The sequence below is a fragment of the Paroedura picta genome, chromosome 12, assembly GCF_049243985.1.
Source record: "Paroedura picta isolate Pp20150507F chromosome 12, Ppicta_v3.0, whole genome shotgun sequence".
Lineage (NCBI taxonomy): Eukaryota > Metazoa > Chordata > Lepidosauria > Squamata > Gekkonidae > Paroedura > Paroedura picta.
Window position 1 is genome coordinate 44,752,346 of NC_135380.1, and position 60,948 is coordinate 44,813,293.

General features: G+C 48.2%; 1 long non-coding RNA gene across 2 annotated transcripts; it reads left to right on the forward strand.

The window, feature by feature from the left end:
• Positions 1 to 22,900: 22,900 nt before the first annotated feature.
• Positions 22,901 to 60,334, forward strand: LOC143821785 (uncharacterized). Of its 2 annotated transcripts, none has more exons than XR_013225910.1 (4): positions 22,901 to 23,056; positions 26,960 to 27,027; positions 30,181 to 30,265; positions 58,729 to 60,334. It is a non-coding gene; the product is annotated as an uncharacterized LOC143821785 (long non-coding RNA). The 2 variants fall into 2 exon arrangements; XR_013225909.1 differs by lacking the exon at positions 58,729 to 60,334 and adding an exon at positions 45,282 to 47,539.
• The last annotated feature ends 614 nt before the right edge of the window (positions 60,335 to 60,948 follow it).

Below are 60,948 nucleotides of genomic sequence, written 5' to 3' on the forward strand. Positions count from 1 at the left end.
ATAGTCATCTCACAGAAATGCTGATTTCATGAACATAGGAAGATTGTGAGTGGGTGGGCAGGAAAGGATGTGTCGGTGTTTGTCTCTTGTGGCCCTTCCTGGCATACCCAGGGAATTGCTGATCACCCCTGTGGGATGGGAGGTGAATTCGCTCCAGATCAGGCTGGATTCTGGAGATTTTTGGTGGAGGGATCACTTGAGCATGACATTCACTCACTCACTCACTCACTCACTCATTTATTTATTTATTTATTTATATTTTTATACTGCCCATTTCTTTGCAGCTCTGACCATTATATAACTTACATGGAACATTATACAGACTGTAACATCAAAACAACTTTCAATAAAGCATCAAAAGATTACAAAACCACATTTATAATATATATAATATAAATAACAATTAACAGTAACTTTGGGAGAGTCATGGGCGAGCATGGTGGGGGGGGGGACCAGCAGGTGTTCTGAGTTGATCGGTCAGCCTCAAGCAAATCCCTGGTGGAAGAGCTCCCTCTTGCAGGCCTTGCAGTGGAAGTTCGGGGAGGGCTCTGATCTCAGGGAGCTCGTTCCACCAGGTGGGGGCCAGGACCGAGAAGGCTCTGGCCCTTGTTGAGGACTGACATGCTTCTCTGGGGCCACGGATCCGCAGCCAGTTGGAGGTGGCGGAGCGCAAGACTCTTTTGGGGGTTTAGGCAGGGAGGCGGTCTCTCAAATACACTGGGCCCAAACCACGTATGGCCTTAAACTTTAAGTTTAAGGCTTAAAGGTGATTAGCAGAACCTTAAGCTTAAATTGGGGCCACTGTGGGTGGGCAGGGAGTTGTGAGTTCCTGCATTTTGCAGGGGCTGGACTAGATGACCCTGGAGATCTATTATTCTATGATATTAGCTATTATGACAAAATGAAACTTCCGTATTCAGAGACAATATACCCCTAATATCAGTTCTATGTGGGGGAGATGTTTAGGTCTCCATGCTTTGCTGCCAGGCCTTCTATTATTATTATTATTATTATTATTATTATTATTATTATTATTATTATTATTATTATTATTATTATTATTATTATTTCGATTTATTTCCCGCCACTCCCAAATGGCTCGCGGCGGGTTACAATGTCTTTAAAAACCCATTAAAACTCCCATTAAAAGACTTTAAAATGTCACAACATGGCAGCACAATAATAAGATCCCCTTCCTACCCCCATTCCTAAAAAAGGGGGGGGTGAGGAGAAGGAGGTCAACGATGTTCAAGAAGCCCGGGGGAGAGCAGTCGATGTACCACAGCAGCCCCAGCCTCAACCATAGACCTGGCGGAAGAGCTCCGTCTTGCAGGCCCTGCGGAACGTTGAAGGGTCCCGCAGGGCCTGCAGCTCACCCGGGAGCTCATTCCACCAGGTGGGGGCCAGGACCGAAAAGGCCCTGGCCCTGGTCGAGGCTAGGCGTGCTTCCCTAGGGCCGGGAACGACCATAAGATTCTCACTCACAGAGCGCAGAGCCCTGCGGGGGGCATAGGGCACTAGGCGATCCCTCAGGTATGTGGGTCCCAGCCCGCGTAAAGCCTTAAAGGTTAGAACCAGAACCTTGAACCGGATCCGGACAGCAATTGGTAACCAGTGCAGCTGCCTCAGCACAGGCTGGATGTGGGCTCTCCAAGGTGTGCCAGTGAGGACCCTAGCGGCTGCATTTTGTACTAGCTTGAGTTTCCGGATCAGAGACAGGGGTAGGCCCGCGTAGAGCGAGTTACAGAAATCTAATCTGGAGGTGACCGTTGCATGGATCACAGTGGACAGGTGTTCGGGGGACAGGTAGGGCGCTAGTAGCCGAGCTTGGCGAAGATGGAAAAATGCCTGGCCGGCTACTTTCCTGACCTGCGCCTCCATAGTCAAGGAGGCATCAATGGTCACACCCAAGTTTCTGGCCTGGGACGCGATGGTAAGATGCGCCCTTGCCAGGGTGGGTAAATGCGCTTCCTTTTCCCGCCCCCTACTTCCCAGCCACAAGACCTCCGTCTTCAGGTGACTCTGCTCAAACCATTCTGTCACCGCTTCCAAACATCTGGCGAATGGTTCTGGGGGGGAGTCTGGGTGGCCGTCCATGAGGAGATAGAGCTGGGTGTCGTCAGCGTACTGATGGCAGCCCAACCCAAAACTCGGTACCAGCTGGGCCAGAGGGCGCATGAAGATGTTAAATAGAGTGCTTTCTGGATCTTTGCTCAAAGGTTTTGTCAGTCTGTCGCTAGATCCACGTAAATCTGTGAATGTGTCACCAGATTCACAGAACTCTATAGTGAATGCCCTCTGGCATCCCTCGCACATGACCCACAGTGGTGCATTCACATGTGACGGTGAGATCCCTTTCTGCCCTGTCTGACTGCTGTTCAAGCAGATTAGAAAGCAGCTTTTAAACTGGGAGGCAGATCCAGTTTCTTGGACAAAGCCCCTGTGTGTGTGTGTGAATGAAACATGAGCTCCTTTTGGATTCCTTTCTGGGTGGGGACCCCCCTCCCACGCCAGGCGGGCTGTGTTTGTGGAATGCCTGTGTGGGGCGGGGGAAAGGTTAACAAAGGGTGAAAAGCTTTTGAAATTCAGTTTCCTCCTCTCCCTCCTCCCTTGGGCTAAGCAAATACCCTCCTCCAGGCCTCTTTCCCCCCACCCCCACATCTGCCTCCCCCCCCCCCCCCCCCCCCGCCTCCCGGCAACCTATTATTCCAAAAAGCCCTTTTGTTGGAGGGAGACAGGCGGCTGTAACTGAATAGGTTTCTCTTGGCTCCCAAGCCCCGTCAGGTGGTGGCCTCCGGGGCTGTCCATCAGACTGTGGTAAATGCAGCCCTCCAACTGCCTTGCTAATGCTGCCAAGAAATGGGGCGATGGAGTGGGAGGGTGGGGGGGGAGACATCCATGGGTCGCTCCATTTCCAAGCTTGCTGCCTGCTGAGTGATTTGTGGGGGGCCAGGGGAGCAGGGCCAAGAACAATTTCTATCTTTGATTCCTCTCCGCCCCCCTCCTGTGAATTTATGGGGAAGCCCCCACCCTACGGATATCCAAGCAAGAACATCTGAGCACCTTTGCTCTGAGGAGAAGTTAAAGCATTTAGGGTTTTTAGGAAGAGTGGGAAACAATCATGAAGGGAACGGGTTGAGGGTTATAAAATGGCTCATACAGACCAGAGAAAATGCTTCTTCTTCCCAGGACATATGAGTGGGCTTAGGGAATTCAAAGAGGAGGGGTCCATCAGGGGCTACGAGCCAGGATCTAAAGGGAATCTCCAGAGGCAATATAGCCCTGAATGTCAGGGGCTAGGCAGGATGACCAAAGAGGGAGGCTTTTGATTTAGTCCACTTATCTCCCCTTCTGAGAGTGCACATTTGAACCTGGTTCTCCCAGTTGCTGGTCCAACACTCTGACCACTGTACTCTGCTGGCTCTCAGGTTTTTAACCTGGATGTCCTTCTTTCCTTTCTTGGGATGCTAGACTAAGTGGATACAAGATCAGGTTCACCTAAGGCAGGGGTAGTTAAACTGCGGCCCTCCAGATGTCCATGGACTACAATTCCCAGGAGTTCTGGGAATTGTAGTCTTCTGGGAATTGTAGTCCATGGACATCTGGAGGGCCGCAGTTTGACTACCCCTGACCTAAGGTTGCCAATCCCCAGGTGAGGCCTGCAGATGTCCTGAATTATAACTGATCTCCAGTTTACAGAGATCAGTGCTCAGGTGAAAACGGATCCTTTGGACAGTGGGCTCTACTGAATCAAGGCCTGACTTCAGTGCGCATTTAGGGCTTCTAGTCACAGGCTGTTCTTTTTCTTGCAAGTAAGCAGCTGTACATGGAGACGTGGGGGAACACACCAGCTCCACCAGGCATCCCAATTTATCCAGAGTATAGTTTTGCCCTGACATGGATGGCTTGGGCTGGCTTGGTCTCACCAGATCTCAGAAGTTAAGCAGGGTCTGCCCTGGTTAGTATTTGGGTGGGAAACCCCCAAGGAAGTCCAGGTTGGCTCTCCAGAGGCAAACCGCTTCTTGAAAACACTATGGGGTTGGCATAAGCCTGCTGTTTATTTATTTATTAAATTTATATACCACAGCTCTCAAAATGTCTCATGGAGGTTTACAAAATCAACAAAAACATCATAACCCCCCTAAAATACTCCTTAATACATAAGCAAGATGGCAAACAACAAAAATACCAATCCTTCCCCCCCTCCCCCGTTCAGCAAGTGGGTCAATCATTCTCTTTCACTGGGCGCAAGGATCCTAAGCTAGTGACATAATGACGCTTTCTACCACCAGTCCATTAGAACACCCCACTGTGATTCAGTACCAGGCAAGCAAGCTGTGAAAGATCATTCAATGTAATCTGTTGCTGGCATAGTGGAATGGCTCAGGAAATGTGCTTTGATCTGTAAGAGTTCAAATTTTTCTTCTGCCCCCCAACCAATCGGTGTTGCTCTCTGGGCCTCAGTCCGACTCTCTGCAATACAGGGACAACCATAGTCAGGACATCTGTAGCAATCCATGGGGAAGACATTGAGCCTTGAAAGCACAATGCTGTTTGGACTGCTCATCTTGTCTCCAATGTGTATGAATACTGTGAGGATGGGCACAGTCTTACAGTAAGAGGACAACCTTCAGCAGTCCTAGAATCCTAGAGTGGGAAGGGGCCATCCAGGCTATCTAGTCCCACCCCCTGCTGAATGCAGCATCAGCCTCCAGCATCCAGGATAAGGATCTGTCCAGCTGCTGCCTGAAGACTGCCAGTGAAGGAGAGCTCCCCACTTCCTTAGGCAGCCCATTCTACTGCTGAACTACTCTCACTTTAAAATTAGAGTCCAGTAACACCTTCAAGACCAACAAAGATTATTGTGCTACTTCAGACCAACATAGTGAGAATCTACTCTCACTATGAAAGTGTTTTCCCCCTGATATCTAGTTGATATCATTCGCCATGTAGATTAAGCCCATTACTGCGGGTCCTCTTCTCTGCTGCCAACAGGAACCTTTCCCTGCTCTCTTCTAAGTGACAACCTTTCAGATATTAAAGGGAGCAATCCTTCCCCTCTCAACCACCTCTTCTTCAAGTTGAACATTCCCAAGGCCTTCAGCCTTTCCTCATAGGGTTTGGCCCCCAGGATCATTCTCGTTGCTCTCCTCTGCACCCTCTCACTTTTATCCACGTCCTTCTTGAAGTGAGGCCTCCAGAACTGCACACAGGACTCCAGGTGGGGTCTGACCAATTCCGTATACAATGGGACTATGACATCTTGTGATTTGGATGTGATGCCCCTGTTCATACAGGCCAGGACTGTACTCGCCTTTTTTACCAATGTGGGGTATGTATTCATGCTTGTGTATGTGAGGCAGTGATCCTTGATGTGAGAACAGGATACTCGTTGGCTGTTGTTTTGTGTGTTGTGTTTCGGGAGGAAAGGAAAGCTTCTGTTCCCCTCACCTGTGCAACAGCTTTGGCACGTTTCTTTTGAAAGTCTTCCCAATCTATTGGGCCAGATGTGACAGGGGGGTCAACATATGCACTCAAGAACTATCGCTCCCATTTCCACTGCTCTTTAAGGACATTGGGGTCTCCAGCTGCATGCAGGAGTGATCCTTTGGGGTTTTCATAAACAAACTGGGCGGACACCATGCTCTGAAGAGACATGACACACATGGTTACTTTCAGTTGCACAGGGAAGATGATTGTGCTGTAGAAGCAGCTGCCGCCAAAGCAATGTTGTTGATAAACCTTCACAGCCAATCAGATCTCCAGTGATCAGTCAGAAGCCTTAATAAGCAAAAGCCTCCCCTTGCTCCACCCATCTGCTAAAAGCATTTGTCAGCCCCCAGGAAAGGTCTTGGGGGGTGCTGTGTTGCCCCCAGGCATCACGCTGGGGACCCCGCTATAGTGTTACAATGCAGTATCTACTGGCTCCTGATATCATTTTAAAATGCTTGGCTAAAACCCCCTGGGGCTTTGGGGGGGTGTAGGTGGGGGAAGCTTGGGGAGAACTCCCATGGCATCTCCGTTGCAGTGCAAATGCCTTTGCCGCAGCAATGAGAAGGGAAAGGGGGATTGCCCCTGTGAGCAGAAGCAGACCCACCTCACTATCCCGTTGGGAAGCTAAGATTTGTAGGGGCCCAGGCTTACTGGCCCAGACTGCGCCAGGAGAAGCAACCCCTCCATCTATTTCAAAATGATGTGCTTAACCCTTTCCATGATCCAAATTGCACCCTCCAGTCCCAACAAATGTTTGCCTCTGTGAGGGTTCACATATTTACTTATTTATATTATTATTATTATTTAGTTAAAAACTATGCTACCCCTCCTTGTATGGACTCAGGGCATTTTACATATAAACTAAGATAATAAAGTACAGCACCAAAACAGTGAGAAGCTGATCTGCCTTCCCCCACCATCTTAGCTGCATGACTGAAAAGGCCCTCTCTTTGGTCGAATGTTTTTAGTTATTTATTCACTTATTTGATTTATTTTATCCCACCTTTATCCCCAGTGGAGCCCAGAATGGTTTCCCTCCCTCCCCTCTCCCCATTTTCTCGCAGGTCTGTGAGGCAGGTGAGTCTGAGAGAGAGTGACAGGCCCAAAGTCCTCACTGGGGAGAAAGACAGGTTACAAAATGAATGCATAAATGACATATTCTTCTTTTCTCCTCCTGGCCTTATCCTTTGGGCAGGTGTTGGAAAGGGGAGTTGCTCAGGCATCAGACCTTTGACTCTGTGATGAACCCCTATTTCCTGCCCCACACCCTCTTGTCTTTATACCACTGATCTCTCAAAACCTCCCGGAGGTCCCTACCCGGCTCTGGTCTCTCCTGCGAGCTCCAGCTCAGCAGCACCTGCAAACCCATCAACCCCCTTCTAGCAGTGGAACGTGTGCAGGTGGGGAGATGCATCTCATCTCTAGTATGCGTGTGCCTCAGTACATGCACCTTAAGGCTGGACGTTGAGCATAGAATGTCATTTCACATGCTGTTGAACTGTTCTTTTGTTATAGTCCCCCTTTCTTAGTGAGACTCCAGGCAGAACACAGCTGTGTAACAAAGACAGTGTAACATGTACATCCATTACATACAAAAAACACGGGCTTCCCTATCTGAACACTTAAGAACCAACCTTAGAACAAGCAGTACAATCTGTCAACATGATAAATGGAATAAGGCACAAGGATCCCCCTGAAACATATCTTTAATCCAAGAAGCAAGCACTCTCTCATTTCAAACATATACTGTTATGTGTAGTTAGTTAGTTAGTTTTATTACGGTCATAGACCAGCATAAGATGATACAGAAACATCCATTAAAACCAGGAATTAAAACATCTTAAAAGATAACAATAGAAAATAGAATAAGGTAGATAAACATAGCTGTCCAGTTCACTTAAAACAGACCATTCTATTACAAATTATGTTATGTGTATTTTGCCTCTCTGAGGATTCACATGTCATTCATTCATTCATTCATTCATTCATTCATTCATTCATTCATTCATTCATTCTCATAAAAAATTATACCGCCACTCATTGTATATAGTAGAATACCACAAAGTCCCCCCTCCAAAGCATCCATTTTCCCTAGGGGAAATTCTAGGGGATCACCAAGTCCCACCTGGATGCTGGCATCCCTGAACCTCAGCGGGATCCAATGCTACAGAGTCCCCCACTCCCAAGAGGCCCATTCCTACAGGGGAACTGATGTCTTTAGTTGGGAGATAAGATCTAATTCCAGGTGATCACCAGGCCCCACGTGGCGGCTGGCATCCCTACCTGGTTTAGAGAATCAGGCTAGGATTGGGAGTCCAAATCCCTAACCTGCCAGCCCAGGTATCTGGGTGACCTCTGAGTTTCTCTCAAACCAATCTGCCTCATTGGGCTGTGTGATCATAACATGGAAGCACATGGAATAATCTTCGCCACCCTGAAGTCTTTGGAGGAGGGGTGAGATAAAAATGTACAAGATGCAACATGTAGTGGTGGGAGAGGAGGCCTTGGTCTGAAAGGTGAGGCAGTCAAAAGGTGTCCCTGTTTCTACCTATGAAACGTTGAAGGATATGTGAGAGTCATCAAAATACAGCTGCTGCTGTCAGTGACAAGGGAGCTCCAGATGACCAGAGGTCAGTTCCCCTGGAGAAGGTGGCAGCTTGGGCAGGTGGACGTTATGAGGTCGTGTCCTTTCCCGACCTCCGCCCTGGGCAGGCCTCACCCACAAATCTCCAGGAATTCCCTAACCTGGAGTTGGCACCCCTACATCTGCTGCACTCAAAGAAGGCAAAGTGCAAGGACAAAAGGACAAACAAGGAGGAAATAAGAAAAAAACTGAAAAGGCTGGACATCTGGATTTCATGTCCAGAAGGAAAAGGGGAAGGGTTCTGCGTGAAAGTATGTGAGCAGGGCGGTTTTCCTTGGGCTGTTTCCCCCTTCCAGGATGAGGGCTGGTCTCCTTGGGGGTGGGAGATGCAGAAAGATTCCCCCCTCCCCTGCCCTGCATATCTTTGCAGATAGCACCTCGCAGGAAGTCCCCTTATCTAAAGCCCTTTTGTTGGGGGGGAAGGTCTCTTTTGTATGGCCCAGGAGCCTGCAGGGGGTTGCAGGGAGCAGATTCTTTTGGGTAGGCAGCTTTGTTTCAACTGCCCTGAAACATAAACATTCCCCAAAGACCACCAGGGACAGGCTGCCTGGGTGGGGGGTGGGGGGAGATCACAGCTGCTTTTCAGCTTGTGGGAAGGAGCCGGCATTTAAAAAAAGAAGGGGGGGGGAGGAAAAACACCCTGGTTTTATAGCCCCAAGTTTGGAGTTTGTGGAAACCCTGCTGAGAAGAGATTGGGGGGGGGGGGGTCAGGCGGCTGCTTGCTGTTGCCGAATGCAGCCAGATGCTTTGAAGCTCCCTTCTGTGGGGGAACCTTATCCGACCTGCGTGTGGGCCTCGGGACCCCTGTGTGTTGCAGAGGATTCTGGGGAATATGGAAGGACGGGGGAGGGGTGACCTCAGTATTCCGTAATCTACTTTTTAAAAAGAAACCACTGAGTTCATCGTTGTGATTCAGTTTTGCAAGCACGAATGCAGGCCAGAGCTCTCCAGTCACTTTGGGCACGGCCAGGCAGCATGACCCTGAGTGCGTTTGCCAAGAAGCAGAACATAAGCAGCCCCGTACAGGGTTGGACCAGAGGTCCCATTTCCGTGACAAATGTGGAGGCACAATGAGAGGCGTCCATCTGCATCAAGGGAGCCATGCAGAGAAAGCCCTGGAGAAGCCTGCTGAAGTCTCTCTCTATTTTTATATGTCTGGCTTATGTGATTCTCCTCCCCTGCATGTTATCTTCACAACAACCCTGTGAGGAAGGCGAGGCTGAGAGCCTGTGACTGGCCCATGGTCACCCAGCAAGTTCCCCTGGTGGCACGGGCACTTGAACCTGGTTCTCCTCGGGTCCTAGTCTCACCCTCTCTGGCCAACGGTCCCTCCCCACTAGCATCCTATTTGCCATCGTGGCCAAACAGAAGCCCTTTGAAGGCCCTCGGGATTCAGACAGTGGGTCCCCCTGCTTTTGTCCCCGCCCCCTCCCCTCAATAAAACTGTTTGCAGTATACTGCCTCTGAACATGGAAGTTCCATTTAGGCCTCATTCCTAATGCCCATTGATAGACATGTGCTCTAGGGAGACGTTGTGGGAATGGAAGAAAGGGCCAATTTTTCAAAAGCACGTTCAAATGATCATGAAAATCAGAGGAGTTAAACCTGTCTCCCCTCCTTTCCTACCGGATTGAAGAATTTTTCTCCGGATTTTTCTTCCGATACCAGAAATGAGCCGTGCTGGAGGGAGAATGTTCTACACAAAGGAGTGTGTTGAGACACAGAGAGGGAGATTGCGGAGTGTGACTCCCCACCCACTGTTTACCCCACCTTCTATAGCAGGGGTAGTCAAACTGCGGCCCTCCAGATGTCCATGGACTACAATTCCCAGGAGCCCCCTGCCAGCATTTGCTGGCAGGGGGCTCATGGGAATTGTAGTCCATGGACATCTGGAGGGCCACAGTTTGACTACCCCTATTCTATAGAATACAAAGATCACCCTACTGGAACAAACCGATCTGGACCAGGATCCTGGTTTCCACAGAGGCCTCTCAAATAGGTTGCCACGCTCCAGGCAGGGCCTGGACTAGAGAGAGCAGTTTCCCGGAAGAAAATGGCTACCTCTCCAGTAGCTCCAGTAGCTCTCCAGATGTCCAGGGGGCTTGTAGTAATTGTAGTCCATGGACATCTGGAGATGGCCACCCCTCCTGACAGGATCTCTGAGGCAAATGCTTACCACCAGCAGTTCACGTATGAATGGCCAGTCACATGGCTCCTGCCTTTACTTCTAGCTCTGAATCCAAAGTCTGGGCTTCTCCATGCTCTCATTATTCAAACTAGCTCATGATCAAGCTGCATCATTAGTTAAGCAGCGGATACGAGACAATCAGCGTCAACTGGACCTGAGCAAAGCTCCAACTTTTTTGGCCCCAGTTAAAACAAGATATGTCCTGGCCCCTGCCACTTATCTGACTCAGCTGGTAATAAGTAAACAAAGAAGGGCATTTACCCTTGCAAGATGCTACATCTTGCCTTCAGCTCTTCAGCGAAATTGATACAAGAGCATATATTGTTCTACTGCCCTGCTTATGTAGACATTCGTAGCAACTAGATTGAACCACTCCTTAAAAAGTTGCCAGAACATCACGATGTAGACCGAGCAACGAGGCTGCTAAGTGATGACTCCCCCCAGGTGACAACTCAGCTGGCTAAGTTTTGTGCCGTTGCCATAAAAATTCGATGCTCTAAAGCAGGGGTAGTCAACCTGTGGTCCTCCAGATGTTCATGAACTACAATTCCCATGAGCCCATGACAGCAAACGCATGTCAGTTTATAATCAGTTTATAATCTGGGACATGCAGGGCATTTCCGCACCCATTAAAAGTGGCGTCATGCCAGTTAATTGCAAGCTGAATATTCCGGCCCCTGTACATGACGTCGCCCACATCCAGCTCACAGCTCGCTACATCCTCCGTTTTAAAGCACTTATTTGGGAATCGCAAAAAGTGGATTGACCAACCTAAAAAGCGCTAGCTACCAGAGAGCAACCAGCACAAGGAAGGCATGGAAGCTCAAACGCGCTAAAGTCGCCTGCTTCGTCCCGCCCTCGCATCCTCCTCCCTCTCCCTTGTTCCTGGGGATGGGAATTTCTTTGCTTTTTAAAAATGGCAATGTGCCCGGAGCAACAAATAGGCATCCACATGTGTAGGCGATGCCAGAAATAAAAGAAAATGTTATTAAACAAAGCATGCCTCTAGAAATCCCCCCCCCAAAAAAACCAGAAATAATATTAATTTTTTTGATTTTTCAAATGACTTGTGATCCTATAAGGGGTGACGTTCAAAATGCGCTATGCATCTATGATTCCATGCATAGGCATGGCAATGGAGACCTTTAAACTGCATCAAAATATGGAGGAAAGAGATTGGTTGCCTGAATTGATTGACAGGCAGAAGCGCGATGTGTTTAAGGCGCGTTGCTCTCTTCTGCCATTTCCAGCAGCAGATGTGGAGGGTGAGATGTGCAAAAAGAAGGCAGACAAAGGCGAGACAGCAAAAAGGTGAGGAGAGGCTGGGAGGGACGATAAAATTTCATGCTTTGCCATTCTGGCGTAACGCTATTTTTACTAATGTGTGGAAATGGCACTAGGTTTGAATCTCCACTTGCGCCGTGGAAGCTTTCTGGGTGACCTTCGGTCAGTCGCACTCTCTCAGCCTCACCTACCTCACAGGGTTGTTGTGAGGATACAACAGAGGTGAGGACAAGCTGCTTTGGGTTCCCAACTGGGAGAAAGGTAGGCTATAAATCAAGTGTCATTTTAAAAATAAGAATAAGAATAAAATAGCAGCTGCCTCCAAGGGTCCAATAACTTTAAAAGATCCGCACGAGTGGACCTGTGGCAGCAGGTTTTGTCTGACCCTGCATAAGCCAGGTTATTCGCCAGACCACTGCAAATGGGGCCAGCTGTCCGTCCGTGGCTGGCATCCGGGAGAACGGGTGGTGTTCCCCTGGCAGGGGCAGGGGCAGGGGTGCCATCAAGAAAGGGGCCGCTGATTCCCCGCTCCCTCCCTCCCTCCAAAGGGGGAGCCAGGCAGGTGGGCTCAGAGGGTTCTTGGGAGGCAGCCGAAGCTGGCGGCTCAGGGACGCTCCCTGCCGCAGCTGCAGAGAGGCGAGAACGCTGCCTCCTCGTCACCCAGACAAAAGATCAATAACTAATTTCACCGCTGCAGCCATGCAGGTTTTTTTCCGATAATTGTAAGCCAGCAAGTTGGGAATGAAGCTCTTGCCGCCGCTCCTCGCTAACCTGCGCCCGATCAATCCCCGCCACCGTTGGGGCAGCAAGGAAAACTCATTTTTTCTCTTTTTCTCTCCCCCCCCCCTTTCTTCCCGCACTCCCTCTGTTTGCTTTAGGAGATATTCCTCGTGGGCCAAAAGTGCATGAAATTCATTGCCATTCGGGCTTCCTATGAGGGGGGAGAACAGGCTCTACTGGCTGTTGGCACGGAAGCCTAAACATAAGGCAGGAGGGAGCAATGGGAGGACGATGACTGGAGAGATGCAGGTTCAAATCCCCCGCTCTGCCACAAGGCTCAGCCTGTGACTTTGAGATAGCTGCTTTTCACCCAAACCTACCTCACAGGGCTGTTGTGAGGATGAAACGGAAGGTGGTAGAGAGAATCACGTACTCCTGAGCTCTTTGGAGGACAGATAAAAGAAAAATCTAGTAAATAATTACATCAGGAGGCTGGACTACAGGGCCAAGTTTGTTTGCACTGAATCCACCGCCTCATGATAACATGCCCTGCACATGTTTTAGTTGAAAAAACACTGGAAAAGTATAGTTTTCACGTGGCTATAGGCGGCTTTTATTTGGGTGGTGTTTTACCAACATGCGCAAATCAGAGGGTTCTTTTGCAGCATTTTATCACCTACAGATTTGCTTATTTAATGTTGTATTTTTAGCCCACCCTTCTCTGAAGTTTCAGTGTGGATTACAGCAGATAAAACAAGCAATTCAACTTTTGTCTAATTTAAATTATAAAATCCTAATGATAAATTTATATTAAAATAACATTTTCTTAAAAAACAAAACAAAACAAAAGTATGCAAATACACATTACAAAGCTGTTTGCCCAGTACCACAACTTGTTTGGAGAGAGAGGAGAGGAGTAGTGTTTAAATGTCAGTTCCTTAAATTGGATTGGCTGGGTGGATACAGGTGAAAATATGATGTGCCCCAGGCCTCAGTCATAGGCTTGCCAGGCAGAACATTCCACCAGGTCAGGGCCAGGGCCAGGGCCAGGGCCAATTTAATTAATTTGGAGCCGTGATCTTGAGTAGATTTTGATCACTTGACCTGGGGGTCCTTTGCGGGAGATAAAGGGAAAGATGGCCCTGCAGATACAACAGTCCCAAGGTGGTTTGGGACTTGGAAGATTAGAACCAGGACCTTGGACTTGATTCGGTCTTCAATCTGGAGCCAGTGCAGCTGGGAAAGCACAGATTGAATGTGATCCCCATTGGGTCCCTGTAAGGCAGGGATTCCCAACCAGGGGTCCGTGGACCCCCAGGGGTCTGTGGGAGCTCCAGAGGGGGTCTGTGGGCTTTCCCCTCCTGCCTTAATGGACTCAGCCACAAGCTGCTTCTCTTGCTCCCCTGCCCCCTTCCCAAGTGTGAGTGAGGTCTCTCATGGTTCCTTGCCTGGGAGGAGGTGGCGCCTGCACACCTAGTCCCGCCTTAAACCGCCTCCTCTCTCTCCCCCCTCAGTCCTCCTGAGCCTGCCTGTTAACACGGATGGTGATGTCACTTCCGGGGAGGTGTGGCAGGGAGGCGTGACCAGCTGACACCACTTCCGGGGGTCCTCAAAGCCTGAAAAATTATTTCAGGGTCTCCTCCATGGTCAGAATGTTGAAAAGGTCTGCCTTGAGGACTTTATTCTACTGTATTCTGGACCAACTGAAGCTTCTGTAGCATCATTAGCATCAGATTCTGTTCGTAACCCTCCCTTCCCCAAAGGCTCAGGATGGGTAACGGCATCAAGCAAAGAATAATGTAATAATCATAACGAATAATTAATCTTAAAATCCAATACCATATTAAAATCATTTTATTCCGGAAACCACCTCCTTCTCTCTAGTGAGAGAGGGTGATAGTTTAATGTGAGATTGGATGATAGATTAGGACAGGGGTAGTCAAACTGCGGCCCTCCAGATGTCCATGGACTACAATTCCCAGGAGCCCCTGCCAGCGAATTTATAGGGTTTTTTATGGACTGATTATAACCTGCCACGAGCCAGTTCCAGGAGTGGCGGGTAATAAGTTTCAGAAATAAATAAAATAAATTGTAGTCCGTGGACATCTGGAGAGCCACGGTTTGGCCACCCCTGAATGGGTCCCCAGCATTGTGCCCCCTCAATATCTTACTTGGATTCTACAGAGTGTTTTTAGAAAGTGGGCAGGGTTCTTATGACGCAGGGCTTCTAGGATTGTATCCCCTTGGTTTTAATGGGATTCTAGCTGGACTTCTGTGACAAGCCTCTCGGGAGTGGCGGGTAATAATAATAATAATAATAATAATAATAATAATAATAATAATAATGCCACTGCTCACATAGCTTTACCGGTTGCTGAGTCACAAAATGGCTGCCACTGAAGATACAGCCAATCACAAAATGAGGGCCACAGGAGGAGGACCCAACCACAAAATGTCAGGGAATCAGATTACAGATAATGCTAATAGTAACTCATCACCATTTCAGGCCAAAATGTTGGGACTTTTGGACTAGACTCCGTCCTGAGTCCCTCCAGTAAAACAGAGCTGCAGAGCAACAGAGCATTTTGAAAGTATGCAGTTATTGTGGATGAAGCACAGATACAGCACTTTGAGGGTTAAAAGAGAGATAAACTTTACAGGAAAGATTATTTACAGAAATATATCATATTAATCAACAAGGAAATACTACAGGGCATAAAGCCTGATCTATCACTGGTAGGCAAAATCACGAAACTCCGGCTCCCTTACTTTGGCCATATCATGCGATCCAACTCAATCGAGAAAGCAAATATTCTAGGATTGGTCAGTGGAACAAAGGAAACCAAGCCAACAGAGGGTGCAGTGGTTGGACACAGTTAGGATGGACACTGGCCAGAACATTACACAACTAAAAGTGGTGCAAGATCAGGAATATGAATATGAATCAGAAATATGCCCTTCCCCTTAATACGTCCGAGGCCATTGCCCATCCTGGGCTACGGAACACATGTCCATCCAGGCCTGCCCCAGAGAATGGCTTTGCCAGTCATGTTCTATGGTGAGAACATGACTGGCCCTTCCTATCTCTCCAGTCCAAGCTTCAGGACACCCAATTTGGGTCTGAATCCCAAATCCTGCCTCCCCCACCCTTCAACTGGCACCCAGGGGCAGAGAGGCATCTGCCCACAGACATGATAAAGTATGTAAGCTGGTTGATAAAAGCTTCTGCCCCGATAAATTCTATAGTCCTTGTTTGGGTTGCTGCTGTAATTTCTCTCACTAAAAAATTTAGTATGGCATAAGCCTAAGGCAAAAATTAAAATGGGGACAGTGATTTACCAGGGACAGGTATGGGAAAATAGGTTTTCTCTCTGGAAAACTGATATAATTTGATATGATAACTATTTTCCCTTCTCACCACTTGCCTTCCATGCATCCCATTCTGTTTCAGGACCCTCTCAGGAGAGCTGTGTACACACCTGCCCAATTATGCAGATGAGGGACCTGTTGGAAATGCCACAAATGAGGCATGCTGATTGAATAGCTCCCTATTTGCATATCCCTCATTTGCATAACCTCTGTTTTCCAGGATCCTTTGGTGGTTGCCTTGTCAGAAAGCAACAGGATTCAAGCCTGGGCTGATTCTGAACTTACTTTGTTTTTTCTTTTGTGGATCCTGCTGAATTCAGATCGATTTGAACTCAGGTCTTCCTCTATCCCCCTCCCCTCCTCCATTGGAACAGAAAGTGTTCTGCACTCAATTGGGAAAGGTCAGAATGGGGGGGGGGAATCCAAGTGTGGTGGGAGCCTCTTTCATTTCTTGAATGAGGGGTGGGTGGGAGAGGATTGGAGACAGGAGAGGAAGGGGAGGGGAACCAAGAGGCAAATCTCTGCCCAGAGAAGTTAGGGCTTCTCCAGCAGAGTCACTTTAAGACAAGCCTTGCAACTGGGATCCAGGAAGACTTTGAACTGATGCCCTGGCCAATCAGGGAAGACTGCTTTGCTACAGCATTGGAGGCATGAGGCAGCAAGTTAATTTGCAAAAATTTTCCAAAGGCTGGAAACATTTACTCATGGTGGTTTTTGAAATATCAAGGCTTATATCCACTCCAGGTTATTACAGGGGAAAGGTAGGGTCACCCTGCCCCCTCTTCCCCAACCGGCAGCCAGGGGGATGTAGCCACCTAGATAGGAGAGCACTGATGAGGTAGACTGAACTGTAGTGCCTGAGACTGAAGGTGGGAAGTGTATCTGGCTGTGCATGGAAAACACAGAGAGCTCCCTTATGTTCCTCCATTCCCCGGAAAGAGGACGGAACTGGAGGGAGGAGGAATGAGGTGGTGAAATTGTCCCCTCCCCTCAGGAAAGGACAGAAGGGAGTGGGTTGGGCAAGAATGTCTCTTCTTGATGGGCTGGGGATTTTTCTTTTGCTTCCAGGCAGTTCTCTGCTTAGGGGACCACTGGGAAAAGTGGTGAGACCCCCCACCCCCAGTGCTGTTGGAAGTGGTTCTGTCCATCCTGCCCCCTCACCCTGCGGCACAGGCAAAACAGACCTCAAACAATGTGCCTGAGAGAAGAGATTGGACTTCTCCTCTGGCAGAAGCAAAAGTCAGGGTGGCCACTTTGTGTGTGTAGGTGTGTGGGGGGAGGACTTCTTCTGGAATGACCACTGATCTCCAAGGTTTGGTTCATTTGGAGGAAATGTCAGCGGGTGGGCTGCCTTTCCCAGGCACTGGGCCCAAAGAGCTAATCATAGAATCATAGATTTGGAAGGGACATCCTGGGTCATCTAGTCCAACCTCCTGTACTATGCAGGACACAACCCTAAGCTAAGAATTCCCCAAGTGAGAACTAGCCACCCCGGACCATCTCCGAGTCCCCCAAAGCCCTCAAACCCCAGCCTAGGCCTGAAATGCCACACAAGGTTAACCCTGAAGCCTCCTGGCCAGCATTGCATCAGGCCCCTCCTGCTTTAGGCAGCAATCAGGTCTCCCTGCTCCCCCCCCCCCATCCTTCCCAGCCTAAATACTTGGGTGAAACCAAGTCAGATCTTTTCCAAAGGCTGGAAACAGTGAGAGAAGCATTAGCAGTGTCTCCTTCTTTTCGTTCCCAGCTGCTGCCGCTGCTGACCAATTCATCTGGCCAATTTTCATCTCTGCTGTTCTTTGATTCATTTGAGTTTTTCGTCATGTCGTTTTTGTGCAAGGGATGCAGAAAAGGGGATTTGTTTCCATGGGAAAGAGGAGATAGCCCGAAAAGGAAGAGTCCCATATTTGATTCACAAGAAAGATGTAGTTGCCAGCCCCAAGTTGGGAAAGTCCAGGAGATTTTGAAGGTGAAGCAGGGGGGGGGATAGACCTCAAAGGGTGGAATGCCATTTGGAGATAGTTCCAAGCCTTTCCAGTTGGGTGACCCACAAGTCCAAATCTACTGAGCAGAATGAACATCCAGGGTTAGTCTGAATCATAGAATACTCATAGAATCATAGATTTGGAAGTGACCCCAAGGTCATCCAGTCCAACCCCCTGCACAATGCAGGAACTCACAACTACCTGCCCACCCACAGTGAGCCCAATTTCATGCCCAAGTGACCCCCCCCCCAAATCTCCAGAATCCAGCCTGGAGGAAATTCACCTCCCATCCCCTCCCATCTAAGTTGCTTTCTCTGTGCCCTGGGCAAAGTAAGAACTCAGCACCCATCTAGCTTCCCATTTTCTCCAGGGCTAGCCAGATGTTTTTGAGAAACCAGCCAACATCACACAAAGGGTGCAGCTGCCCCCGCTGTGGTCCCCCCCCCAAAGCAAATGGCATTCCCACCTACCCAGCCTTTTCCTATGGAGGATAGATTCCAGCCTTTGATCTCTGGCTGCTGCTCCGTGCCCCCCTCTCATGGCCCCTCAGATTCTTCCCTACTCACTCTGGGGACCATCAGGACATGCTTGATTGACATGCGCTTGCGGGAAAGAAAAAAATGCCAACTCATGGATGACATGAGAGAGGGTCAGGTCTGGGTTTCCAAGATACAAAAGAGAGCAATGGAGGGGGGGCATTGGGGAGGGCTGGTCTGCAACTTGGGTTGCCCGATCCATTGGACCAGCCAGCAGGGAATGGGGGGGGGGGGGAACTTACCAGGAGTGGTGAGGGGAAAAGCCTGGGGAAAACGCATCATATCAACATCCCAGAAGTGACGTGGGGACAAGGAGATGTCGGGGCAACACCCTGTTTTTTGGCAAAACTCTATGGTAGAATTAGCTTCTTATTATAGAGTTTGCCCCAAAACTAGAGTGTCACCCCCAATATCACTGTTCCCCAACATCACTAAGTCACTTCCAGGTAATGTAGAAACACTGCAGTTTTTCAAGGCTTCTTGCCTGTTTTTTTGGTGGGGTATTTCCCCAGTTTCTTAAATCTTTGAAACAGGAGGAAGCAGGATCCTTGGGCCCCAACTGGGGACTGACAACCCACTTTTAGAGGCTTTGCAACCCACTTGTGGGTCTCGACCACAGGCTGGGAAACACTGCTGTAGCATTCACCCTCCAGGCAACTGTTTTCCACAAGGGAACCCATCTCTGTCACTCGGAGAGCTCCAGCCACCACCTGGAGGCTGGCAACCCCAAAAAGCAACAGGGAATGGCAAGGTGGGGATTTTTGCAAGCAGGGATGGGAATCCGACAGCCGCCCATCAGAGAAAGCTCTCTCTGGCTCACTGGCTCTTTCTCCACGCTTCTGCCCAAAGGGTTCCTTTAAGAAACTCACCGCCTCCTCCAGAAATGAGCTGTGAAGGTCACAGCAGGAAACTTGCAGAGTTGGCTGAGGCAGAGGAAGAGGGAGGGAGGGATGGAGGGAGCCAATCTGATCTTCAGGGGAATTAAAAGCAAGCCGGAGAAAGAGAGGCGAGAGCGAGCTGCTGCAGGATGTGTAGGGAGGAAGGAGCAGGGAGGGAGAAAGCCGGAATCCAGCAAGCCTCCGTACCAAGCAGCTTGCAAGGAATACCAAACAGCTTGGAAGCATCCATGACTCCGGAACCTCTTCCCTCCTGCGCCGCTTCCAAAAACAATGCTCCCTCTTATGGTGAGAACCCTCCCAAATGCATCACCTCTTTAACTCCATTTCTCGAACACACAGCCCCAATTGCAATGATGTTCACAGGAGAAGAGACGCTGCTTGTCTTCTCCGCAGCTAAGAAAGTAGTGGAGAAAGCACATAGGGTAGACCAAGCAAACAATCGGATTTTCTGGGACAACACAAGGAGCAGGAATGTAGGTGTGAAACCTTCATTCCCCCCTGACTCCAGAGATGGTTGGGTGGCCTTTATTCATATAAACCACCCCACATCTGGGTGGGGCCTGGAGACTCAGACTCAGAAAACTTCTGTTGGCATACAGGTGGGACTTGGAGACCTCATGGAGTTACACCCAATTTCCAGACTACAGGGTTCAGTTCCCCCTGAAGGCAATGACAACTCTATATGGTAAACTCTACGGCATTCTACCCAGTTGAAGTCCATGAGGTTGCCAGTCTCCAGCTGGGAACTGGAGATCCCCCCCAGAATTACAGCGGATCTCCGGATCACAGAGATCAGTTCCCACGGAGGAAATGGCAGCTTTAGAAAGTGGGCTTGGTGGCCTCACAGCCCACTGAGCTCCTTCCCCAAACTCACTCTTCCCAGACTTCACCCCCAAAGTCTCCAGGAACTTCTCAACCCAAAGGTAGCAGCACCCCTAGGGCTAGTGGGCTGGCACACCAGAGGGCCGTGGGGAGCCTGTGCCCGGCAGCCAGCGTGGCTGTGGTCCAAGAGGCCTGTGGGCTCAGGTCTCTGCAGGGCTGTCTTCACTCCCCAGCCCACCCCCACATGGAAAACCCTCCTCCCTTTGTCATTCAGGGGGACGTCTGGTCTTGAGATGGCCTGACTGCTGATGTGTCATGGTCCCCATACTTCCCCCCCCCCAGTGGGAACCCTTTGTGGCTCATGCTTACAGAGCAGATGTGCATGTTCAGGATGTCTGAAGAGATGAAGCATAATCACGTGGTCATGAAAATAATTTCAGGTGGGTGGCCTTGTTGATTTGAGTCCAGGGGCACCTTTAAGATCAACAAAGTTTTAACCCACTTTTGTAAGCAAAAGCCTTTTGTAAGCAAAAGCCTCTTCAGGCTTGCTCCTGGGGAGGAAAGCTATGGCAAATCTAGGCAGCATCCTAAAAAGCAGAGACTGCCAACAAAAGTGCGTTTAGTCAAGGCCATGGTATTCCCAGTTGCAATGTATGGCTGCGAAAGTTGGACCATAAGGAAGGCCGAGCGTCAAAGAATTGAGGCTTTTGAACTCTGGTGCTGGAGAAGACTCTTGCGAGTCCCTTGGACTGCAAGGCGAACAAACCGGTCAGTCCTACTCCTTAGAAGGCCAGATCCTGAAGATGAAACTCAAATACTTTGGCCACCTCATGAGAAGGAAGGACTCCCTGGAGAAGAGCCTAATGCTGGGAGCGATTGAGGGCAAAAGAAGAAGGGGACGACAGAGAATGAGGTGGCTGGATGGAGTCACTGAAGCAGTAGGTGCAAACTTAAATGGACTCTGGGGAATGGTAGAGGACAGGAAGGCCTGGAGGATCATTGTCCATAGGGTCGCGATGGGTCGGACATGACTTCGCACCTAACAACAACAACTCCTCTTCAGATACATTGAAACAGAAGCCGCAATGAGTGATCGACCTGGCCCTGGATGGTCCAGAATGACCCGACCTCATCAGATCTTGGCAACTAAGCAAGGTCAGCTAGGATGGGAGACCACTAAAGAGGTCCAGGGTGGCCATGCAGAGGCATGCAATGGCACCCCCCCCCCTCCCGCCTGCCTGCCTGTTGCCTATTGAGTCTCCATAAGTCTGTTACAACTTGGTGGCACTTTACACAATTGGGTGATTGTATTTGGTTCTATGACCAGCACTGCGCTCCACAAAGTCAGGATCAAAACCCTGCATACCATCTTTGCACGAATTGCAGCAGGCCCTGGTCCATCCCAAACTGGTCTGCCCTCCCAGGCCAGCTAATGGGTGGCTAGTTTGCTGTGGCACAGGCACCATAAATGAGTACAGGAGGAACAGGGTGACCACAAGACCAAGGGGATAGAATCCTAGAAGGGGTCATGCAGGCCATCTAGTCCAGCCCCCTGCTCAAGGCAGGATCAGCCTCAAGCACTCAGGATAAGTACCTGCCCAGCTGCTGCTTGAGACTGCCAGTCTGTGGGAGCTCACTACCTCCTTAGGCAGCCCCTTCCATGGCTGAACTAGACTCATAGAATCCTAGAGTGGGAAGGGGCCATGCAGGCTATCCAGTCCAACCCCCTGCTCTGTGCAGGATCAGCCTGAAGCATCCAGGATAAGGATCTGTCCAAACACTGCTTGAAGACCGCCAGTGAGGGGGAACTCCCCGCCTCCATAGGCAGCCCATTCCACTGCTGAATAGACTCATAGGGCCATTCCGCACAACGGGCAATGTAGCTAAATCTGAGCGCTATTGAAAAGTGCTGCAATCAATAGCGGCAGGTCTCAGTAACGCACACAGCCGTTTTTCTCAGAAAAAAGGCTCTCCCACTAGCGCTGCTCTCATAACGCACAAGTTTCCGGTCTCGCCGCAATTGCAACAAAGGAGGCAATATTTTTTCCATGCTTCCTCCCGCCCCTGGCCGTCAATCAAACAGAACAGCCGATTAACTGTTCTGTTCATGCTTCCCTTTAAAAACTGTTTTTTAAAAACCCGAAAGCACCAGTAGCAACACATATTCGTTCATTCAATGTATCAGAAAGACCTTTTTTGCTTGCATAGGAGCTGGTGCTTAATTGTTTACATGCTCTTAAAGTTAAAAAAAAATCTCCCCCCCCCCCCGGTGCAATTTCTGGCTGTGCTTTACTGACATTTGCTTGTGGAGGGATTTCAGCTGAACAAGCATCACTTATTCGTTGCTTTTGCCAGTTTAAGGGGGGGAAATGGTGATCACGACGCCGGAAGCTCGGGTGCGAGAGCTTAGGGAGGGACATGCTTGCTACCACTGTATTGAGAATGCACATGTCTTTTTCGGATGTGTTTCAGGTTGTTCTCAAGAGTTGTTCTCAAGCGTTACAACAAAGCAATTTTTGCGGGAGTGTTGCAGATTGTGTACGACGTCATGCGTAATGTTAAAAAAAATAGCGTTACACAATGGTAAGACTTCAGCAACATTAACGCTGTGCGGAATGGCCCATAGAATCCTAAAGTGGGAAGGGGCCATTCAGGCTATCTATTCCAACCCCCTGCTCAGTGTAGGATCAGCCTCAAGCACCCAGGATAAGTGTCTGACCAGCCGCTGTTTGAAGACTGCCAGTGTGGGGGAGCTCACCCCCTCCTTATGCAGTCGGTTCCACTGCTGAAGTACCGTCACTGTGAAAGTTTTTTCCCCTCATATCTAGCCAATATCCTTCTTCACATAGTTTAAGCCCATTACCGTGGGTCCTCTGCTCTGCTGCCAACAGGAACCACTCCCTGCCCTCCCCTGAGTGACAACCTCTCAAATATTTCAAGAGAGCCATCCTGTCTGCTCTCCTCTTCTCCAGGCTGAACATTCCCAAGTCTCTCGGTCTTTCCTTCTAGGGCTTTGTCCCCAGGCCCCGGATCATCTTTGTTGCTCTCCTCTATGCCCTCTCCATTTTGTCCACTGTCAGGATCTGTTTTGGCATCAGCATCGTGTCAAGGTTCTTAATGTATGTATTCTTGATATTCTTCTGTTCTCTGCAGGAAGGGGCTTGTAGCAATCGTTGGATGAGCTTGGGAATGCTTGGGAGTCTGGGGCTATTTGTAGTTTCACTTTGATCTCTGTGTAGGCTGTGGGTGTTGGGAAGAGAGGACGTTTCAGCACTATCTACATGGCCCTGTCCTTGGACCTATGGAGTCTGGCGGTTGGAGTTTGCACTTATGTGTCACAAATGTGCCAGCGAAAGCAGGGAGATTACCTTTCCAAGTGGAGTTGCATGACAAAACATGAAGGTGGAGCCATTAAGGAATAGATCAATCTGTATAGGTATTGTGATTTAGTTTTAACAAAAGGTATCATGAGCTTAGTGTGTTTCATTTCTATAAATCGCTATTGCTGAATGTGCCACATCTGTTTATTTGACCAGCACCAGGCTGCAAAGCGCAGGAAGGGAGAAGATTTCATCCTTCTCCCGTTATTTCGCTATTCAAAATGAAATCCCTATTTTTGGAAATAAACCAACAAAAACCACCCCCCAAAAACCCAGGTGTGGTCATCCTTGAAGCTTGTTGGGATTATTTGTATAGGTGTGGTTGTACCCAGATGGCTTTTTTGCAGTGTTTTATCATCCACGAGCCGTGGGAGCATGCGGAGAGGGAGGGATGCAGATGAAAAGAAGGGAGGCTGGGAACAGAACCACACATGTTCTGGATTTCGTAAGGGATGTCAGGAATTCTCTGCATTTTACTGGAAGTGAGGATAACTAGAATGGAGCACAGACTAGAAAAACTCTTGAATGTTTTTTTTTTAAGCTTTCTTGGGCGCTAACTGAATGGCCCAGGCTAGCCAGATCTCCTTGGCTCTCTGCAGAGAAGCATGGTTGGCCTGGATTAGTATTGGCACAGGAGACCACCAAGTACAGGGTTGCTATGCAGAGGCAGGCCATGGCAGGCACACTCTGAAGGTCTCTTGTCTTGAAAACCCTACAGGGTTGGCAGTAGGGTGGAGCTTCCGGCACGCTTCAGCGAGCACCAATGCCCGAGGCGGCCAGTGGCATGGAGGGGAGGGGCAGCGGCGGCCAGTGCCCACACACAGGCGCAAAGCTCTGTGCCTGCATGCGGGCGCCAGGTCATGTGCCACTGGCGGCGCTGCCCCTTCCCTCCCCGGTGCTGGCAACCTCAGGCATTGGTGCTCACCAAAGCGGCTGAAGCGTGCCAGAGTACTCAAGCCTAGCCGGCAGTGCTTCATACACACAGACACACTCCTCTGGATCAGGCCAATAGACCAACTAGTTGGGCATCCACAGAGTGGCCACCAGGACTTTGCCCCCTCCTCAGTGCCTCAGTACCCAAAAACAGATCTCCTCCCTTCGAGCAGGGGCCTGTGCAGTCTGCAGCTGCTGGCTCTGCCTCTAAACCGCAGCTTAGGCAGGAAAGGGCTTAGGGAATTTTGCCAACAGATTGTTCAAAATGCAGAACTATATTTAGAGGGTTGCCAAATGAATTGCTTAATGAATACAGGTGACCCAAATCCCACCTTTTCTATGCAGAACGTTGACTTTTTAAATGCTCCAATGATTATATCCATTATCTTTGTTTGGAAGAAAAAATTACCAAAGAAGGAAGGAATGGGAGAAGCCTACAAAGTTATGAATGGAATGGAGAAGAGACAGCTTTTTTGTTGTTGTTGCTGCAATCCCTTTCCAAAATAGTAGAATGTGGTCTCACCCCATGGAATTGATGGGCTACTGATTTAGAACTGAAAAAAGGAATTTGCACTGGGCACAATTAATGCATCTCTATAAACTGTGCTGGTGGGTACTGGCTTAAGCAGCTCGAAAATGGATGAGACAGCTTCATGGAGGGTGGGTTTGTTGATGGCAAAATGGAACTCCCATATTCAGAGGCAGTCTACCTTTACCCATTGCAAAGGGCAACCATGGGAACAGGTAGTTGCCTTCATGCCTTGCTTATGGGCATCTGGTTGGCTGTTGCTAGAAATAGGATGGTGGGCTAGACTGCCAGGTGGTCCAATCCACCGAGGCTCCACTTGTCACTGGTGGCAGAGAAAATCTCTCTTACGCCACCCATGAAATGTGTGTCAGAGGTCAGCTCAAACCCAAGGTTACAAGTGTGTCCTCCCCCCCCCCCAAGAAACACTTCATCCAGGGGGCCACACTGTGACCCAGTTCTCACTGGAGGCAGCTGTCAAACTATGCCAGGCCTGCCCAACTGTAATCAAGAGCTCACACAGTGGAATGCTCCTAAGAAACCCGCACATAGAAAACAAGCATCTCAGGATTCAGCTTAACCATTCCCCGTCACATGCTAATGTTCTTTGGGAAAGGTATGATTTTGCACAGAGGCACATTCACCAATTCTAATCTGGCAAGCCAGGTTCGATTCTGCGCTCCCCCACATGCAACCAGCTGGGTGGCCTTGGGCTCTCCACAGCACCGATAAAACTGATCTGACCGAGCAGTGATATCAGAGCTCTCTCAGCCTCACCTCCCTCACAGGGTGTTTGGTGTGGCGAGAGGAAAGGGAAGACCACTGTAAGCCACTTTGAGACTCCTTTGGGTAGAGAAAAGCAGTAAATAAGAACCAACTGTTCTTTAGTAATTTCAGAGCTCTCTTAGACTCACCTCCCTCACAGGGTGTTTGTTGTGGGGAGAGGAAGGGAAGGTGATTGTGAGCCTTCGGGTAGAGAAAAAGCGGCATCTAAGAACCAACACTTCTTCTTCAGTAATATCAGAGCTCTCTCAGCCTCACCTCCCTCACAGGGTGTTTGGTGTGGCGAGAGGAAAGGGAAGACCACTGTAAGCCGCTTTGAGACTCCTTTGGGTAGAGAAAAGCAGTAAATAAGAACCAACTGTTCTTTAGTAATTTCAGAGCTCTCTTAGACTCACCTCCCTCACAGGGTGTCTGTTGTGGGGAGAGGAAGGGAAGGTGATTGTGAGTCTTCGGGTAGAGAAAAAGCAGCATCTAAGAACCAACACTTCTTCTTCAGTAACATCAGTGCTCTCTCAGCCCCACCTCCCTCACAGAACCAACTCTTCTTCTTCTTCCTGCTAACCCCCACAGGGACAGATGTAGTCCTCCCTGTGAGAACAGACCTATGTTTCTGCTCACTCGCAAACCCTACAGTGCTCTCTTACTGGAGGATTTCCGCACATCTGTAAAAATAGCATTACACCAGCCGAATCGCGTAACGCTAAGTATAATCGCGCCTCCCTGCCCCTCCTCACCTTTTTCCTGTCTTGCTCTTCTCTGCTGCCTCTTCGCACTTCTCACCCTCCTTGAAATGGTGGAAGAGAGCAACGTGATTTATATGCAACTTTCTTCCTCCTGTCAATCAAGCCAGGCAGCCAATCTCCTTTCTTGAAGCTTTAAAGGTCCCACAATGCCTGCTAATTTTTAAAAAATGCATACTTGTCCATTGCTTTTCCTATGCATCTAATCATAGATGCATAGCGCTTTTTGAACGCTACCCCTTCTTGAATCACTCTTTGTTAATTTTTAAAATTAATCTCGTTCCTGATTATTAAGGGGGGGAGATTTAGAGAGGCATGATTTGTACAACAATGTTTGGAAAAATTTCTTTCTGGCATCGCCTGCACGCTTGTCTGTCTATCCATTGCTCCTGGATTTCAGGCATTTTTAAAAAGACCTTCCCATCCCCGGGAGAGTGAGGGCCGGACATGGCAGGCACCTTTCGCACATTTGAGCCTCCATAACTTCCCTCTGCTGGTTGCTTGCTGGTTGCTCTCAATTAGCTAGTGCTATGTAGGTTGTTGAATCCACTTTTTGGGATTCACCAACTCACACTTTAAAATGGAGGACGTAGCCAGCCATTTATTTATTTAATCTATTTATTTTATTAGATTTTTATACTACCCTTTTATACGTCTCAGGTTTACTGCCCAGATGCTGAATGTTGGCAACGTCATATGGAGCGGCTGGAATATAACAACAACAAAAGGTAAGCATTTCACTATTTTTAACAAGTGCGGAAATCCCCTAGGTGTCCAGGCAGGCTCCTGTGATAAAAACTGTAGGCATTTCAAAGGCAGTGAGGGACCGGGTTTTTTTTTTTTTTTAATGAAGTTCAACTCCAGGTCGTCCTTGACAAGCAAAGATACTTGAAGAGTGGCTTCTCTCTACCCGCATTACACAAGTGGAGATTTCTCATTCATTTTGCGCTGGAACCCTGGAAAGTCAGCTCCGGAGGGGGAGGAGGGGGAAATCGGAGCCACACTTCCTGATAAATCTCTCCGCTCCTTGTGCTCCTTTGCTACCTCTATCGACATACCATATATCTCCTTGCTGGATCCATAACGACCCAGAAAGAGACTCCCCTCCCCCGCGTACCTTTTTCAAAATGATGCTTCCATATCTGGGTCTGCGGCTTGCGGGAAGAGGGAAGAGCCAGCTGTCGAGATTATGGATAGCGGGGAAAGGGAGAAGGGGGCTAAGCCGGCAGCAGTCAGGTTGCAAGGTTAGGGGAGAAAGGAACCCTGCCAGCTCCCCTCCCCACCCCCCTCAATGAGCCACCAAAGATGTCAGCAAAGGCTCACAGAGAGCGGAATCAGCACAATTCTTTTATCACGTCCGGGTGCAGTGAGCCAAAGAGCTCCTGCCCTCCTCAGTTCTGCTCCTCTCCAGAAAATCTTGGAGGCAGCTGTTTGGGGAGGAGACCTCAGAAAGGAGGAGCTCTCTGCAAGGCCAAATCTGGATCAGCAGAATAGAGGCAGGCTGTTCGAATGAACATAGGTCACTGAGGGATCAGAGCAAAGGCTCCTTGAATCAAACCTCTGGTTTCCCACAGGGTCCAGCCAGGCGCTTCCAGAGAGCCCATGGCAGTGGCCACTCTGTCACTGCACACCTGACCTTCAGAGGTACACTGCTTCTGAAGACTGAGGTTCCATTTGGCCAGGGCACCTGGAAGCCATGGGTTAGGTTCCCCAATGAGGTGCCCAGGGACACTAGAGCATCTGCCAAGTGTTTTTGGAAAGTGGGTGAGGGTGAGGTGGGCTCCTGCCCATTCAATTGGTTGTGCAGATTTTTTAAAAAAATCAACAGCAGGTGCAACTACAGCATTGATTTTATTCTCTCTCTGACTTCAGTTTTTTTTAATTACTCCTGTTTCCCACTGCACTTTGGTTTCCTCTGTGAATGTGTGTGGTTGGCTCCACCTCCCACAGTGGCCACTGTGCCCCCCTCCCATTTTATAGTTGTGCACACTACATTATGTCTGAGTTGTTGGCAGAGTTTAAATACATGAAGAGGGCAGAGCACCGGGATGCTTAAAATAATAAAAAAGGGGGTTTATTATTGTGAAGATAAACAAATATTTACAGAAAGAGAGATAGAGACCTAATTATCTAGCTACCAACAGTCCTTCTTCTGTTCAACATCTGTTCTGGGGGCAAGCAGGGAGGAAGTGTGCCCAAACAAGCAGGAAGTTCCTTGTTGAGCCAATCAGGATACTGGAGGAGATAATTTGAAAATTACCCTCTCCTATCTTTGTGAAATATACACCTTCAATGCCCCCTTTATATTTTGCTCACACTCACTACAGATCTTGCATAATCCGATACGAATTTCAAAGGTGCCCACCTGCAGGTTTAAAAAGGTTGGGGGGCCCTGTCATAGAGGAAGCTATCCACCAGAACATGCAGATGTGCTATGCACAATATCACCACTGTGGACACACAGCTGTGCCTCCAAAGCCTGTGGGGGACAGATGCACAGCTTCTTGAACTCCCTGGCTTCAAGAAAGAGTCAGGATTTGGTCTACTTCTTTATGGAGAGGATCAGGAAGAGCACACATGTTTCTGAGGCACAAGCCACAGAGCCAATTCAAGATAGCTTCAGAACTGGCATGAGTCCAGGAGATGATGTCGATCACCACTTGTGGGCATGAAATGGACCTCTGTGGGGTCTCTGTGCCATGGCAGCAGTCTGAACACTTGGGACTCTGAGAGTGACAGCTATGTGCCCCACTGGCCCAAGCAGAGGCAGGGAGCTGTGGCAGGCAACTCTTGGCGTGGCATGTCAGCCTTCCCATTGGAGGGTTTTCCATGTTGTTGCACAGGAGATGCCACAAAGGGGGGGAGAGGGGGGCTTGTCTCCCTAATCTGTTAATTCTCACTCTTTCAGACTGTGCTAATGAACAAAATTCTCACTTTTGTTGCTAGCCAATCTTATGCTCAAACATGTTAATTAAGAAATGTGTTAAAACATGACTGGAAAAAAATCTAGGAGTTTGTGCATCAGATGTGTTATCGGGTCTCTTCCAAAGGCGTGCTCAGTTGGGAGAGGAGAGGACGGTTCCAGTCCCTGTGGTGAATGGATGATAAAAATTAGCAGGAATGTTCTGTGGTCCCATTGAATGTATGCATGGCCTGAATTTATACCTCTCCACCCCCCACCCCCAAAATGGAGACTCAGTGTGGCTTGCAATATTCTCCTCCATTTCGCTTTCACAACAACCCGGGTGAGGTAGAGAGAATGATGACTGGCCCAAGATCGCACAGCAAGCTTCCATGACATAGTGGAGATTTGCACCTGGGTCTTCCAGGTTAGAGCCCAACCACTACCTCGTGCTGGCTCACTTATAATATGGAGGAAAGCCAGGGTTTGCATTTAGAATCTTATTCTGCCTATTTTATTTTATTTTATTTTATTTTATTTTATTTTATTTTATTTTATTTTATTTTATTTTATTTTATTTTATTTTATTTTATTTTATTTTATTTTATTTTATTTTATTTTATTTTATTTTATTTTATTTTATTTATTTTATTTTATTACTGCCGTTCCCAGCTCTTCTGACTCACGGTGGTTTACAACAGTTCAAATCAAATCAAATTTATTTTAATACAGCACTGCGGCCAGATAAAACGGATAGCAAGAAAAAAACATTTCACAGCAGAAAATTGCATAATCAAGGAGCCAATACAAAATTTAAAATATATAAAATTGTATAATTGATAGATACATTATAAAAAATGCATAGTAAAATTCCACTAAAATATCTTTACTTAAGCTTAAGTTGTCTTTCCCGTGTGCTAAGCACATGAGCACAAAATTTGGCAACCTGCTTAATAATATGACCCCACCTTTTCCACAGGAGGAATTTAACTTTTTCTTTGTTTGAGCTGATGGAGGAATCCATGAGTGATGGGAGGATGAATTTATTTCTTACAGAGTTGAAGGTAAGGCACCTTAAGAGGACTCGTTCAAACAGTTAAAAACTATATAAAACCATTAAAAACCTTCCCTCCTACCCACCCACTCATAATCCCAGCTCTATATACAAGCCCAACCCCAACCCCAGCTGGAAGATGGTAAACAGCAGTCCAGAGAGGAGCAAGATCTTCCCTGTTCCTCCAGACCTCAACCAAAGGCCTGGCGGAAGAGCTCCATTTCACAGGCCCTGCAAAACAATACAAGCTCCTGCAAGGGCCCTCAGCTCTTCCTGGAGCTCATTCCACCAGGTTGGGGCCAGGGATGAAAAGGCTCTGGCTCTGGCCGAGGCCAGGCAGACTTCCTTTGGCCCAGGGATTCCCAGCCGATTGGTCACTGCTCATCGCAAGGACTTACATGGAGCACAGGGAGTTAAAGGACCCCTCAAGTACACAGGGCCTAGACCATGTATGGCCTTAAAGGTCAAAGCCAATATTTTAATCTGATCCGGTACTTCATTGGTAGCCAATGCCGCTGCCTCAGCATAGGCTGCATTTTGTACCAGCTGTAACTCCCAGAGCAGAGAAAAGGGCAGGCAGACAAGTTACAGAAGTCTAGCCTGGAGATGACCGTCACCTCGGACCTTTGGCCATCAGCTTGGCTAGATCAAACCAATGATGCAACAGCATGTTTCTCAAAGTGGCCACACAGATATCCCTAGTAGGCTTCCAAGTAGAAAATGGAAGGCTGTCCAGACAGTCACCTCAGCAACTGTGATTCTGCCTCTATTCCCTTCAGTATTTATCTTCAAGATAGTCCTGTGAGGTAGGCAAACCAGAGAAAGAAAGACAGAGAATGTCTTTCATGGCTGTGAGGGGATTTCAAGAGGTCTTTCTAAGCCTTTAGAACTCTGACCACCACATTACATCCTCACCTCTGCAGTATCATTAGGTGGAAGAATACTTTGGATTATACAAATCTCTGATACTACTGCTCAAAGTGACGATAAATGCATAAAAATGAAAGCAATTGCTTGTATTAATACTGGATAGGTGAAACCTGGCTGGGTGCTGCCACCTGTGAAAATAAGAGCCCTGCTGGATCAGACTAGTGGTCTATCTAGTCCAGCATCTTGTCTCCTACATAGCCAACCAGATCCTCTGAATGAGGATATGAACATCAGAAAAGCCCAGCTGAATCAGACCCGTGGTCCATCTAATCCAGCATCCTGTTCCCAGCATCCTTTCTCAAATAGTGGCCAACCAGCTCCTCTGGAGAGCCAACAAAAGGACATTGTAAAGAAAGGCCTTTTCTTTTCTGTGGAGATGTTAAATTGAGAATTTTAACACACGCACACCCCAATCAAGGCTGAAACCTGACAGGAGAGGAGGGGGATGGGGAATGGCTTGCCAGGTTCACATCAGGTCATCTTTATCCAAATGTTAATTCATCTAAAGACAATAGTATGGTTAAACACTGTCCTTTCTTCAAGCAAAAAATAGAGTGTTGGAGGTTTTAAATGCCAGGATATGCTTCTCTGACCCTAGGTGACCTGGTCAGGGGGTGAGAAGCTACAATGATTTTAAAAAGCCTTGCACCAAGGGTGCATTCTCTTTGGTTTTGGATCCATCAGAGGGGTCAGACCACTCACCTGAGGTTTGGAGGGGCAGCTATTGGCCATATGGTCACCTGGAGAGCTGCAGTAAGCTTAGGGTAATGGGAACTCTATAGAAGCCTGGAACTTCTTAAGAGAAGGCAAAGGGTAAAGGTATCCCCTGTGCAAGCACCGGGTCCTCTAGCGTTTTCTTGACAGACTCAATACAGGGTGGTTTGCCAGTGCCTTCCCCAGTCATTACCGTTTACCCCTCAGCAAGCTGGGTACTCATTTTACCAACCTCAGAAGGATGGAAGGCTGAGTCAACCTTGAGCCAGCTGCTGGGATTGAACTCCCAGCCTCATGGGCAGAGCTTCAGACAGCATGTCTGCTGCCTTACCACTCTGCACCACAAGAGAAGGCTCTTCTTAAGAGAAGGAGTCTGTTTATATATTTTTAACATCTAGTAGGGCATGTTTAGTAAGAAGGATTGTGTTTTTACTCAATTTCTTTTGGAATCTCTTGGTCAGTCTGGTACTGTGCTTAAACTATGCTTGTAAACATTTTCTGTTTAATAAATGCTTTAAACCTTAGATGCTGGCAGTGGTTCTCTGTACCCACCAGCCCAGAGACAGTATTGTAAAAGAGGCACCAAGAGGAGCAGGGTCCCAAGCAGTAAATTTCCCCCATGAGGATCAAGCACTGGACTGCAGGAGACAGACTGCCAAGGCCTCAGGACTTGGAAGTGAAGTTGGGAGTTCCAACACTCTCAGCAGGAAATTTCATAGATGGCAGCAATGTTACTAGAGTGAGAGAGAAATCCATAGTGCGAGCAGCGTGGAATAAGGTCTGCAGGCTGAAGTAGGCCCATTCTGCCACAAATATCCAAATTAGAAATTGAGTTGGGGCATTTGGCTAACAAAAGGGGTAACGTGGATCTCTACCAGTATATACCAGGGTCGGTCCCCCATAAATTCTCAAACTGAACAAGGATGAAATAAATGAAAGCGATTTTAATCAGAGCCAGAAAAACTCAGGGGAAAGTGCTGTCACCCACCGCTGTCTGCTACCATCACCTGCCGCCGCCCGCCGCCACTTTCGGCCCCCGCAGCCGTGGCAGCAACCAACCTGGGGGCCCCGCAGAAGGGGCCAGGCGACCCCAAATGGGGTCACAACCCTGGGGTTGAGAACCACTGCCCTAAAGCATGAGTTTCTGAACATTTTCTAAACAATACATGATAATCTGGAAAATGAAAATCTTGGAAGAAATTTGGATGAGAAGAATTTTGGAAGCATCCCAAACCGTTAAAAGATTAAAAGATCTAAATCTTGGGGTTGAAAAAGCATCAAGAATGCAAAAAGTCTTGTATTAAGAAGCTGTCGGTGATTCTTTATAGTTATCATAGAATCATAGAATAACAGAGTTGGAAGGGACTTCTTGGGTCATCTAGTCTACCCCAAACACACAATGCAGGACACTCAAAACTTTATTGCTCATCCACTGTCACCTGCCACCCCCTTGAATCTTTGGATGAGGGATTACTGGGGATACTTAATAAATTTCCAGATGATGTCCAGAGAAGGGCAACAAAGATGGTGAGGGGCTTGGAGACCAAGACGTATGAGGAAAGGTTGGGGGAGCTTGGTCTGTTTAGCCTGGAGAGGAGATGACTGAGAGGGGATCTGATAGCCATCTTCAAGTATTTAAAAGGCAGCTATATAGAGGATGGAGCCCCGGATGGTCGGACCAGAACCAATGGGATGAAATTAATTCAAAAGTAATTCCGTCTAAACATCCGTAAGGAGTTCCTGACAGTTAGAGTGGTTTCTCAGTTGAACAGGCTTCCACGGGAGGTGGTGGGTTCTCCATCTTTGGAAATTTTTAAACAGAGGGTGGGTAGCCATCTGACGGAGAGGCTGGTTCTGTGGAGGTTCAAGGGGGTGGCAGGTGACAGTGGATGAGTGATAGTGTTGTGACTGTCCTGCACAGTACAGGGGGTTGGACTAGATGACCCAGGAGGTCCCTTACAACTCTATGATTCTATGATTATAAGAAGGATATTTACAAGCCAGAGCGTGTTCAGAGAAGGGCAACTACAGTGGTTGAGGGGTTGGGGTCCATACTTCACAAGAAGTCAAGAGAGCTGGGTAGGTGCAGCTTGGAGAAGCGGAGGGCCAGGGGTGAGAGGAGAGCTGTGTTTAACTTTGTAAAAGGTAGACAAGTTGAAGAAAGGGCCAACTTGTTGACCGCAGCTTTAGAGACAAGGACCATAATGGGTTTAAATTACGAGAAAAGAGGATCCATTTTTTTGAGGGTGAGGGCTGTTTATAGAAGGAAAAGGATGCCCCGGCGGGTGGTAGAGTCTCCTGCATTGAACGTTTTTAGGAAGAGATTGGATGAGTGTCTGTCAGGAGTGGGTGTTTTTTAAGTCCCTGAGAAGATGGGGTGGGGGTTGGACTGGATGGCCCTTGGTGTTCTCATCCAGCTTTGGGGTTTGGCCTAATCCATCAGGGATCTTGTGAGGTTCTTACGATGTGGCAAAACAGAATGTGATTTCCCCCCAATAAGACTTGCTAATATTGTGCTGGGAAATTCCCTTTTCTCCAGGGGAACTAGCCTATGTGGGTCTAGAGATCCCTCTTACTTCCATGAGACCTTGAAACCCTGGCTGGAGAGGGCAGGGCTTTTCTTCCTTTACCTCCTCCAGCTGCTCGCCCAGCGGCTGTGACCATAAAGAATGTAGGAGGACTAGAAAGTCAGCCTCTTGTTTGCTGCTGCGCACCGTGACAACGGTAACCATAGAGATCTTGCCACGACGCAGAGATGGAATGCCAAGGGCCTTGTGGAGCATGACGGGGAAAGAGCTTGGCTGCTGTGACTCAGAGGAGAAGAATGGCCGTTCTGTCGCTTTCTCCCAGCAACCCTGGCCACTGATTTACCAAGAGTCAGGTGACAAGGGGGACAGTCCAGAGGGAGTAAGATTGTGCAGGAGGTCTCATTTTGTGAATGGCTGATTTTCTCTGTCTGCCCTGATCCTACCCAGAGGTTTGTAAGGAGGCTGGTCAGCCAGCGTTTACTGGACCAAACACTAAAACTGTCTTCTAAAGCAGTGGCCCCCAACCTTTTTATCACCGGGGACCACTCAACGCCTTTTACTGAGACCCGGTGGGGGGGGTAGTTTACTCCTCTACTCTCAACCACTGCCCTAACGCTCTCTGATCGCTATGGTAATGTTTAAACATCCCTCCAAAATAAGATACAGACACGCCACAACAATGAACATAAGGAACATTTTATTTTCAGGGAAATTTTAACTCATGACAATGACAAATCAATGGGAACCCTGAGCTTGTTTTTCTGCAACGAGATAGTCCCATCTGGGAGTGATGGGAGACAATGACACCCGAAGTGTGTTGTAAAGGGCCGGGGGGGGGGGGATGAAGAAAAGGGGATAAGGCGTCCTTCGGGGCCCACCTCCAATTAGTCAAAGGACCACATGTGGTCCGCAGCCCACAGGTTGGGGATCGCTATTCTAAAGAGCATCTAAGGATGCTAATGAAGTTTACAAATTTCAGTTTAGAAATCCCCGTTTTGTTTTGGCTTCCTTCCCACACAAATGAAAGCTGGGCCATTTCCTGCTTATTTGTTTGCAACCTCCCCTCCCCCCCCCCCATTCAATGACTCAGTTTTAATTTTTGTATGTGCATGTCAAGTGCACGTAACTTGCCAATGGTGTGAAAATGACCCCCCTATAGAGAAATGTAGTACTTGGGAAACAACAGCAACAAAGCTGAGCAAGACAGAAAGACACAGAACAACAGCATACAAAGGAGGACAGAAAAAATGTCTCCATCCCTAAAAGTAATCATTCTGGAGGTCTGAAAAGGTTGTTGTTGTCAGCCATTCAGTCATGTCCGACTCTTGGCGATCCCATGGCACAGCTGTTGCCACAGTCCACTATTCCGTACCGCCTCCCTCAGCCGCGCAATGCCCATCACCACTGCACCCTCTGTCAGCCTGGGTTCCTTTTTCCACTGACCAATCCTAGCGTATTTGGTTTCTTCATTGAGTGATCACATATGGCCAAAGAAAGGGCGCCAGAGTTTCGTGATTTTGCCTACCAGTGATAGATCAGGCTTTATGCGCTGTAATATTTCCTTGCTTGTGACTTTTGCCATCCATGGAACCCACAGGCAGAAGCCTTCTCCAGCACCAGAGTTCAAACGAATCGATGCTTCTCTTGTCTGATTTTTTCATGGTCCAACTTTCACAACCATAAGTAGCTACTGGAAATATGGTAGATCAAACACTTGCTGGCCAGGCGTAGGTCCTTACTTTTCCATGTTCAGTTCAAGCTCATCATTGCTGAGTGACCCAGAGCAATTCGATGCTTTATTTCCATACTTCAATTGCCACTAACATTAATTCTTGAATGCATTCGATCTCTTCAACATCAGTTGTTATTGTGACATGTCTGCTTTTTGCAGTGGTCATTATTTTTGTCTTTGTATTGTTTAAGACCAAATGTCTTACTTACTTCACTGACCTTTCTAATCAGCTGTCCGAGGCCTTCCTTAGTTTCTGACAGGAGGGTCGTGTCATCAGCGTACCGAAGATTATTTATATTCCTTCCTCCAGTGTTAATTCCAGTGTTTGATTCCTTGAGTTCAATCTCTCTCATAATTACCATAGCATATAAAATAAACAGGAAGGAGGGAAGAGTACAACCTTGGCACACTCCTTTCTCTGTTTTGTACCAGTCAGTGTCACCAAATGGTGTACGTACAATGGCTTCTTGGTTTGCATAGAGTGATGGCATCAGTTTGATCATATGTACTGGCACGCCGAAATTTTGCAGGGCTTTCAACAATTTGTTGTGGTCCACACAACAAAAGCTTTCTTGTAGTCAATAAAGCAGATGTAGACCTCCTTCTGGTATTCCTGTGACTTTTCCAAAATCCAGCACAGGTTTGCTATGTGATCATGAGTACCATGCCCCTGTCGAAAGCCAGCTTGAACATCTGGTAATTCTCTTTCACTGGTTGTTGCTATTCATTGTTGTATGATTTTGAGCAGGATCTTACTAGTATGAGAAATTGTACGGTAATTGGAACAGTTTTTTGAGTTACCCTTTTTGGGTAGTGGGATGAACACACAGCATTTCCACTTCTCTGGCCAGTTATTAATTTCCCAGATTTTCTGGCACAAAACTGTAATGGTTTTGATTGGTACACATCTCAGCAGTTCCACAGGTATGTTGTTAGTGCCTGGGGCCTTGTTGTTTCGCAATTGACTCAAGGCTCATTCGACTTTCTCTTCAAGAATGGTTGATTCAAGTTCTATTTCTATTTCTTTTTCATTTTGAAGAGAACAAACTTCCATTCTGCATGTATTCAGTTCTTCTGTGTATTCCTGCCACCTGTTTTTGATGCTCTTGTAGGTCAGTCAAGTTCCTTCCCTTGTTTATCTTTGATAATGTTTTTGCAATCAGCAGATGATATTCGGAACCTCTTTGCTTATGTGAAAGCATTTCTCTTGTGTACCCTTTTGTAATCTTCTTCTAACTGCTTACATTTCTAATTCCAATAAGCTTCACTGTCTATTCTTGCTGCCCTTTGAAAATCTGCATTTAATTTTCTTGCCTCCTCCCTTTTGCTTGCAGCTTTTGCTGCTTTTCTACATTCAGCTATTCTTATAGTTTCATCTGAGAGCCATTTTGATCTTTTTTCTGGCTTCTTGTGTGGTATGTGTTAAACTGCCATTTCAACATCAGTTGATTGAATTCCCTGCCACAGTTCATCAGGCAACTTTTCTGTTGTGTCCAATAGCTGAAATCGATTTTTCACCTCTACTGCATATGTGAGTAGAATTTTATTTACAGCAAACTTCCTTAACCCTGAGGTTCTCTTGATGTTCCAGAGTTTTGTTTTGATTTTTAGCCAGTAACAGTTCATGATCTGAACCTGGATATGTTTTGACAGTGAGGATTGAGATGGATCATCGCCAGTGGCATAAGATACAGTCGATTTGGTTCCTGTAAAGTCCATTTGGTGATGTCCAAGTGCATAGGCAATGCTTATGCTGTTTGAACCAAGCATTCATGATGCAAAACCAATTTTCATGACATAATTGTGCCAGACAATCACCTGCATCATTCCTTTCTCCAAGTCTGAAGTTGCCAATAATGTCTTTCTCTGCTTGTGTGCCAACTTTTGCATTAAAGTCACCCATGATGTAAATGACATCCTTCTCGGGTACTTGTTTTGAAATGTCCTGAATGGTGGCATAGAAGTCTTCAATTTCCATCTATGTTGCATCAGTTGTTGGAGAGTATACTTGGATAGCTGTGATATTTATTGGCACAAATTCAAATTATCATGATTCGATCATTGATTGTCGAAAAACTTTCCACTGCTCGAGAAAATGTTTTGCTTGTAATAAAAGCCATGCCATTCCTTCTCATGGAGTTGTGTCCTAAATAGTAGATGGTAAAATCTTCCAACTGAAAGAAACCATCATCTGTCTAATGCAGGGGTAGTCAAACTGCGGCCCTCCAGATGTCCATGGACTACAATTCCCAGGAGCCCCTGCCAGCATTCGCTGGCAGGGGCTCATGGGAATTGTAGTCCATGGACATCTGGAGGGCCGCAGTTTGACTACCCCTGATCTAATGTAATTCATTAATCCCAAGGTCAATGTTCAACCTATTTCTTTTGACAATTTCTAATTTTCCTTGAGTCAGTCCCCTAACATTCCAAATTGCGATTTGGTGCATCTTCATAAAGTACAGACCCTCGCTGTCACCACTGGCAGCATCAGCACCTGAGGTTCCTGCTGGATTTGCCCCAGGCAGGTCATAAAATCCAGGGCTACTTGCTGCAGGTCCTTGCTCCTCCCAGCCACTTGTTGAGAACCTTCTGGCCCGAGGGGTCACCACTGGGCACAAGACTGAAATTGTTTGAGAGCTGTATCAAAGGATTTTCTTAACAAAATTTTTTTTTTACAAGGTAGGTTGTCAGGTCTTTCCTTAACGCTCCCTATTTACCCAGGCTTGGGACCAGCATGCTCAGGTGTGCATGGCTGAGTTAAAGGTACTGGGTTGAAAAAGTATTGGATTGCAAATTTTCCCCATGGGACTTACAGCTGCCAGCTTCAGCTTGGGAAATACCTGGAAATTTTGGGGGTGCAACCTGAGAAGAGTGGGGTTTGGGGAGAGAAGAGACTTCATTGGGGTAGAATGTCAGAGTCCACCTTCCAAAGTGGTAATAGTGGACAGCATCAGCTGTAGCCCTTTGGAACTAGGAATGCTGTCACACCGAGAGGAACTTGTTACCTTTTATCCCTCTCACACCACATTTTGACTTTTGCATTCAAATCAAGTCTAATGTTTCTTACGCATGAGGATTCACCATTAGATCCTCTTATGGTTCTTTACTGAATTGCTTGATTTGAACTGAGGAAGGTTTTTCCCCCAAAAAAACGTTTTCAGTGTATTCTAGAAGCAATTTCCTCTTGAAAAATAAATACTTCATTGACAAAGAAAAATACTTAGTCAATAATTGTTTCTCACACTCTTTATTTTACTGTACACAGTATTTCTTTATATGAGTTTTCTACATTTATTCCTAACACCTGGAATTTGGCAACCATAATAGCATTACAGTATTATTTGGGATAGAGCAGGTAGAACTGAGCCCATTACAGCCGTAGCCCTGAGCAGTAGGTGGTCTAGAGCGGTGGTTCCCAACCACCAGCTGCGGCCCGGTGCCGGCCGCGAAGGCCCTGGCAGTGGGCCGCAGCTCTTTGCCTCCGCAGGGCCGGGCTGCGCATGCACACTATGCATGGCCACAAATGCGCATTTGCAGCACTCCTGCACATGTGTGCATGCGCGGTCGGTCACGCATGCACGTTTGCACCATGCGCGGCCGCAAACCCGCATGTGCAACCCGGCCGTGTGAATGCACATGAGCAGTGGCATCCCAGAAGGACCCAGAACTGGGGCTGGTGCCAATTAATTTGTTTATAAATAGTTTGGAATTGGGTAACATAGTATATCAGTGGTCCCCTACCTTTTTGAGGACCACTCAACGCTTGACTATTTTACTGAAGCCCAGTGGGGGGGTAGTTTACTCCTCTACTCTCAACCACTGCCCTAACGCTCTCTGATCGCTATGGCAATGTTTAAACATCCCTTCAAAATAAGATACAGACACGCCACAACAATGAACATAAGGAACATTTTATTTTCATGGAAATTTTAACTCATGACAATGACAAATCAATGGGAACCCTGAGTTTGTTTCTCTGCAACGAGATAGTCCCATGTGCGCCTGCCGGATCGTGGATGAAGTAAAGGGCCGGGGGGGGGGGGGGAGAAGGCGTCCTTCGCAGCCCACCTCCAGTTAGTCGACGGACCACATGTGGTCTGCAGCCCACAGGTTGGGGATCGCTAGTATAGATGATGCTGAATTATCTAGAACAGTGAAACCCAAGAGCTACAGGGGGCTCTCTCTAAGTTGGGTGAGCGGGCAACAACAAGGCTGACATGTGTTGCACATTGGAGCAGAATATCCTGATTGTAAATAGATTCAAGCGGGTCGCCATGTTGGTCTGAAGTAGCACAACAAAAATAAAACCTTTAAGACCAACAAAGATTTATTTAAATTGGGAGCTTTCAAAATTTCTCACCTTGAATAACATTGATTAGCCCTAAGGTGTGGCCTCCTTTGGGATACTGTGAAGCTCTGACCATCATAAATGGGCTTGGCAGATCAGGCAAAGGAACAGAGGAGGGCAACCAAGGTGACTGAGGGACTGGAGCAGCTTCCCTTTGAGGAAAGGCTGCAGAGTTTGGGGCTTGTCAAGTTTTGGCAACAAGATGGTGAAGCAGGGGCCTGAGACACATACACAAGTACCCTCAAGTTTCAGCAATTTGTGGCGATCCTGGCAAGTGAGAAGCAGAGGCGGTTTGTCAGTCTTCCTTGTCAGCCTCCCATCCTACAGGACAGAACAGGCTAGAAAGGGAGATTGCAGAAATGCAAGTTATGCAGGGGTAGTCAAACTGCGGCCTTCCAGATGTCCATGGACTACAATTCCCAGGAGCCCCTGCCAGCATTCGCTGGCAGGGGCTCCTGGGAATTGTAGTCCATGGACATCTGGAGGGCTGCAGTTTGACTACCCCTGCTCAATAGTTTGACATACCCTGGACTCAACAAGGACAAAGGCTTTTTATCTCACTATGCATGCTAACCTTGTTTAACTTGTGTATCCACATTCCTCACAATTTATTTTAATTGGGATTATGTGGCTGTTAGGAATTGGTCTGAAGTAGCACCTTTAACACTAACAAAGATTTATTCAGGGCGTGATCTTAGTAGCGCTGAGCCACCTCCATCCAGCTGGTGTTGGAGGTCGTCCGTCAGGGTGAGCAGTGCTGTCTGAAGCCAGGGCCAGGCCGGCAGCCTGCCTGGGCCGGGCCTAGGAGCGAAGCCTCTTCCCGGAGTGCTGTCACTTGGTCTGCCCTTCCCTAGAAAGGCTAAACGTGAGGCGGGGCGGGCGTTGGGGCTGCACCACGGCCTCCCTGAGCCCCTCCGGGAATCCTGCAGTTGAGGGGGAGCCCCCGGGGGGAGGGCGGATTGCACGCCTCGGCCATTTATTTCTCACGCCAAGCTGTGGGGAAGCAAAACACAGGAAGCGCCGCCTTTCTGCTCGTGAAAAAGAACGAGAGTAACAAAGCGCAGGTATCTCCTGAGGGCGTGGGTGGCTTTGCTTTGGTTTGGGGCTGCCTGCCGCGCCAGGCACAAAATCCATTCCGGACCAGGTCGGCAATCCATCCTGGGATTTGTCTGCCGCTGTCCCAGGTGAGCGGGCTCTGGCGGCAGGCGGGTTGCGGCGCGCTGGAGCCAGACAGGTAGAGAGAGGCCTCCTTCAGGACCGAGAGGGGTTTTCTTGAGGAGAAAGCCGCTGGAAAACCCGGACTGGATGCCGGAGTTGTCTGAGTCCCCGATCGTGGCGATCCGGATGGCAAGCGTATCCTGGGGAGGGCGCCGAAAGCCCCCCCCCTCGGGGCGGGGAATGGGCCGACCCGGCTGGCCGAGTGCAGCCTGGGCGCGCTGAATGAAGGCCGGCGGGGTCCGGGCTCAGGCGCTCCCGGAGCTTCCTGCCCACCGCCGGCCGAGGAAGCGGCGCCGCGACCCAGACGAAGGGCCGTCGCCCCCGCCCTCTGCTCTCTTCCCCTTGGCTGCGGGGCTGCCGGGGAGTGGCCCCTTCCCAGGGCACGGGCCGCGCTTGCAGAGGCAGGGGCTGCCAGCCTCCCGGGGGTGGCAGAAGAGCTCCCGGAATGGCCACGGGTCTCCACTCCAGGCAACGCTTCCCCGGGGGGGGGGAGGCATCCCCGCCGAGATCCCTCCCCAAACGTCTCCTTCCCCAGCCTTGCAAAGGTCCCAAGCCACAGCGGCAACTCTCACCTACCTCTCAGGGCTGTTGTGAGGACAAAATGGAGAACCATCCTGGGGTAGAAGTTAAAGAGTCAGCATGAAGATCTGGGAAATGCGGTTTCTAGTCCCCACCTGTGACATGAAAGCTGGCTGGATAACTAGGCCAGTTGCACCCTCTCAGCCTCACCTACCTCACAGGGTTGTTGTGAAGATAAAAGGGAGGCGAGGGGAACCACCTTGGGTGCTTATTGGTGTGAAAGGCAGGATGCGAGCAAAGTAAAATAAAATAAAGAAAGAATTTAAGCTGCTTAGAAGACGAAGAAGAAGAGTTGGTTCTTATATGCCACTTTTCTGTACCTGAAGTACTTGGAGAAAAGTGCAGCTTTGGAAGGTAGACTGTCTATGACAAGGTGGCCAAATTGTCGCTCCCCAGATGTCCACAGACTACAGGGGCTCATGGTAATTGAAGTCTATGGACATCTGAAGAGCCACAGTTTGGCCCCCCTTGGTCTATGACATTATACCCCATAGAAGTCCCTCCCCAAATCCTGCCCTCCTCAGGGTCTCCCCCCAATCGCCAGATGTTTCCCACCCCGGAGCTGGCAACTTTTATCAGGCTGGCCCCAAAGTCTGCACCAAAGGGGAGGGGGTGAGGAAGCGCTGTGTGCGCCCTTCCTCCTCTTCACCCACCACCCTTGGAAGAGCTGAGTCGGTGCTTGGCCCCGTTTCCCAATTGAGCTTCTGGCCCCAGCCCGGCCTGTGCTGCGCCTAGAGTGGAGCTAAATGGCAGGTTGGGTGTCCAGCACCACAATGGAGCCTGTTGGCATTATGCATGACGCGCTGCGAGGTTAGGGGGAGGAGGCGTAAAGGCTGAGAAGGCCTCTAGGCTAGCCATTCATTCTGAAGCCGACATTTGCCCTAAAAGCTTGCTGTAGCAGGGATTAAGGCTCCTGGGCCAGGCTGCACGCTCTCTCTCTCTCTCTCTCTCTCTCTCTCTCTCTCTCTCTGGTTGCAGTAATGCTTTTTGAGGATTTCTTCAGAGGCCTTGGGACAGGGGTAGTCAAACTGCTGCCCTCCAGATGTCCATGGACTACAATTCCCAGAAGCCCCTGCCAGCATTCGCTGGCAGGGGCTTCTGGGAATTGTAGTCCATGGACATCTGGAGGGCCGCAGTTTGACTGCTCCTGCCTTGGGAAATGCTCTGGAGAAATGGGAGAGGCATGCCAATCCTGCCGGGTTACGTACAAGAGGCATCTTGCTTATTTATTTGTATGCTTCCCCCCCCCCCCCAACAACAACATCTGCTAGAATGGCAAGCATGACTGTCCTTTGCACATGTTGTACGCATGTGTGTGATGCAGGAAATCAGGACGTGGAGTGGATCTCTAGTAAATACATGGGATGGGAGGGGGAATAAAGACAGTCCAGGGAACATAAGATTTTAAGGACAAGAATCAAGAAGGACCATGTATAAATGCAAATTTGCATTAGAACCAAAAACTATGTTGCATTCTTCCAAAAGGTCTCCCTAAAGAGGGGGCAGAATTCTTCTTGCCCGCAACAGCAGCAGCAGGAGGCATCATTGCTTCCCGACGGAAACAACAACAAGACTCACGGTGGGGGGAACTCTGAGAACTACCCCTGATGGCAAAACTAACAAATAGGGTCAATCACAAACCACCTGTAGAATTTTAAAAACACTGGGATGAATATCTGAAACGTAACTTTTTCTGTAACTTTCTGAAACATTAGTAACTTTTTTTTGTTTGTTTGTTTGTTTTAAAGGGTCAAGGAGCTCCTTAAAGCAAACAGACTTGGTGGCAGGGGATGATCTGTCCTGAGTCACTCATGAAAGCTCCTGCCCTGCCAAGAATTTTGTTTATTTTTAAGATACTCCTGAGCTCTTCCTCTACTCCAGTGGTTCTCAACGTTCCTAATGCTGCACCCCTTTAATACAGTTCCTCATGTTGCATAAAATCAGGCAAGGGTTCTTTCACAGAAATTAAACCGAAACTGACCAATGGCGGGAAGATCCATGATTCATAATGGTATATAAATTGGTTTTTTCCCGGGGTTTCTCAGTTCATTTCTGCCTTTTGTCCTGCCGAGCTGCACCGCCACCTGGAGCACCTGGCGGGAGACTGCGCTGCACTGGAGGTGTTGCCGGAGCGCTGTGCTGCGGGGGGGGGGGTGAGGAGCAGACGCAAACGTACAAGCATGGCAGCTCCGGGGCCTGCGTGTTTGCGCACATTGGTAGGTGCCACACAGCAAGCGCCGCTCTCCCTCTTCCCTCCCTGGGCCTCTCTCTCCCCTAGGCTTGACCAATTCGGTCACCGAAGAAGCTGATCGTTCCTGGTGCAGCAAGCACCATGCTGTCGGGGGGGGAGGTGTGCCCGGTGGCGCGCTGGCGCCTCGCTCCCCGCCGTCGCGGCCTGGTACCGAGGGCTCTACGGATCAGTACCGGGCCACCGCCCGGGGGTTGGGGAACACTGCTGTAGGGGAATACTTCAACCTTCCAGGACATTCAATAAAGAACCTGAAAATAGCTGTTTCATTGCAAAGAAACTTCAAGAACAGGCTAGAAAGGGAGATGGAAAGGGGTGGCCAAGTATGCATATTACTTTGGAAATTTATTTTAGAAATTTGAATTTAAATGGAATTCTGGTTCCAAAATGATAAGGGAACCGAGTGAAGCTTGTGGTGGCAAAAGTGCCATCAAGCCACAGCTGACTTCAGGTGGCCCCAGAGGTGGTTTGCCCTCATCATCATGACCCTGGCCTTCCCTGGAGGTTTCCCAGAGACTTGCCAGGGATGAACCCACTTAGTGTCCAAGATCTGACAAGATTGGGCTAGCTTGGACTAGCCAGGTCTGGGCATGGGAAATGTACTCGCCCCTTATCTTATGTGCGCACTTACTCAGGATCCAGTATCAGGTAAGTTAGATGCATTTACTGATTTATTTGTTTAAAAAGGTATTTATTTCCACATTTGACATGGCTTCCAACAATCCACAGGCTCCCAGCAATATACATCAATCACAACACAAACCAAATCACAGAACTTCAGCCCAATCTAAACTCTGACTTTACCAGCCCAAAAGAGAGAGCAGCAGATGTCCCAGCAGAACCAGGAAAATAACTCTCAAGTCGCCAACGCTATCCGAATCAGCTGAAAGAGAACCTCTCTGCTCATTCCACAATTATCCCACGCCTCTTCTGGGGTCTGTTCCACAGGATGGGGCCACCACCAAAAAGGCCAAAGCCAAATGTCCTAGGCAGAGTCTGCACTCAACTTTCTTTATTCCATTGTCAATCCTGTTGAATTCAGATCGCTTTGAACTCGAGTCTTCCTCTCCCCCCCCCCATTGAAACAGGAAAGTCTTCTGCACATGGTTAGGGAGGCTCAGAATACAGGGGGGGGAGGCAAATGGAGACTTTCTTTGTTTTCTTGAAGGGGGGGGAGAGGAGCCAAGCAGGGAGTCTCTTTCTTTTCTTGGAGTGGTGGGGGACAGGATCGAAAAAGGCAGAGAAGGGAGAAAAAAATCCAGGACTGAAAGAAGTTGAGAGAAATTAGGGGCTTCTCCTTTAAGGCAAGTGTATCACATGACCAGGTGTAGCCTATCAGAGATGCTGTACCACGGAGCTTTCTTTCCCAATCCAGATATTGAGGATTAAAAGCACTCTAAGATATTGCACAATAAAGGTAGGGTCACTCCGGATCAATCCTTCTTGCTGCAGGAGGAAAATTTAAATCGCCCAAAATCCAAACGGAAATCGCATTCTGTGTAGAGGGCAGGGACTAAATCGATGAGGGGTTGGAATAAAAGCTCCATGCAGTTTACACCCTAGTTTGGTCTAGTGGAGTTATCAGCTAGTCTGCACTAACTGACCCTTGAGTAAGTAATATTTATCTACTTACAGAGTACCAATCCATGTGCCAGGTGACTTATTACAGCATGCAAGGAGACATAATCTGCCCTGAGGACCTCATGTTCTAAAATAACATGCAATGTAAAGAGTGATTAGAAGCCAAGGATTGTTTTATTTATTTACATACATATATCAGTAATATATATTTGCATTTGTATGCCACTCTTCCTGGGTAGCTCACAACATTCATAACACAATAAGATTGTATAAAATCCTAAAATACGATCAAGTTAGTAATTTAGCCATTTCAGAAAGGCCTCCTCGTCTCTAGTGAGAGAGGGGTATATAAAGTACATTCTTAGTAATCAGCGGGTGGGAATTAGCAGATGTCTTAGGTGCTTTAGGTAGGAAAACCAGAATTTTTGATGGTTTTCTAGGCCTCATAAGCTGGGTGGAGCAGCTCTGTCTTGCAGGCCCTGAAGAACTGTTTGAGGTGCGGCAGGGCCCTGATCTCATTGGTTCAAGCATTCCATCAGGCCAGGACTGTGCAGACAGGAGCTGGTTGAATAAAACCGTGAATAAAACTCATTTGGTGCTGCTGGACTCAAACTTTTCCAGCTGCTTCAGGCCAACAGGGCCACCTATCTGAATAACATAAATAGAATAGTTTTGTGTTTCTGTGTGTGCAATGCCAGGTTGATTAAGAACATGCCCTCTTCCCTTCCCCACTCTTTTGTCTAAAGAGCATCTGGATGGTCCTTGGTCCTGAAGAATCCTCTGAAGTTGGTTCTTGGGTACATTCTGGTATCCATTATTCTCAGGAAGTGTCCAAATCATCAACTATTTGTCAAATACTTTATTTTTGCATTTGGTGTGTGAGGATATTTCTTGTCGATATATGAACGATAGAAAAATACAGACGCACTGGGAAACCAATATGGCAATAAAATATCCAAATTGGACTTATATAGAGTCGTCTCTCTTCAGTAATTCTTTTATTCTTATTTCACACAAGTCCCGACGCATTTCGCCTTACAGCTTTTTCAAGGGACAGTTCTTGGAAAATACAAAGGTAAAATTAGTGGTTGTTCAACACTAATATTAACAAATTAACAAACAATGGTCATGAATACATACTTTATATTTAAGGAATATTCAACTTATTAAGGAATCTCTTAAGGAGAGCCAGTTTGGTGTAGTGGTTAGGAGTGCAGACTTCTTATCTGGCATGCCAGGTTCGATTCTGCACTCCCCCACATGCAACCAGCTGGGTGACCTTGGGCTCGCCACGGCACTGATAAAGCTGTTCTGACCGGGCAGTGATATCAGCACTCTCTCAGCCTCACCCACCCCACAGGGTGTCTGTTGTGGGGAGAGGAATGGGAAGGTGACTGTAAGCCGCTTTGAGCCTCCGGGTAGGGAAAAGCGGCATATAAGAACCAACTCTTCTTCTTCTCTTGATAATCTAAAATAGAAATACAATATTCAAATTATTCTGAAAAGGAGTAAAGATATTTTACAATGATTGTAAACAATATAACAAGCTAATATTGTTATTCTATAGAATTAAACTTGTAAAAAAAGATGAAACAGAGACTTATAAGGTCATACAATAGCTAAACTTAGCTTGTGGCGTTTCGGACCCACCTGAATCAGGGAGAGGAGAATGCTAAATACCCTCTCTAATTATCAACAGCTGGGATACTACAGAATCTTGAGCCAAATAATTGTGATTATGGAAAGCAACGAAAGTCTAACAAATTACTCAGTCCTTTAGGTTTTAATGTTCCAGTTTTAAAGATGGCCTAATAATTTATTATCTAGTTTCTTAAAGCATTCTTTTTCAAAAATTTTAAAAACAAAATATAATTCTTCCCATTTATGATTTTTAGTTATACAATGTTCCACAATAGGGGCAGAAAGGACTCCATTTTTTAATCGGGATTTATGCTCGCTGAGGAGTGTTCTTATCGCTCGAGTACTTTTACCAATGTAAATTAAGGAACAAGGACATAAAACGAAATATAATACATGAGTACTGGCACAGTTGGAAATACTATTATGTTTAAGAGTAATAGTATAGGTAGAGAGGTGGAACTCTGAACCTTCAATGAAACTATTGGAACAAGAACCACATTTAAAACATTTTTTGCTTCTGGATATAAGAAAGTTGACATTTGACTGTATTTTATAGCTGACCCGCAACAGTCTTCAGTGGGTGGTAGCTGCCATGCAATGACATCTGACTATTCTGTCCACAGCTTAGGGAATTTCAGATATGCAGAAACACTGAAGACCAGGAAGCCACAAAGTCTGAGGCACTCTGGTTTGGAATTTAGGACTGCCAGCTCAGATTGGGAAATACCTGGAGATTTAGGGGGTGGAGGCTGAAGAGGAGAGGTTTGGGAGGGGAGGGACTTCCATGGGGCGTGAGCAGCCTGAGCAGCCATTTTCTCCAGGGGGAAAACCCTGTCATGTGGAGATCAGTTATAATCCCAGGAGATATCCAGCCAACACCTGGAGGTTGGCAACCATATTTGGAATGGCGATGTGAATTTACATATTCAAAACATAAATATGCAGAAGTCTGAGACATCTCAGTCATGGGCAGGATTTCATCACAACTCAATGAACCTTTATATTTCATAAATATAATAAATATAATAAATAAATAAATAGAATCATAGAGTTGAAGGGATCACCAGGGTCATGCAGAAAATTCACAACTACCTGCCCAATTCCATGCGCAGATGATGACCCCTTCCAAACCTCCCCCCCCCAAAAAAAAACACTGGCCAGTCTGGCCTGGAAGAAATTCACATTTTTATTCCAAAGTGGTGATTGGCATTTTTTGGGGCATGCATGAAAGCCAAGCATGGATGCAATCCCTTCTGCCCACCCATTCCCAATCTGCCTAAATTCACAGAATCAGCATGTCTGTCAGATGGCTATCTAGCCTCTGCTTAAAAACTTCCAAAGAAGGAGATCCCACTACCTCCCGAGGAAGCCTGTTCTACTAAGGAATTATCTAGAAAAAGAAAGTTTTCTTGTAGGAGTTTTTATAAATTTGGCAAAAGTCCAACATGGCTGAGTTCTTTTTTTCATTGTCACAAACATGATTCCTAAATATATTGCGTAATTGTTGGCTGCTTCTCTTTTAAACTTTCATTTACAGTATTTTATATCTTTGCTTTCTTTTCTTTTAATTTCCCCCGTACTTCCTCTTCCTTTCAACATCCTTTCCCCCCTTCTGCTGTAGCTACCATTTCACTTTAAAATTAGATTGTGGAATTCTACCCCAAAACGTTGTGTAAGGTCAGAACATTTGAAAATACAAAAATTATGAATACGAATTTCTAAGACCATCCTTTTGAAGATTTGAGCAGAACATTCAGCAAATATTTGCAGATATTTAGTTTGTCTTATTCTCAAAACAGGAATGAAACCAATACAAAAAGACCTTCTTGGACTGCCAGATTGCACCGAGTATGCTCTGATGATGGGCAGCATTCAGGGCCATTCCGCACTCGTCCAAAATAGCACAATGGTTACAAATTGAAAATGCTACAGTTTTGCTGTTATGCACAACGTTGACAATCTGCAACACTCCTGAAACCGATCCGCAAAAAGCGCTTTATTGTAGCGCTTTCAGGGAAATTCCAAAAAGTGGATTCACCCTCCGGAAAGAGCTACACTCTTGCAACCAATCTGCAACACTAGCGGGAAAGTTCTCTGCGTTACCATTATTGTGGTTTCTGCAAAGTCCCTCCCCCTGGCTCTCTCCTCTGATCTTCCGGCGAAGCGATCGCCATTTTTTTTTTCTCCGAGTGAGCAGAGATCAACGCACCGGTGAGCCTTCGTTTACCCAGCGAGGCTTCCCTGGCTGCAAAGCTGTTTTTAGTCACCAAGCACAAAACAACACACAGCCCCGTTTGCTGGTTTATTTTCCCTTTATTTTCCATTGTATTTTCGGCCGAAAATCGCGCCCATGCCGGGGGGGGTAATTTTTTTTTTCACTCGGGGGGAGCATGGCAACGATGAAACGGCATCTCAAACACTACCTGCTACCTAGATGGGTCTCTCTGTTGCAACGAATCAATGCAGATTCGTTGCAACGTGTGTGTGTGTGTGTGTGTGTGTGTGTGTGTGTGTGTGTGTGTGTGTTTTTAACTTCCTTAAAGGGAAAGGGGCTTTTTGGGATCATGATAACAGCCGCCCATTGGCTCCTTGACGGCCAGGGGCAGGACGAGCTCGGCAATATCGCTTCCTGGCCAGCGATTTTTGCCGAGACCGGAAACCTGTGGGAAACGATAGAAACGCAACTGGATTCCACTACAAAGGCAGGTATGCATAACGACGAATTCCACAATTTAAAATGGCATTTTTTCGTCCCACAACCAATTTGCCACATAGATCCTGGTGCGGAATGGCCCTCAGTTTTGACTGTCACAATCTAAGCAGAGCCCCAGATCTCTGCACCTTGACCAATGTGCAGCTGCAGCCGCTGACAAACAGGTTTCTGGCTGTGCTTCACTGTTTCCCAGGGCAGGAGATTAGAAGCCAGTTGGGGAAATCAGTCAAGAGTCAGTATTGGTTTCACCCTCAACAAATCCCCCCTGCAAGGCTGGACCCAGTGCAAAGTTTCCTCTTCATGCCAAAGAGACAAACAGTCAAGCAACGTGTTGAGAAATTGGCTTCCTGAGAGCCTGTTGAGAAATTGGTTTCCATATCACTGGGTATGGAAACATCCCTAGTTGCAAATGAATATTCCCTCCCATTGCCATTAAATCTGCTGCAGAATCTTGAAATTTGGCAGATAAAGTTTCTCTTGCCAGCTCCTACACCCCCCCCCCCCAATTGGGGAATTTAGTGTAGCAATAATTTAAAGGTAATTTAACAAACTTGCACACAAAAGAAATGAAGCACACACACAAGAGAGGGAATAGAGGGGAATTATAGCTACCATCCCAATGCGGAGAAGTCTGCAGAAGAAATGGCCAGTGTCTCTGGAAGAAGGTGAAGACTACAGGCATGCAGGGATGCATGTATTGGATCCAAGAACACATAGACACAGAAAGGTGCTGTTTTCACCTGATATTTGTATGCTCAGGCTAACAATGTATTTGAGGCATCTAATGTGTATATCATAAAGAAATATGGCCTTGTCCGATTTGAGACAAAACTTTCAGTGAAACCCCACAGATTTCTCAGGACAGCAACAATGACTGTGGTTGCCCTGCGTGTATCCCAGGAAGAGACAGAAACCATGCTTGCATTACCTGAATGAAACTAAAGTGTCAGTGGTTTCTTGAAGACCCCAAGATTGTAGGACAGGATGCTGACTAGGTGTGGCAGACGGTTAGCCAGTTGAGCTTAGGAGGTAAGAAGGAAAGGAAAGCTTTCAGAGCTGATGGAATGAATAACACCTTCAGGAGTTCTGTCCTCCTGCAGAGATGCATTGCTATTTGGAGCGGGGAGGGAAAGTGAGCAGTTAGCCGGTCCTGTGGACCCACAAGGATCGAATCCAAAGAATCCAGGCAGCTCCTGGAAGCATGGCCTTTGGCTGATATGTGGGCAGTTCTGTTTCTGCTTGGGAGCAGACAGTGCATTGGGGTCAAACTTCCCCTCAAAGTGAGGAGGGGGCTGGCTTCTAACAGCACTGTTGCATTCTCTACTGCCCTGCTTGCTGTTCATAACATCTGGAGTCAGGCTAATTACAGCGCATAGAATGGGGAGGGGGGCAGTGGAGGGCCACTGAGTCTCCCAAAGAGAAGCAGAGAAAGGGGCTGACTCATCTCAGATCAGGATCATTCCCTAGTGGGGGGGGGGTAGCTCAAATCTCCCTGCCCTTGAACGGTCTCACTTTCCCCTGCTCTAGCTCTTCTCCTTCTCCTTTCTTTTTCTTTATCTCTTCCTATCTCCGCCTTTTCTTTCTCTATCTCAAACTTTTTTCTCTCCTTTCCCTTCTCGTTCTCTTTCTTTTTTTCTTGCCTCTTTCATTTTCTCTTCCTGTCTCTGCCCTTTCCTCCTCTTTCATTCCCCTTCTTTCTTTCTCTTTCTCTCTCTTTGTTGTTCTTCTTTCTCTTTCCCCTTTTCTCTTGGCTTCTTTCTCTTTTCCTCTGTGCCTTTTTTCTTTCTCTTTCTCTTCCCCCCCTTTCTGTTTCTCTTGCTCTTTCTCCTCCCCACTTTTCCTTTCTGTTCTCCTGCTTGCTCCCTCCCCCATTGGCGGTTTTAAACAAGTATTTCCGGACAGGGTGCCAACCCAGGCAGGAGGGTGACGTCACTTGTAGGAGAGAAGGAAACATCGCCTGAGACTCTCCAGCCAATTGAGGAGGGAGTCCAGCCAGGAGCCAGAGAGTCTCACCCGCCTTCCTCTGCCCTCCTCCTTTCTCTTTGCAGCTCAGCCCTCCAGGAGAAGAACAAACCGAACGGGTCGAGGCACAGAGCAGAGCAGAGATTCCTGCCTGGAAATGCCTTCTCCCTCCGTCACAAGCCAAGTCAGCTGCTGAGACCACACAGAAGAGGGAACAGGGCTGGCTTGACCAGCCAGGCATTTGCCCAGGGCGGGGATGGAAAGGGCACCTGCCGCCACCCTGAAAGGGTGGCAGCCTCTCTTCTGCTCAATGCACCCGGTGCTTTCAGAATCCTCTGAGGGACTCCAGGAGGAGCTGCTCCCAGGCTGCTTGCCTGAAGAAGAGGGAAACCCCAGGCGGTGCTGCTTCATTGCTTAAGTGGCAAAAGCAAACTCCAGAACTGCCTGGGAAGGAGCCCTGCTCTGCCCCTCCCCTTGTGCTGTCTTGTCCTGGAACTCCTGTGTCCAGCACTAGCCAATCCCTCCATGGCCTTGGTCTCCCAATGGATTGGCCCTCCCTCCTCTGACTCTGCCACTCTGAGCCACCCAAATGCACTTCTGGAATTGTAAGGCCAGGGAGTGAGCACCACCACAAAATGGCTTCCTTGGGAGAGCCAGTCCCCAAATGGCCACCCTGTGGGGCAGTCACAGAGTGTCAGGAGACCCCAAGTCTATGTCCTCTGATGATGAAGGCACCTATTACCAAATGGGTGCTTCGGCAGTAGGATTGCCAACTCTGGGTTGGGAAATCCTGGAGATTTGGGGAGGGATGGACCTTAATGAGACCCAGTGCCCTAGAGGGCCATTTTGTTCAGGGGAATTGATCTCTGTTGTCTGGATATCAGTTGTAATTGCAGGAGCTCTGCAGGCCACGTGTGGTGCTTTGCAGCCCTGCCTCTCAAGCCCAAAGACGAAGCCAAAAGGGTCTCCTGAAGCACCTCCTGTTCCAGTGGGGTGGAAAACTGTCAGCAGTGGCTCTTGGCTTTGGGGTGGAGGAAATGGGTGGCAGGAGAAACACTGGAGGCACTCTGGCACCCGTAGTTATCTGTGACATCCTTGTTTCATCCCTTTAGGCTCCTCTCTGATGGCACGGGGTGCACATCATTGCTTCTTAGTGCCCTGGCTGTGGGCAGTCAGAGCTCTCCTCACACTGAGGGGTAGTTTATAGGCAGCCATTCAGAAACACCTCTCTTGAATATGGCATCAAATATTAATTTGTAGCACACTGCCTGGCTGGGACTGGATATCAGAGCTGCACTACATACACAAAGGTACACCGTCTGCTCCCAAGCGGGAATGGCAACATGGATGCCAGCCAGATATCACTCTCTAGGACTTACCTGGACCCTTGGATTAGATTCTGTAGGAACAAAAGGGGTGAGTTCCTGATGGCTTCCTCTCCACTCAAAAGAGATGCATGCCATTTGAGATCTCCGAGAATGGTAACTCATTACTACTTCTGTTTTTTAACCTTGCCTTCCCTTCATGCCCACAGACCTCAATTAACAATTCCTAACAGCTGCCCCATTTTGAGAGCATCCCATCTGGTACTAAACGGGTCATTCTGCTGGGATTTCAGGGGAAGGCCAGAAATGAGAACTTGCCTCCAACCTGGTCCCGTACCAGGCAACTCCTGACATCCAACAATGTCCCTCACAAGAATTATTTGTTCCTTTAAGACCAACAAAATTTATTCAAGGTGTGAGCTTTGGAGGACAAGCACTCTTCCTCAGACTAATGAACAACCGTCATGACTGTGGAGATATAAGGCAAAAGCAAATTGTGGCAAATTCATAATAAACTGTGTTATAATATCCAAATTAAGCCATATGATGCCATATAATAATTCTTTGCCAAAACAGTTAATCAGTCTTTTTGAGTTCAGCTGCAGTTCACAAAAACACTGGAGACATAAAACTGACTGTCCATGCTAGGAATTAATGGCAGACTCTTTCCCAAGCGTGGAAACATCCCTGCAAGTGACAAGCTGTGCAGGCAGCTATCTTGTCCTGAGACCAGAGAGTTAAATTTGAAATTACATTGCATAGTACTAACATCATATCACAGTCACATTGTCCCAAATAAAATAAATTAAAAATAAATTTAAAAGATTGTAAGAAATATAAGAGTTGAACAAGGTTAGCATGCATAGTGGGATAAAAAACCTTTGTCCTTGTTGAGTCCAGGGTATGTCATAGTTTTGAGTGTTGTAATAACTTGCATTGCTGCAATTTCCCTTTCTAGTTTGTTCTTGAAGTTCCTATGCAATAAAACGGCTACTTTGAGGTCCCTAATTGAATGTTCTGGAAGGCTGAAGTGTTCCCCTACAGGTTTTTCAGTCCTGTGGTTTTTGATGTCAGACCTGTGTCCGTTAATCCTTTGGCAGAGGGTTTGACCTGTTTGCCCTATGTAGAGAACAGAGGGGCGTTGTTGGCATTTCATGGCATATACAGTGTTAGAAGATGAGCAAGTGAATAAGCTTTTGATGGTGTAGGTGATGCTGTTAGATCCAGTGATTATGTGGCAGCAAAGTTGGCATCTGGGTTTGTTGCAAGCTCTAGTACCAGTGTCCATGTTCACATTAGATGCTGCATTGTTGTGGGTGAGATGTTTGACATTGGGGGGTTGTCTGTGTGCAAGAAAAGGTTCCCCCCCAGAACTTAGGAAAGAGAACTGTCAGTATCCAGCAGAGGTTGTAAATCTCTGATAATGTGCTTTACTGTCTTGAGTTGAGAGCCGTATGTAGTCACTTGTAGGAGAGACCACTAGTGGTGTTTTTTTTATTGTCTCTTTTGGGCCTGTCTTCCAACAGGTTTTCTCCTGGTATCCTTCTGGCTTTATTTTCTGAAATAGTCCTGTCTCCTGAATTTATAGTAAGGGAAATTAGCAGTTCTAGGAGACAATGCCCTGTGAGAGGAGCTATGAGTGAGATTACTCCACTAATGTATATGAAGTGAGTATCTGTTAAAAAATCAGGCAAAGGCAATTCTCAAAAATGAATAAAAAGGATTTCTATTGAAACAAAATGGTCCCTAACATACAGGCACACAAGTAATCTAAATGCATACATGCAGATGAAAAACAAAGAGGTGATCAGGCGTGAAATAGGATAAGTTTGGATCAAAGAAAGTTTATAGTGACCATCCAACGAGTGGAGAAGAGTCCAGAAGGAGAAGATGGGTTTCATGCAAGGAAGAACCAAACCCAAGAACAGGCATGGCTTGTCCCTGTTCTCATTTTATAGCAATACTAGAAATTTAGCCCGCTGTAGGCTGAATAGAGCGGGCGCTAGCTGTTGGACGCTGGGCTCGCGAGTGGGCAGACTCACCGGAGGCAGGCTGGCAGGGAGCGGGAGTGGCCCGGGCGCGCAGCGGGGCGACGGCGGCGATCGAGCAGGTGGGCTGGGGCTGCTGGCGTAGCGGGTCGCCTGTGGAGGAGGTCGCCGGTGGTCTGGGGGGTGAGTCTGCCATCTTGGGGGGAGGCATGGGGTCCTGCGGCCGCGTGCCGATGTGTCTGCGCACAGGGAGCGAGGGCTGGGTGGTGCAGCTGCGGCGGATCGGGTGGGCGGTGGACCGTTTAGGCAGCAGAGAGGCTGGGCGGGGATCTCGGCGTCGGCATTCCGGCCACGGCGGATCAGGTAGGCGGCGGAGCAGCTGGGCGGGGGAGGTGCTCGGTGGCGTAGCGTCTCGCTGGCATTGCCGTGGGCCTGTGAACGGCAGGGCGGCGGCCGGGAGGGTGGGCAGGTTCGGGAAGGTGCGGGGAGCGACAGACGGGGATGTTGAGGGGGGTAATGGGGGAGTGCGGTCGTTGGGAAGGGCAGTCGATGGGCGGCGGGAAAGGAGCTTTCCTGGAGTCCAGCGGCGTGGGGTGTCGTCCCTAGCAGCCATCCTGCGAGGATGGCGGCTCGGGAGGAGTGGAAGGTGTTGGTCCGGCCATTCGGGAGACGGGCCAAGTGGCTAATAGGGAGGCGCGCTTTGCGCGCTTCCCAATTGGCCAGTTGGCCCTGGAGTGCCACTCAGAGGAGCGAATCAGGAGCCGCAAAGCGCGCCCTAACTCCTCCCCAACAGCCCTTACTCCTTTATTTAATCCGCTCCGCAGGAGTGGATTAAAGATTTGTACCTTGGGACCTAGGGGCAGAGCACAGAAGCCTTGTGACAATATGTGACATGATTAACTGAGCAATGTCAAAGAAATGGAGAGTTCATTAATAGGTGAACCAGACTTTGACAAAGAAGCCCGAATGGGCTTATTGGGGAGACCTTCAGAGTAGATGCAATGACTCGGGTGACCTTGAGGTGTTGACCATATCTACATATTGGCTGGGAGGGGTGTCCAGGTCAGGTGGACCCTCTCTTAATGGGAATTTGATGTACCATCAGTTAAAGACAGGAGGAAACTGCTAGAGAGTATTGCCCTATGCCTTTGTTCTTGGGGTTCCAGGGTGGGCAAAGGGGCATCCTGCCCAGCCCTTTCCTTGTGCAGATTATTTGCAACTCTTGTGACAGCCAAGACATTTTTTGGCCTGACTTCACATAGGCCCAGAGTCTGACTTAGATCTTGTTGGAATACAATCAGCAAATTATTTGGTCCAGGTCTACCCTGAAGGGCTGGTGGTTCCGCAATGCAAGGTCCTGGTCATATGCTTAGGAGAGACACCCTGCTGCAGCTCAGGAATTGCAGATTCTACCAAGAAACCAGTTTGTGCTGGTTTCAGCTCTGAGTGACCAGAGCCTTTGTTCCAGGTGGGACCTCCCACTTCCCCTTCTCACTGGAAGAGAAGCTGGGCCCCTTTGTTCCCAGTGGTCACCTTACAGGACTTGTACAGAGTTGCATCAAGTCTCACGGTCTCTTCTCATGGGGGCCTGACTGTTTGTTTGATCTCCTTTGTTTGGAGCAGTATGTAAGAACCGTATTGCCCTAAAACTTGCTAGTTTGTAGGCCCTGAACTGGCAAGAGGCCAGATTAGAGAGCATTACATATTGATGTAAATACATGAGCAAGTGAACGCTATTCTTTTTGCTTCTATTCAATGTTCCTTTGTCTCTTTGAAGTTGCACCTTCAGGACTCTAAGGTGAAACTGCATTCTCTCTAAGTGTGCTAAGTGTGGAATCTCATGCAGTGGGGACGGGCAATCCTCTTTTTTGATATATTTTTGTTCCTCCGCCACAAGATGTGGTGCCACAGTAGAGAGTTACACTTCTGACATGCAAAGCTTTCTGGGTAGACTTCTCTTAGCCCGATCATTCATCATAAAACGGTGGCTTGCAGCATTCCTCGCCCAGCGAAGGGTGCCTCTGGGGTGCATCAGAGGCGTATTGAAATGATGAGGCCTTGTGCCAGTCTTTTTCAACCTTTGGACTGTGGAGGAACCCCTGAAATATTTTTCAGGCTTCCAAGGAACCCCAGAAATGATTCAGAAAAGTGGGTGTTAAAGTAAAATGTGATAGCCTGACGCTCGATCATTTACCGTCTCCATTGTGGAGAAAGAGGCAAGGGCTGTAGGGCAGTGGTCCCCAATCTTTTTATCACCGGGGACCAGTCAACGCTTGACAATTTTTCTGAGGCCCGGGGGGGTGGAGGGGTAGTCTTTTGCCGAGGAACGTCACTGCTGCCACCTGAGCCCCTGCTCCACTTGCTTTCCTGCCGACGCCCCTGACTTCCTGCCACCCACTGGAGGGCGCTGCCAGCAGCAGCTGCGCAGTGCCACGCTGAGGGGGAGCCCCGGCCATGGCGGCCGCTGGAGAGCACCAAAGGTGAGCCGGCGGCAGAGTGGCAGGGCAGCCCACGAGGCAGCAGCTGGGGAGGAGGATGAGGAGGATGAGGAGGATGAGGAGGAGCCACGGCCCAGTACCGACTGATCCATGGACGGGTACCAGTCTCCGGACTGGGGGTTGGGGACCACTGCTGTAGAGCAACAGGGGAAGGGAGCTCCAGGGGCATCTAGCGATGTCAGCAACCATCTGAACTTTTGGGAACAGCCACATACCCCCCCCCCCAGGAGCTATTGGGTTGGGAATTCCTGGTTTATGGGAAGGATCGGTCTGCTCAGACAGAAGGGCTCCTATAAAGCTGTCAGCATTCTGCAGTGCCCCTGAGAGAAAGGCCTTGTGTGTGTGCTTCTCTCTCTCCTTCCATGATATGAAGATGGGATTTGGGCTGCTTCTCCCTGGGTTGTAGACAATTTCTGTGGGTCTGCTTACATTTTATCTCTTTATTTATTTCACCTTTCTCCCCACCAGGGACCCAAAGTGGCCGGCAACAGACTTTTCTCTGTTTTATCCTCACAACCACCCTGTGAGGTCGATCAGGCAGAGAGGGTGCATCTGGCCCAAGCCCTCCCGGTGAGCTTCCATGGCAAAGTGAGGATTCAAACCTGGGTTGCCCAGACCCATGTCTAGCTCTTCAGCTGCTGCGCCATGCTGCCTCTCCAGATGGAAGACGCCAGGGGACCTTCTGTATGACATTCAGATTCTCTGTCGCTGAGCCATGGCCCCTGCGCAAGGGAGAGCCAGAGGGTCCCATGCCCGCCTGCCCCAGCTGTCCTTTGCTGGTGTTCAAAGCCATGAGTTTGAAAAACATCTCCGGAGATCTGAACACTGGAGTCATACTGCTTGGCCCTGATTTGACCTGATTGGATCCTGTTGAACAAGTCTGGCTGCCTTTCCCAGGACTGCAAGGTCTCCAAGGGCCAGGTGCCTTCCAGAGAGATGGGAGAGCTTTGTTAAAAGTTATGCCGCCTGTTCCTTTTATGGGTTAGTGTCAATCTAAGAACATTGATTCCTTGCACCCCAGAGCGTGCAGCAAGAGAGGGAACAGAAGTAGTAGGGCAGGGTGGTTACGGCAGCTGGCTTGGGATTTGGGAGACCCCAGTTCGAATCCCCCCTCTGCTATGGGAGCTCACTGGAGGACCTTGAGCCAGTCCCACACGCGCATCCTCAGCTACCTCACAGGGGTGATGTTGTGAGGATAAGAATGGAGAAGAAGAGAAGACTGTGGATCTCTATTAGAAAGATGGGATGCCGATGAAGGAAATGAAGAAGGGAACGATTGGTAGGGTGGGAGCCAACCAAGGAAGGTTGAGGAATGTCATAAACTTGCCTTGGTCACCCAGTTCCTTGCAGAAATCCTGAACCTTTCCCAGTTAGTCCCCACCGACAAAGGGTTGCCAACTCTGTCTTGAGGGATTCCTGGAGACTTAAGGAAGGGCCTAAAGAGGGTGGCATTTGAGGGAGGGAGCTTGTGGGGGGATACCATAGAATTCCCCCTCAAGGGCATCATTAATTCCAGGGAAAGTGATCTGTCTGATCTGGAGACTGACTGGGATTCCGAAAGAGGTCCAGGCCCACCTGAGGCTGGAGGAGAGCAAGAGGATCACACCTGCATCATCTCAGGGCGCCCCCCATGGGCCAGGCTGCCTAGGGATGCCAACTCCAGGTTGGGAAATATCTGGAGATTTTGGGGGTGGAGCCTGGGAAGGGACCTCAGGAGGACACAAATACCATCCCATTCAACCTCCCGAGCAGCCCTTTTCTCCAGGGGACCTGATCTCTGTAGGCTGCACATCAGCTGTAATTCCAGGGGATCCCCAGGCCTCATCTGGAGGCTGGCAGCCTGATCTATGGTCTGAGTGGCCCCAAACATCTGAAGTTGGCCACAGCTTAAGCCACAGGGACAGGGAGGGAGAGCAGTGCTTCCACCATCCGGCGCAGGAAGAGGAGAACGTGATTTGGCAATAGCACCGAACATGGGGATCCAGGGAGAGGGAGGAATTGGAGTCACAGCCGAAGCATGATGCAGGACACAGACGGGTCACTCCCACTGTGTTCTCTGGTCTTCCAGGGCACAAGAAGGCATTCGAATCTTAGCCTCTCAGATCCTGATGTGCCGCTTTAACTACTACATCACACTGGCTCAAGTTGAACATATAGCATACTTGGTCAATACTCGAATTCTGGAGCATGCTTTTTCTGATGGGGGGGGCACATTAATGTGGCCTACAAGTACAAGGGGCTCATGGGAATTGTAGTCCATGGATATCTGGAGAGTCACCGTTTGGCCACCCCTGAGTTAGCTGTTGTACTATTTCTCTCCCCCACCATTAGTGTGCCCCCATCAGAAAAAGCATGCTCCAGAATTCGAGTATTGACCAAGTTTGCTATATGTTCAACTTGAGCCAGTGTGATATAGTAGTTAAAGCAGCACACCAGGATCTGAGAGGCTGAGATTCGAATCCCTTCTTGCACCCTGGAAGCTCCCTTGGGGACCTTGGGCCAATCTCTCTCAGCCTAACATACCTCACAGGGTTGTTATGAGGATAACATGAAGGATAAGGGAATGATGTTGGCCACTTTTGGTTCCCATTGGGGTGAAAAGAGAAATACAAATAAATAAGAAAAAGTAGATAAATGCCTTTTGTTATTATCACCCAATGTGGAAAGATAAGGATATCAGCCTTAATA